Raw genomic sequence first — 69,172 nt, forward strand, 5'->3', positions numbered from 1 at the left:
CATGCCTGGCCCTGCCACCCACCCGCAGCCTCCCCTGCAGCCCCCTCCTGGGCAGCCGAAGCCCCCCACGCTCGTGTGGCTCCAGCATCTGTTGCACAACTGGAGCTGGCGCCAGCCCAGCGCCGGCAAACCTGGGGGCAGGAGGCAGCGGGCCCCCTTGCCTCCCCTTTCTGCTTTGTTTGTGGAGGCTTTAATGGGGGGGAAGAATTTGGCCCCTTCCCTTGCCTCCTCTGTAGACAGTCACCCCCTCCCTGCTCCCATCACTGTGCTGCAGACCCCCAGCCCGCTTCTCCCCACACCCCAGACCCAAACTGGGTGGTGCTGGGATGAACTGTGTTATGCAGTGGGACAGCCTGGGGGGTCAAGGTGAGACGTCCCCTCCACTCTAGGGGCCTCATCCTGTCCCTGTGCCCCAGCATGGCTGTACTAGGGATGGAGCAGCATCTCCTGTCCTGTCCCATGGGCAACCCCCCCACGACACCGCTCCACCGCAGGCCCTGTGCCAGTGGGAACCAGTGAGCTTCTGGTGAGACGCTGGGAGGCCGAGGGAGCTGGTGGGAAAGGGCAGGGCTGGTGCTGCCGGGCATGGGCAGAGCGGTGGGAGCAGGGAGGGGATCACCACACAGCACTGATGGCAAGGCCAGGCTGAGCTCTGGGTGGGAGGTGTCTGTCCCCTCCCTCAGCTCTGCCTTGCCACCCCCACACCAGATGCAGCACCCCCAAATGCATAGTCCTCTCCAGCAGCGCCCTGGCCCAGGACCTTCCCACACCCCTTTTTGGCTCCCATGGGGGGTCCCCTCTCCCATGGGCACAGGCACAGCTCACCCCTGGCAAGGGCCCCCTCCAGCAAGGATGCTCGGTCCCTCCTGGCCATGTCGGTGCCCAGCCGTCGGTGCTGATTGAGTCGTTGCTGGCGCTGGCAGCTCCGTGCGCTCCTGAGGCAGGTTCGGTTAACGACACTCCCTTTTAGCCTGCCTAATTTCATGCCTCGTCTCGCAATCACATCTCCACGGCCCCAGACCTGCGCTGAGGAGGACTAATTGATGCTGCGCCAGGGGAAAGTGCAGCTGCCCCTGGGCAGTGGGGGCTGGCAGGGCCTCCAACCCCCAGCACCCAGGGGGCTCAGGGTGCCCAGGGCTTGCAGGGTGTCCAGCACCCTGCGCAGCACCGCAGTCCAGGTGAGAAGTGAACCAGCCCCTTGGAGGCCACTGGGCCAAACTGGGCAGCATCCTTTGCCTGGTCTCAGCAGTGTCCGCATCCCCTGGGAACAGGGGGTCACTGCCAGCTCCACGGCTCCCAGCACCTGTGGGAACATCACCTGCCCACAATGCGAGTGCTGGAGGCTGCTGCCTGCTCCCCCGCAGCGTGTGCTGAGCCTCTCCTCACCAAAATGAGCCCTCAGAGAAGCTCTGGCAGCTTCTCCCAGAGAAAAGCAATAGCCATGACCAGGGCACGCTTCCCACCGGCGCAGTGGCTGCACAGCCCTCCCCGGTGTTACGGCACACCACGGCAGGAGGGTTTTGGTGCCACAGTCCAGCCGAGCTGCCCAGGCCCCTGAGCCACGCCGTGGATTAACACATAGCACAGACCTCATTAGTCCCAAGGTGCTGAGACCCACGACACAGAGACATCCTCTCCTCCAGCAGTGCCCGCCCCGAGCTCGTGTCCTACCCCTGCTCTCCCAACAGCTTCTGCTCCAGCAGGAGCCCAGCGTTCACGGCCACGGCTGCTGGCCCCACTGCCACCCCCCTGTCCCAACACCCCTGCCCATCCCCACCCTGGCATCACCTGCCCCGGAGCTGTGGGCAGCACACCCACGTTGCAATGCCCAGCTGGATGCTCCGGCAGCGTGAGGCACCCCACGTTACATCCCCCTGCAGATTGCATGGTAATTGCCTCCAAAGTTACTAATTTGCTCATAGATTAATTACCATGTAATTCACCGCTCTTGGCTCCTGCGATAAGACGCTCATTCACAAGGCAGCGCGTGGGTGCGGGCTCAGCCCTGGCCAGCAGCATCCTGGGGGCTCCAGGCAGGGGCACAGCTCAAGCCGGGAGGGTACCAGGGGGGAGCAGGCAGACCGGGGGTCCCCACCGGGTGGCAGCCACCCCTCTCCCCAGCCAGACCCCCGACACGAAGCACGAGGCGGTGGCCGCAGCCCCACGGCACCACAGAGAGTGAACTTTTATTTCCAACAACGACAGCACCTGCCCCGTGGGGTGGGGACGGTGGGGAGGGCTGGGAGGGGGCGGCCACGGGATCCCGGGGGGCGAGGGTAGCCCAGCCCCGGGGGGCAGCCGCTCGCGTGCACACGGTGCACGGCGTGAAGAAACATCCCGGTAGAAAAGAACGAAGATCTGATGGCCTCAACGGCCGGTCCTGCCCCGGGGGGTGCAGGCGTGATCGGTGGGTGAGCGTGGGGGGGTGCGCGTGTCCCCTCCGCACCTGCGTCCGGAGGGTGGCAGGGAGGAGAAACCGCGCGAGGACGGGCAGGAGGCGGCTGCGGCCGGGGGGGGAAACACGGTCCCTCCCCTGGGGATGGCTCCAGCCAGGCAGGGAGCCCCCGGCCACCAAGGAGGATGGAGCAAACCCAGTGTCTTGGCTTGTCCTGCCCTGGGGCGATGGCGGCAGCAGCAGGCGCAGGGCTCACACCTCCGTCTGGAAGTCACCGTCGCCTGTATCCAGGCTGGCGCAGGGGCCCTCCCAGTCCGCACAGCGCAGCTCCAGCCGGTCCCGCTGGGCACTGGGCAGGGAGCCCAGCGTCATCGCCTTGAACGTGCTCCACGGCTTCGGCGGCGCGGCCGGCGCCTGCGGCTGCTGCTCCTCAGGGCTGGCCATATCCTGCGGGGCGAGGAGGAGCTGTGGCAAGCGCCCGGGGTGCATGGTGATGCATGGCTCTGATGCACCAGCACCCAGCCCTGGGGCACAGCCACCCACCGCCACCCTCCAGCCCCGTTTAGGAGGGGGTGGATCAGCCCCTGGGGGTGCTCGGGCACTTACGTTGGCCGTATTCTTCTCCCCGCCGCCTGATGAGACGCTCCACCGCTTTTCTCGCTGCAGAAATAACCACTGTGCTCAGCCCCAGCATCCTCCCAGGGATGCTCCATCTCCCCCATCCTCCTGGGGTTGCCCTGGTCCATGCAGGGGTATGGCAAGGGGGGTGGGGGAGCAGATCGAGGCAGGACGGGGCCCCCCAGGACCTCACCTTGGAGGAGCCGGCAGCCGGGGCCCGGTACCGGTCCAGCGTGTGAAACTTCTGGTTGAGCTCGTGGTAGAGCTCGGAGTGGCGCTTCCGCGTGTGCATCACCTTCTGCAGGGTGAGCGCAGAGCCTGTGGCCATCGGCATCCGACACGGCCCCGCGTCCCTTAGCGTTCCTCCTCCTCCTCCCATCCCTGTCCCCCTCCCACCCGCTCACCCCCTGCCTTCCCGGGGCACCCCAGACGAGCAGCAGAGCCCACTGCAACACTCCCACTTGGTGCTGGCGTTTTAATCAAGAGCCAATGCTCATTAACCCCTGGTATAAAACTCCTCCAAGCCTGGCTGCTGCTCTGCCAGAGGGAACTGGGAACAAGGTGGTTCAGTCCCCAGGTGGCACCCAACCCCATGGCAGGCGCCGGTGACACCCGCTGCTGCAGCAGGGCTTACCTCAAAGTCCAGATCAGAGTATCGCAACCTCTTCCTCTGGCAGGGGATGCGCAGGGCAGGAGCAGGGGGAGGAGATGGAGAAGAAAAGGGCAAGGTCTTTGCAGGTCCGGGATGTGGGGGGAGCAGGGCAGGGGGGGAAGCTCATGCCAGCCCCAAGCCATGCCACTTGCAGGGGGCAGAGCCCAGCTGGAGACGCGGAGCTCCCAGCCGAGCTGGCGTACGCCGCTCATCCACTGCGTCACTGGGGTGAAGGCAGCCCCCTACACAGGGTAGGGTGCCGAGCAGCGAGCGCAGCAGCGACTCGTGCAACCCTGCACACGCACACATGCTCACGCATGCTCTTGCGCACACCCCCAACCCCCTCCCACGCACCTCCCTCCCCATGCATGTGTCCACGGCACACTCACTTGCCAGCCCCCCGCTCACCTCCAGGGACCCCACTTTCATGGCGGAGCCGGGGACGGTGCGGGGCATGGTACGGCTGCGCTCCGACAGCTCCGAGGCCAGGATCTGCCGCACGGTGGGGTGCTGCTTGAACTGGAGGCCGTAGGGGGCCTTCACCGTCCCGTAGGGCTGGTTCAAGTTCACGTTGACGTGGTCCACTGCGACGAAGCCGGGGTAGGCGTCCCCCTCGGCCGCCGGGCGCCCTGTCCCACCGGGCATCCCCTCCTCAGTGCCGGGACCGAGGGTGCCCTCCTCCCGCGGGAAGGGCTTGAGGCTGCCGGTCCGGCGGGGCAACACCATGTAGTCGCTCTCCCGTGGGGGCTCGGGGGCCCGCAGCCAGCCGTACTCCAGGGGCCGCAGGCTGCTCTCCGTGCACAGGTAGACGGGACCCGGCCCCTCCAGGCTGAGCTGCTGTGCCGGCGCGTCGCCCAGCTCGCTCAAGCCCGCCACCACGTTGGGCGTCATCTTGGGGACCTGGACCAGGATGCTGGGGGGAGGGATGTTCCCTGGCAGGCTGGAGAAGCCCAGGCCACCCTCTGAGGTGGTGTTGAGCTTGGGGTCTTCGTCCCCGTCCAGGGAGATGCGGGACAAGGTGCCCGTGATGGTGGCGGGATTGCAGGTGTTCACCTCCTTGAACAGCACTGCGGGCAGGGAGCAGGATCAGAGCTGGCCCTGGGGGTCCCGCAGGAGGGCGGGGAGGCTGGACCGACCCCCTGCACGGTGGCATCGTGCCTGCCCCGGCACACGCTGCCTGTCCCTCCCAGGCGTGGCACGGTGACATCCCCGTCCCCAGCACAGGGGGCAGGGGACACCTCACCTGTCTGACACGCCAGGTCAACGTCCTTTTCAAAATCTGTCTATAAAAATACAGAAAGAGGGGAAAGAGAGAGAGAGAGAGGAGAGAGAAAGAGAGGGGGAGAGATGGGGAAATGAATGCATCTTGGCCAGCACGGGGAGCAGTGGGGTTTGCAAGGGGGTCCTTGCCCCAGCTGGGGTGAGCAGCCCTGCCGGTGCCCGCCGCAGCCCGTGCCAGCACTGCCGCACTCACCAGGATCTGCACCTGCCCATTCTTGCAGGAGTCGGGCGAGTTTTCATTCTCCTCGCTCCTGCACCCCCCCATCTGACACTTCACCACATCCTGGACCTGCGGGGACAGAGCCGGTCACGGCCCCGCGGCCAGGGGTCCCCCCCGGCACCCCTCCGGGGCCATCCCACCTCTCGGCGCAGGAACCCGTGTACGGTGATGATGACGAAGCCCTGGACGGAGTTGAAGACGGCGAAGAGGACCTGGAAGAGGATGGAGCGCCGGTCGGTCATGGCGAGCACGGCCGACATCCAGGTCAGCGCCAGCAGAGGCAGGACCACGCAGGAGCTCCACAGCGATGCCCTGGGGCAGGGAGAGAGTGGCTGGGGTGAGCCCACTGCACCGGGGCTGCCCCACAACAGCCCCCCCAAGCATTGCCCCCAGCCCCGCAAGCGTGGCCAGGGCTGACCGTGCATGCACGGCACAGAGACCCGAGCGCGAGCACCCTGCAGATGCCGTGTGCCCCGCCAGGCCCCCCGCTGCCCCCTCTTCCTCGGCGTCCCCATGCGGGTGCTGGCTGGGTGCTTGGGGCATTGCCTGCCTTAGGGCATGGGGGCCCACGGGCTCCTTCTCCCCCCGTCAGCCCCCGGTACAACCCCAGGCTGAGCCGTCGGCACCACCGAGCCGTCCCAGGCAGGGCACGGCCACACGTGTCCCTGTCCCCGCACAGGCAGCGCAGCCAGCAGCAAGGGTGCCGGGGGGGATGCGGGGCCACCGTCACCCTCCCACAGCCATAAAAGAAGCAGAAAGGGGATTTATTTTTTAGCAGCAAATTTTGGGGTTGTTTCCACTGCAACTAAACCCCTGGGAGCCGGGACCTCGGCTGACCAGGGTGGCAGTGGTCACAGCACAACCCTCTGGACACGTCCCAGCCAGCACCCATGGGGGCTCATGTGCTGGGAGGAGGGTCCCGGGGATGCCCCCGAGGCCAGGACTGGCCCATGCCCCACAGCGTGGTGCCCCTCGTGCCCTCCCTGCTCCCAAGCCACCCCAGGGAAGAGGAGCTGAGCCCCCCCACACCCCAACCCTGGAGATGACGTGACCTGCGGGAAGCCATGCCATGCAGACGTGATGGCCGCAGTGGGGCACGCACACCCCGCGCCCGGGGCCGCCCCGAGCACACAGCCTTCGCCCTGCCCACAGGACCCCCAACCCTGAGCCCATCCCCACCGCAGGGCGATGCCCTGAGCCCACCCACCCCCACTCCCCGGGGTCGAAGGCTGTGCTCGGGGCGGGGGGCGAAGCGGGCGCGTGGCGGGCACTAACATGGCGCTGCTGGCGGTGGCGGAGGTCATGGCCGCGCTGGACACCACGCCGCACTTGGTGCATTTCAGCAGCAGGCTGCCGCAGGGAGGGGGCTTGGAGCTACGTGCCCACCACCCCCCCGGCGCCCCACGGCCAGGACCGGGCCACGCGGGGATGCGGGCGGGGGGAGCAAGGCCGTGGGAGAGCAGGATGGCAGGGAGGGGTGGGGGTTGGACAGATGGACAGACAGACGGATGGATGGACAGACACAGGCAAAAAGCAAATGGGAGAAGGAAAAGAGAAAGAGAGAGAGAGCTGGGTTAGTCGAGGGCGGCAGCAGTTATTAATGACGAGCAGGGGTGGCCAAGCGGCAGCGGGATGGGGTGGGCAGGGCTCAGCCCCCTCCGCTGGTGGCAGGAAGGGGGGGTCCACAGTATGCGGCTCCCCCTACCCCAGGGGAAGGTGTGGGGGTGACTGCCCCCCCCCCCCCCAAACTACTGCCTGTCCAGCAGCCCCAAACAAGGGGCGAGGGTTGCCCTGGACTTGGTCCCCGCCACCCACTGATGAGGTGAAGTCTGCCCCGTCCTCAGCCCGCTCCCGGCAGAGAGCCCATGCCATGCCCCACAGCACAGCAGGGCAGGGGGCTCTGCGCCGGCCCCAGGGACAGCCCCACGGGGCGCAGGGCACTTACCCAGCTCGCTGCTTTTTGGACTTATCTGAAATCCCATCGCGGGACATGAGCTTGTTGAACACGATTATGCCAACCAGCATGTTCACCTTGGGCGAGAGCGGCACCGGGATTAGGCACGGAGCCCTCCGTGAGCCGGGGCCGGGGGGAGCTGCCACAGACGGGGCTGGGTTTTGGGTCGGGGAGGCTCCGGGTCTCCTTACCAGCACAATGACAGCAGCGGGTCCCACGAAGGCATAGAGCAAACCGCCCTCCAGCGAGAGCCAGCAGCTGCGGGGGACCGCAGCGTGTCAGGGGCTGATGGAGAGGGGACGCCCCCCGTTCCCATCCCCTGCTCCCGGCACCGCTGCCAGCCCGGAGCGAGCCCCGTGCCCAGCCCTGCGTCCCCCCGTCCCCACGTACTAGCTCGCTGTCCCGTAGCCTTTGGTCCGTGTGAAGCCGACGGAGACTGCAACCACGAGGGCTGGCAACCCTGGAGAGGGGAGACGAGGCTGTAGCTGCAGGGGGTGTCATTGCTGCCCCACCCCAGGATCACCCCCTGTGACAGCCCCCACGGATGGGGACAGGGATGGGGCACTACTTGCAGCTCCCCATGGTCTGGCTGGTCAGAGGGTGCCGTGTCAAGGGCAGCAAGACACCTGGGTCTGCTTTCCTCCATTGTGCCTCAGTTTCCCCTTCTGATAACCCTGGTGGGGTACCAGGGAGGGGCACGCAGAGCCTCCCCTCCACCCCGTCCTGGGACCAGCCCTGCCAGGCTCTTACCCCATCCCAAGCAGAGGAAGCGCTTCCTGACCAGGCGTGTCCGGATCCGGCCGATCACCGCCAGGTAGGACTGCCAGGCCTCCGTCAGCACCCAGCAGAAGGATGAGAGGAAGAAGAAGTGGAGGAAGGCGGCCGTCATGGTGCACACGCCCTGTGGGGACATGGGCATGTCAGGGATGGGCACGTCAGGGACGGATACGCGTCCGGCACCGCGGCGGTTAAACTCCCACGCCCAGGGAAGGTTTGTGTCAAAGTCACTGGCACAAAGGATTTAATCTCGAGATCGAGTTAATCCAAATCCAATCTGCTGCTGGGAGCCAGCAGGGATGAGGAGACCAGCTGGGAAGAGAGGGCTCAGACCCTGCCGCAGCCCCCGTGCCCACCCGGGGACCCCGCAAGGGGGGCACAGAGGTGGCACCCACCTTGCTGAGCATCTGGGACTGGCCCACGAGGATGAGGATGTTGGAGGCCAGGATGGAGACGCAGAAGTTCAGCAGGATGATGGAGCGCTCTGACTTGATGAACCTGTGGGCACGAGCAGCGTGGGGCCGGGGTGCCAGCCTGTACCATGTCCCTGTCCCACGTCCCCCCGCGTGCTGCCGGCGGGTGGGCACTGAGCTGTGCCAGGACCGGCACCAGGCAGCCCGGGCACCTCTCCCACCCGGCTGCCACTGGGCTGATTCTCTTCCTGCCACGTTGCATTTAATCATATTGATGCTGAGCCTTTGCTCGCACCGTGCTCCCCTTCCCCACCCCCTCCCCACATAGTCTTGCACCCCAGGTGCCCCCCGGCTCCCCAGCTGTCCCCGGGTCACCTCCAGAAGGCAGCGTAGATCACCAGCAGGGTCAGCAGGGCCATGCAGGAGACGGCGCAGCCGATCATCAGTGGCACCGACGGGGTGCCTGAGGGGTCCATGGCCTGGCGGGGAACAGGGGGCGAACGGCTGAGCCCAGTCCCCCATGTCTGCTCCCTGCCAGCCCTCTGCCCCCCACTGGGCCTCTCCACCCTCCCTGGTTGGGGACCCCCGGGTGCCAGAGGGGGCGGTGGCGCAGCCAAGGCGCCTTCCCGGGGACCCATGCCCATCTCCATGCCGACAGGGAACATGGGCGGAATAGCAATGGGGTGGGGGATGCCTGGGACCTGGGCTGCCCCCTCCCCTCCTTGCACACAGCAATGCCCCATATCAAGCCCTATTGATCACTGCAGCCCCCTACCCACCCAAGCCCACCCTTGAGGTACCAGGGGAGTGCAGGGGCCCTTCCCTTGGGTGGTGGGAGACACCCCCTTATCCCCCCCAGTGCCCACCCCACCCTACGGAGGTGCCTACAGGCAACACAGCCCCTGCCCATCCCCATCCTCCCCCAGGACCCCCACCTCGGCCAGGCCCCGCAGCCCGGGGATCGTCCCCCATCCATGGCCCGTGTCCCCAGCAGGCTCATCCCTGTCCCAGTCCTGTCCCCTACCAGGTCTCTGGGCAGCTGGGCGAGGACGGCGAAGGTGGCGAGCTGGCGGCACTGGCATTTGGTGTGTGCTGGGAGGGTCTCCAGCGTTTGGCAGCTCTCCGTGTCCCAGTTTCCCAAGCCAGCATCCCTGATTAATGGGACCAGAAGAGGGAGAGCAATTTGAAATGATCAAACACGCAGGCAGCCCCTTGCGCCTCTCCCGAGTTAACCCTTTGCTGGCCCCTGTCTGGGGGGGGCAGACGGGGAGGGGAGTCACTGCCAGGGGACAGCTTAATCCCCCGAGCCCATTGCCGGGGGTGAAGCAGTCCCTGCCCCAGTTTCCCCCACCTGCCCTGGTGCTGATCCCCCTGGGGAGCTGTGCAACACAAAAGCTTGATTTTTAATCATCCCACACAGGTTTGGGGGGGGGCAAACCGCAGAGGGAGAGGACCAGGCCCAGGAGGAGGTGTGGTGGGGATGGAGGTGGGGGCCGAGGTAGCGCTGGGCAGGCAGCAGCAGTCCCAGGGGGCCCCCAGCACCCACACCCCCCCCCAGCACGAGCCATGGCTCACGCAGCAGAGACATGCTACCCCCAAAGCCAGACCTGCCTGGGAGCGGGTGATGCTCCCCTCCTGCCATGAGGACCCTCCCCGGGAGATTGCTGGGAGGGGGTGCCCCGCGGTGACGCTGGCCACGCACAGGAAGAGAAGCCACAGCTCCCAGCGAGGCAGGGAAACTGGGAACTGGGTCTCTGGGACAGCTGGGGACACAGCTCCCCTGGGTCAGGCTGAGACCCGCCACGCTCATCACAACCACACCCTGCCCTCCCCATCAACATGGGAGCTCTACTAGAACTAGTGACCCCCAAGGTGTGGGGCAGCCATGGGCACCTGGGTGTGGGGCCTGGCACTGCCGCCCCCTGCCCCGCTGTGCCACCCCCCTCCCCGCCGTGCCCTACTTTCCCTCGCTCCTGCCACAGCACCAGGCTCCGTGCTAACAAATTGCATCTGGCAGGCTGGCGGCGTCCATCCCCGGCGTCACGCAGAGGCAGATCGATCTCGTGGCAGCACAATTCACCCGCAGTCAGAGGGGTTCAGCCACGGGAAGAGACTGGCCCTGCTCCCCATCCCTCCCACCACCTCCCCAGAGAGTGACGGGGCGCTGGGACAGCCCAGCCCCACTGCCCAGCATTGCCCACCAGCAAGGGCACGGCCAAGGCGTCCCTGTCCCCCCCCGTCCTCTGTGCCCCACTCACGTCCTCGAGTAGTCCCAGGTGACGCACTGCGGGTGGGACGTGCCCTGCGGACAGACGGACGCGTTAGTGCTTTGTCCCCCGCCCCGCTCCCAGCCCCAGGAGGGTGATCGGCCCGTGGGGACCTGCCCGCCTCCCCCAGTGCTGGCACATCCCCACCGCGGGCACGGAGCCGAGCACTTGTGGCCACCAACTGGGAGCCGCTGGCCCCTGCCCAGCTCTCAGCGCCTGGGGGTGAAGGGGCTGGTGGGACCCACACAGGGCTGAGATGACACGGTGACGGGACAGGAGGGGGACACTCACGTTGATAATGTGGGAGAGCTCCACCAGGACGAGGGGTTCCGAGGGCTTGGTCGGCGGGCGCACCGTCACCATCAGCACCTTGGAGGTGACGGCCAGGGGGGTCCTGCAGGGAGGGGCACCGGCTGTCACACGGACGGGGACATGGCGCGGGGGACAGCGGGCAGCCCCACTCACCTGGGCGGGGGCAGGATCAGCCCCAGCGTGCGGTACAGCACGGCTCCGATGACGAAGTGGGACGACTCATCTGTTTCTGCAGAGAGAGGGGAAGGGAGAGCGGCATCGTGATCCAGCGCCCGGCACACGCGTGGGCTCAGCGAGTACACACACACATGTGAGCCCACACGTGAGAGCCCCGACACGCGTGAGGGAACATGCACGCCCTCCCCGACACAGGCACATCACACACGGACGCACGCAGGCACGTGGGCTGGCAGGAGGCCGCCTGCACGTTCACACACCTGTACTCCCAGATGTGCACGCACACACACGCACAGCTCCAGACACGCAAGCTCACACACATTCACACACACGCTCCCAGACTTGCACACGGTCATACACATGTGCAAGTGTGCGCTGCACCACAAATGCACGCTCCATGTGCACACCAGATGCGCACTCACACGTGTACACACAGGCACGCTCCCAGATGTGCGCGCCCTCACGCGCGCACGCCCCTGCACAGCCCCAGGTGCACGCTCACACACACGTGTGCGCACACACGCGGAGCGTGCTCGCTCCCACGGCCCCAGCCCTGCCTCACCGGCGGAGGCGAGGCTGAGCACCTCCCTGGGGATGAAGAGCTTGTCCTCGGAGCTGCGGGCCCAATCCTTCATGCCCCGGCGCCCCTTCATGGGGAAGTTGATGTCGCTGGAGACAGCGGAGATGGGCTCCCTCTGGATGCTGATCACTGGCAGGGCAGAGCGGGTGTCACCGGCTGCCTCCCTGCGCCCACCGAGGCCCCGTGCCCGCCCCGCTGCTCACCCAGGTTGTCGGTGACGATGAGGGAGCTCTGGAAGGCCTTCAGCGCGTCCCCCACCAGGTGGATGAAGTCCTCCACCACCTTCATCAGGTGCACAGAGCCAGGCGAGACCTGCGGGCGAGGGACCAGCTCCGCAGCCGCTGGGACGCATCCCCATGGTGGGGACATCGCGGCTGCCCACCCATGCCCTGTGCCACTCACCTGCTGGGCATCCTCCCACTTGTCCCGGTTCTCCGCATCCACCATGTAGCTCACCACCTGGAAGAAGCGCTGCAGGGACGGGGCTCAGCGGGGCTGGGGTCCGGGGACCGACCGCCACCACCTCCCCGGGGGCGTCCCTCGCCGTCCCCCGCCCTCTACCTGCACGTCCTCGGAGGACGGGGTGTAGGTGGCCCTCTTGAAGGTGTCGGTGACGTTGCGCAGGATCTCCACGGAGAAGAGCAGGTCCCCGCTGTAGTAGGTCTTGCGGGCCATGAGCTCCAGCAGGCTCCGCACCACCTGCGACATGCCCTCGCCCGCCAGCACCCGCTGCCCCTTGGCCAGGTGCTCCCGCAGCTTGTGGGGGGGGGACACCAGTGTCACTCAGCTGCCAGCACCCCCCCGGGCAGTGCTGTGTCCCCACGTCCCTCGCCATGCCCAGAGCCCAGGCAGTGGGGACACTGCAGAGCTAATTGCGCTAATTAGAGAGGCAGTAGGACATGGGGGTGTAGGGGGGGGTCCCTCCCATCCCGAGCGCCATTTCCTGAGGACACCGGAGCACAGCTTGGACTGGGGTCCCCCTCCAGCTCTAGGATGGGGTCCCCTTTCTCAGTCCTGCCCAGGGAGCCCTGCCTCAGTTTCCCCATGTGGTAGCCAGCCAGCAAAGCAAGGTGGCTGCTGGGTTTCCCTGCCCTGGAGGGGACATCAGGGGCTGGGGGTGGCACCGACCCCCAGAGACGGGGTAGGGTGGGGGGCTGGGGGGGGCCGTGCCAGAGCGTGCACCTACTGAGAGATGCAAGTATCGGTACTCGTGGGAGATGCAGCGGGCGAAGCTGGGCACACCCCAGTAGGCGACGCCGTGGGGGCTCAGCAGGCACCGGCGGCTGGCGGACCCTGCACAGGAGAGCTGGGTTCGATGCCGGCACGGGAACCGCCTCCCCGGCACGGCGAGGGCAGGCGGCGCTGCCCGGCACCCCGATGCCACCCGCCACCCCTTGCCCGGCTCCAGGGCGCGGGGGGGTCGGGGGCGCTCGCCCCACGTCCCTCACCCGTGGCGTTGGGGGGACATTTGTTGTAGATGATCTCCCCGGCAGCCGTTTTCTTCCAGGTCATCAGCATGACGTACTCATCCTTACACATCTCGTGGTAGGCTGGGGGTGAGATGGGGGGGTCAGGCACAGCCCAGATGCAGGGTGACGGGCACTGGGGGGGCATGGGGCGGGGAGGGGAGCGTACCTGGGCACTTCTTCTCGTTGCAGGTCTTCACCTCCTCGCCGGTGCCCTCGCAAGGGTAGCCCTGCACACCAGTGCCCTCGCACATGCGGAAGCGGCGCTGCCAGCCGGTGTCGCAGGTCTTGGAGCAGAGGCTCCAGTGGTTCCAGGGGCCCCACTTGCTGTCGGCTGCGGAGATGGGGACACCGTGGGGTGCCTGGTTCAGCATGGCAAGAGGCACCCAGGGGGGGACAGGGACAGAGCCCAGCGGCGGCTGCCCCCCCGCGCCATGAATCGAAAGCCCCGCAGGGTATGAAATCCATGGATCAATGATTTAAATCTCTTTCAGACGAGACCAGCATCCCTGTGCAGCCGCCCGGCTGCTCCCCGCCGGCAGCCCAAGGGCACCCTCGGCGCATGGCAGAGCCGCTCCCTCCCGCCGGCTGCCACGGCGCAGCACCCACGTCCCTCTGCGCCTGCGACCGATGCCGGGGTGAGGGTACAAAGGACAAGACAAGGATGGGGTCGAAGGACAGGATGAGGACAGGGTCCATCCTTTGGCCTTACTACCCCCCTGCCCAGAGTCCCCCATCTGCAGAGCCAGCCCCAGCCCCATGAGCTGCCCCATGTGCACGCACAAGAGCTCGCTCGTGCTTGCACCTGGGACCTGCAGCCACTGGGCACCGACGGGTCCCCTCAGCGTGACACTGGGGTGAAGGCACGGGACAAATCCCTGGATTCTCCAGCTGCGATGTGCCTGGAGGGAGCAACTGGCACGAGGCACGTGGCTGCATCACCCTTTGGCTCCTGCTCCCCCCATGCCCACATCCGCAGTGGAGGGGGCTGCCGGCATCCTCGCGTCACTGGCGGTGACGCAGTGGCTTTACGGCAGACGCCCGGCTGGGCCATGTGCTGACGTGCCGTGCACCGACGCGCTGTGCCAGCAGCACGTGTGGCCTCCCGCCCCGCTACCCCCCCAGCGCGCGGGGCCTTACTGGGACAGGTGGGATTGGAGCACTCCCGGGCGTCGGCGTGGGCCCCCCGGCACTCGGCCCAGCCGTGGGCCGAGACGCTGCACTTGCGCGTCCGCTGCTGCGTGCCATTGGCACAGGTGACGGAGCAGCGGCTCCAGGCGCCCCACTCCAGCCACTGCCCTTCCACTGCGGGGACAAGCGAGAGCGGCGTCAGCCCCCACTGGCCGGCGGCCCCTCAGCCGCGCGGCCCCAGCTCCCCGCGACCCACACTGGGCTCTCCGTGCAACGGGTCCAACCTACGGATGTGCCGGCTCCTCTCGTGCCAACCTCAACAGACAGCGCTGAGTCCTGCCCTGGCCGGGGGGACAGTCACCAGGACTGGCCCCCACACCCCGAGCGGCTGCTCCTACAGCCCCGCTGTGCCACAACAGCCAGCTCTGCTGCGTGGCCGCACTCGTGGGACCCCGGCATCGCTCCCCGCCAAACCCAGCAGCCCCGGCACTGCTGTATGGGCCAAGGCAGGTGCGGAAGGAGCTGCTGTGAGCTTTCTTCACTCCAGCAGCACCTCCATGGGGCTGCCGTAGCAAAAGACATGTGCCAAGGGTGGCATGTCCCTGCTGGAGATGCTGCAGAGGGGGTGCACCCTGGGCACCCCTCGGGTCCTGCACTCCCTCCTGCTCCCAGCCCACTGCCAGTCTCCCCACGCCGCACGTGGGGTCCCCGCGGGGTCGCTGGCCCCAGTATGGCATCCCTGGCCATCACCGCAGAAACCCCACGGCCACCACCACTGCCGGCCCTAGCACACAGGAGGAAGGGACGGAGATAGCGCTGCCACCCACACACAGTCAGACCCTGCAGCCAACCCCCTTCGCCACCTCCCCAGTGCCCCATGGCGTCCCTGTGCCACCCTGGTGCCAGCATGTGCCTGCCACGGGGGACACCCAGCTGCAGCAGATGGCGAGGGAAGGGGAGGAGGGCTCCTCCGTGGTCCCCAGGCTGGTCCCCCCACCCGTGGTGGGGGCTCAAGCCCCCTGCCACGGCCGATGGAACTGGCTCTCCATCCGGGTTTCCACTGGGGACAGGAGGGTGCACCCCATGTCACATCACCCATGTGCTGTCCCAGGTCCCCACGGCGGTGCCACCCGTCCCTCGCAGTGCTGCAGCCCCACGCCATAGCACGGCCCTGGCTCTTGGCCGGTGCCGTCTCTCGGCGTTCCCGGGGATGAAGGAGGAGCAGGGGGAGAGGGAGGTACTGACCCGGGCAGCTCGCGATATTGCAGGGCTTGGCCTGCAGCTCGGGGCCCTCGCAGGCTTTCCCTCCGCGCCGCGGGGCCACGCACCGCCGCGTCCTGGTCCTGGCCCCTCGCCCGCAGGTCACCGAGCACAGGCTCCATGGGGACCACTCCTCCCACGCGCCGTGAACTGCAACACAGCACAGCGCCATTGCCGCACGCTCCCGGCCCCGCGAGGGCTCCAGCCTCCTCCTGGCACCGAGGGGTCCTGGCCATCGCAGACCCCTTGTGCCCTGGGTCAGAGCTCTGCAGCAGAGCCAGGCACTGACCCCAGCTCCCCTCCACATCCCACCGGCACCGCCTGCCCCACCATCACACCCGAACCTCAACCCCAAGGGCCCTGAGCAGGCAGCGGTGCTGCTGCCGCTCCCTGCCCTGCTTCAGCCCCCGCTCTGGGGTCCCGGTACCGGCGGCGCACGTCCCCCTGCACAGCCCGATTCACCCCAACCCACGTCAACACGCTGGGCATGGCCACCCCTCGGACACATCACACCCACGGGAGCTCAGCTCACCCGGGAAGGGCGCGGGGACCCATGCGGCGCACAAGCATCCTAAAGGATGCTCCTCCATGAGCTGCGATGTCCCTGGAGTGCCAGGGCAGGGCTGCACTCCCCAGTACGGAGGGGAGTGGGCACCTGTGTGTTTTGGGATGCAAAGCCCCCGAAACATCCCAGGCTTGGACAAGGCAGCCTGGCTGTCACTGCAGCACCCCAGGCCCCTCCAATCCCCAGTGTGCCATGTGAGACGCACGGACACCACCACGGACAAACAGGCCAGTACACAGGCCAGTGAGACCCCCAGCATCCTGCCTGCCAGCCCACTCCTGCCTGCAGCCTGCCTCGGAGAGTGAGCAGCTCGGCCCCCTCCCGCCCCACATGAGTGGGGACCCACCACCACCCCAGGCCAGCAGCTGCCCAGACCCGAGGCCTCCAGCGCAGGCTCCAGCGCCTGCTTCTCCCCCAGCACAAAGCCTCGGAGACACCCCGGGGAAGCTGAGTTTGCTGGGAGGGAGGATGGAGAGGGGCGGCTGGCCGAGCTGCTCCTAAGGCAAAACCCCCGGCAGCAGGAGCGGTGGGGTGGGATGGGGTGCTGGGGCACCCTTTCCAGACGTTCCCCCAGCTTGCTGCTCCCATGTGGTTTCCCAAAAGCTGGTAAAACTGGAAGGCGAGACGATGGGGGGATGCCAATAGGGCTCGGAGCAGCCCAGCACAGAATGGGCAATGCCCAGCCCCAGTACCCTCCACCTACAAGAGACCTGCACCCCCAGAGACCCCCCAGCAACACATGTCCCCACTCTCCCCAGCCGCCCAGCCCTTTGGGCACGGACCCAGAGCCCAGACAGTGGTGGGCACCCCAGATCCAGCAGCGAAGCCCCCCGGTACCCCCATGCCACCCCGTACCTGGGCAGGTGGCCGTGTTATTGCAGGTGCGCGTCTCCCGGAGCAGCCCGCTGCACAGCGTCCCGTAGGGCGAGGAGACGCAGGAGCGCGTCCGCACTTGGGAGCCCTGCCCGCACGTCAGGGAGCAGACACTCCACTGGGACCACTCCTCCGCTGCTGGGTCCCCTGCGGGAGACACAGAGCCTGAGAGCCGGCGACTGCCCGGGGGCGCTGGGCAAGGTCCCGTGAGCGGAGCCCCTGCGAGGGGACGGGAAAGCGGCTGGGCAGCACCCATGAGCACAGGGGCGAGGACAAAGTGACAGGGATGACACCGAGGATGTAAGCAGGGCGAAGGAGCCCACGCGGCCCCCCCAGACCCAGCACCGGCTGCACCTGGAGAAGGGGGTCGGGGCACAGGATCGCACCCGGCACGAGGGATCGCATCCGCCCTGGGCAGCCTGGGCGGTGCGGGCAGCGCAGGCAGCCTGGCACAGCTCCCTCTCCCCGCCCAGGCACAGCATTGACATTTACAACAACCCGGCTCTTATTAAGCTTGATGATGTCTCTGAAGCTATTGGACAGGCCAGAAGAAAAGGCCATCAGTTTAAATTAAAAAGGAATATATGGAGGAGGGCTCTGAAGGGGGCGATTTGTCCTGGAGACAGACACGACGCAAGCTCCGGAGCAGGGCTCCCACGGAGGTGACAACGCCACGCAGCTCCTCCACGTCACTTGGGGACCCGGGGCAGGACCGGGTCACCACCGGGGTCTGTCCGGCAGCTCCCAGGGAGGGCAGGACCCCCGTGGGCACCTGAGCACGGCTGGGAGATCTGCATGCCAGGCACATGGAGCGGAGCTCCTCTCCCGGCACCGGGGCTCATCCATCTCCTGCTCGCCTCCGAGCCCTCCGACCATAAATCAGGGGGGGCTGGGGAGGGGGCAGCAGCACGCTCAAATTACCCAGATGGATTTGCCAAATAAATACGTTTGAATGAAACAATTAATGGATTTTTTTTTTTTTTGCTTTACAACCCTCAGAGGAAGATGCAAAGGAAAAAATATATAAATGGAGCAAATTAAGCTGGTCCGTGGGCAGGAAGCAAAGGGAATAGCTCTGTCTCCATCACCCCTGCCATGACCAGGCGCCCGAGCCCAGCGCCAGCGGTGTCCTGTGCCTGTCCCCGCGCCAGGGCAGCACCAGTACCTGTCTGGGCCATGTAGACGGCTGGCTCATCTGCTGACCGTGGCCACTGGGTTTTCACCTTCTGGTTCTCCTCAACCTCATTGCCTGGAAGAGAGAAGGGCTCTGGTGAGAGCAGGAAGGGACAGGGATCACAACAGGGACGGGCCACCGTGGGTCAAGGGACATTGCAGAGGGGATACAGGGATACCCAGCCCCACACTGAGCACCATGTGGCATCTCCAATGGTTAGAGATGGTTGAGCGTAGCTGAGCACATCCACAGCCCCCCCAAAACGTGTCACCGCCTGTCACAGGGGCTGCAGCTGCAGCACGGCCCCGGTGCAGCCAGGGTGCCCGCACCCCTGCCACGCTGGGCAGAGGTGCTCTCCCCGTCCCCAGTTAACAGCTTGCTGCAATGAGGTGGCACAAATTTATGGCTCGGCTCACCAAAAATAACAAGAGATCCATCAAGAGCACTTGGCGTGAAATTAACTGGCATGTGGAGGGCTCGGTGGGAGGCACAGCTGTGGGCACAGGGGGGATGTCTCCACACACACACACGTACAGCCCCCTGGGCCACCCCCCTGTCCTGCAGTCGGGTCCCTTGTCCCCATACCCAGGCACAGGGCGCTGGCGAGATCCCGCGTGCTTTCCCTGGGTACGGTACGGCAGCACCAGGGCAGCTGCTGCCAGTGGATGCCATGTGCTGTGGGAAGTAGCAGGGGCTCCCCTGGGTGCTGCCAGTGCCACCCCAGGCATGTGGCCCCCCCAAAGTGCCATGGGCACCCTGCTGCTGTGCCAGACAGGAGAGCAGCCAGGGACAGCACAACCACCTTGCTGAGCTGCCCTGGCACTGCTGGCTGAGCACAGTGATGTCCCCGAGGAACAGAGGAGAGGTGACATGGGGACACCTGGCGTTGGCAGGGGAGCCCCCATCATGCTTAGGGCACGCTGCACCTCCCATTGCAATACACACAGGTGATATACGAGCCCCAAGCAGGGACCTCTGCCTGCAGACACTGTAAACCAGACCCAAATTTACCAAGTGTTGCCTTCAACCCTGCGTAACCCCTGCCCGGGCCCATCCCTGGCACAGGCTCCTTGCCGTCACCGCCGATAGAGCCGGGTGCCCTGGGCTCCTCTCCCCGCACACCCCGCTCCGCGGCCTGGGGGTGCAGGGGGACCCGGGGAGATGGAGGGGATGTCCTGGGAGGGGGTGTCTGTCTGGCCTCGGGGCTGAGCTCCCCACAGGGCCGCCCACCCCCGGGAGCGGCACAGCAGAATTACGCACGTCACGGCGAGCGCCCAGGGAAAACCATAAATCCTGAGGATATACGAGGGCGCTCTCCCTGGCTGTGTTCGACAGAGACACCAAATTCAATTTCCTTTGGAGAGCACTAAATCTTTGGCTGTCACCACAGGGAGGCCGCGGCCATCCCCAGCACCCTCCACCCCAGCACCTGCGCCCAGTCCTGCCCCAGGGGTCCCCCAGCACCCTGCATCACAGCACGGCTGCTGAGCTGCAAGGGCAAGGGGGTTCTTTTGGGGAGCCCAGGATGTCCCCCGAGGCCAGGCACGTCCCCGCACGCCAGCAGCCAAGGCCCCATCCCAGCATCACCTCCCCAGGGGCTGGTTTCTGAAGGGTGATGGGTTTGGGGCGAGGGGAAACACAGCCCAGAGCAAGCCCCAGAGCTGGACCCGCTCAGCCCCAGCTCCGCAGGCGGTGCGCCCCCTCCAAAGACCCCCACCACCCCCCACTGCATGGCTGCAACGCCCCCAACGTCACCCCGCAAAGTTTCAACCCCATCCCCACACCCATCCATGCTTTCCACCCGCATGGACCCAACACCGTGTCGCACCACGGCTGCATCTCCCCGGCTCTAACCACGTCACCCCGGCCCCGTGGGAGAGCCGAGCCACGGGGAGGACGGTGCAAGGGCTGGGAAGCCCGGGGGGCACCGCCGTGGCTGGGAGCGTGGAAGCCCGAGGAGGCGCTGGGTGGGTGCCAGCCCCCCGCGTCGCTGCGCGGCTGCGGCGCTCGGCGGAGGAGAGCCGGTGAGATCAGCGCTGGGCGCCCGCCAAAGCTCGGCTCACAGGCGCCATTCAGCCCCCCGGCCCTGCCTGCCACCGCCACCCTGAAAGGCTGCCATTCTCCGCCCTGCGGGGTGCTGGGGGGAGGCCAGGTGGGAGCCTGGGACGCCCCCCTCCCCTTGCTGCCATGAAGGACGCTCTGTGCTCCAGCCCCGCGGCCCCGCGGCCCGGCCATGCAGGCGAAGGGCCCCGGGGGGTAACGCGGCGCGGGGGCTGCGGGGGCTGCGCTGGCTGGCAGCGGGGCGGCCGAGGCAGCGCATTACCCTTGCGGCTCCAGCGCCGCAATAACACTGTACCTCTGGGCGCCTCCAGGTTTTAATTGAATGTCAAATGTAATTTGGGGAAGGAGCGGGAGTTCGTGCTCTCGCCCTTGCAGCCGGTTGGCGTGCCGGTGTGCGGAAAGGCAGCAGATGCCTCGGTCCCTGAGAGCCCCAGGTCTGCGGGGACCCCCCCCTCCAGCACCCGGCCCAGCATCCCCTCTTTGAGCCATGCTCGGTGTTACTGAGCCCCGCCAAACCGAGCACAGGGAGGTTCAGGACCCCCTGGGAATGAAGTGGATGGGGCATCATCCATCCCTGCTCCACGCCGGCAGCACCCACTGCTCCCCAGGCAGCCCCAGGACATGGGAGACACCAGCACTTGTGGCATCCCTGGGCACCCCAGGCAAAGAACCAGCCAGGCTGAGCTCAGGGTTGGCACCTGAAACCAGCACTGAGCACTTAATCGTCCACGTGGACTGGCATTTAAAGGGGAAAAAAGGAAGAAAAAAATAAAATAAAATCAGCTCAAGCAGCTCCCCTCGGGATGAGGCGATTTATAACCCTGCAGCTGTAATGGACTGGGGATTTAGTCGGGGGATCTGCCCGTAATGACATTTAGCTCCTGAAATAAATGCTAAAGCCCAATGAAATTATAGATACACCCACCGCCCATCAGCACCACCTAATCTGCTGGATAAAGACCCCACACAGCCAAGTTGGGGATTGGTCCTCCCCATGCATCACCCGGGTCTGGCACAGGAGGAATATCTGGCCAGATGCGCCCCAAAACCCCTGCATCACCTCGCTGGGCTCAGCAGAGATGCCCCACAAGCGAAAGGAGTGCTTGGGTGAGGCGGCTCCCTGCCACGGGCAGCCCGACCCCAGTGCCCAGGGCGCGGGCCAGCACGGCTGCTTTATCTTCACTTGAGGTTCCTGCAATTCCGTAACGAGCAAATGGCTTTATTCCGCCTGGTTAATAGCCCGGCCACACCGTGCCGTGACATCCTGCCTGGAATAACAAGCGCCCGGGCTGCAGCAGTCAAGGGTAATTTGCCACGGGAAAGGGTCATTTTACCTGCAAATTGTTTTCCACATCTCCGCCAATGCAGAGTGACAGGGCCCCTGCTCCAGGCTCGCAGTCAGGCGAGCAGCAGCCCTGCGCAGGGCCGTGGCAAGGAGGCCCCGGGGCCAGGCCGGCTGTGCCAGCGTGGCCATGGCGAACAGCCGGCTGTGCCAGCGTGGCCATGGCGAACAGCCGGCTGTGCCAGCGTGGCCATGGCGAACAGCCGGCGGTGCCAGCGTGGCCATGGCAAACAGCCGGCGGTGCCAGCGTGGCCATGGCAAACAGCCGGCGCCAGCGTGGCCATGGCAAACAGCCGGCTGTGCCAGCGTGGCCATGGCAAACAGCCGGCGCCAGCGTGGCCATGGCGAACAGCCGGCGCCAGCGTGGCCATGGCAAACAGCCGGCTGTGCCAGCGTGGCCATGGCAAACAGCCGGCGCCAGCGTGGCCATGGCGAACAGCCGGCGCCAGCGTGGCCATGGCGAACAGCCGGCGGTGCCAGCGTGGCCATGGCGAACAGCCGGCGGTGCCAGCGTGGCCATGGCGAACAGCCGGCTGTGCCAGCGTGGCGGCGAGCGGTGCTAACGGGGCCGGCCAGAACGCGGCCAGGGCAGAGCGAGCTGCAGCTCCGTTGAGCCTGGCCATTGCTCACGCACAGGATTTACACCTTGCACGGCTTCCCTGCTCCATGCACAGTGCCCAGCTTGTGCCCTCCTGCCCCAGGGAGTGTGCACGGGCAGGACTCTCCCATTGCACGGCCCCCCTGCTCCATGCACAGTGCCCAGCTTGTGCCCTCCTGCCCCAGGGAGTGTGCACGGGCAGGACTCTCCCATTGCACGGCCTCCCTGCTCCATGCACAGTGCCCAGCTTGTGCCCTCCTGCCCCAGGGAGTGTGCACGGGCAGGATCCATCCATTGCACAGCTTCCCTGCTCCATGCACAGTGCCCAGCTTGTGCCCTCCTGCCCCAGGGAGTGTGCACAGGCAGGATCCATCCATTGCACGGCCTCCCTGCTCCATGCACAGTGCCCAGCTTGTGCCCTCCTGCCCCAGGGAGTGTGCACGGGCAGGACTCACCCATTGCACGGCCTCCCTGCTCCATGCACAGTGCCCAGCTTGCACCCTCCTGCCCCAAAGAGCATGCACGGGCAGGATCCATCCATTGCACGGCTTCCCTGCTCCATGCACAGTGCCCAGTTTGTGCCCTCCTGCCCCGAAGAGCGTGCATGGGCAGGACTCATCCACTGCACAGCCTCCCTGCTCCATGCACAGTGCCCAGCTTGTGCCCTCCTGCCCCAGGGAGTGTGCACGGGCAGGATCCATCCATTGCACGGCCTCCCTGCTCCATGCACAGTGCCCAGCTTGTGCCCTCCTGCCCCAGGGAGTGTGCACAGGGAGGATCCATCCATTGCACGGCCTCCCTGCTCCATGCACAGTGCCCAGCTTGTGCCCTCCTGCCCCAGGGAGTGTGCACGGGCAGGATCCATCCATTGCACGGCCTCCCTGCTCCATGCACAGTGCCCAGCTTGTGCCCTCCTGCCCCAGGGAGTGTGCACAGGGAGGATCCATCCATTGCACGGCCTCCCTGCTCCATGCACAGTGCCCAGCTTGTGCCCTCCTGCCCCAGGGAGTGTGCACAGGGAGGATTCTCCCATTGCACGGCCTCCCTGCTCCATGCACAGTGCCCAGCTTGTGCCCTCCTGCCCCAGGGAGTGTGCACAGGGAGGATTCTCCCATTGCACGGCCTCCCTGCTCCATGCACAGTGCCCAGTTTGTGCCCTCCTGCCCCAGGGAGTGTGCACGGGCAGGATCCATCCATTGCACGGCCTCCCTGCTCCATGCACAGTGCCCAGCTTGTGCCCTCCTGCCCCAGGGAGTGTGCACAGGGAGGATCCATCCATTGCACGGCCTCCCTGCTCCATGCACAGTGCCCAGCTTGTGCCCTCCTGCCCCAGGGAGTGTGCACAGGGAGGATCCATCCATTGCACGGCCTCCCTGCTCCATGCACAGTGCCCAGCTTGTGCCCTCCTGCCCCAGGGAGTGTGCACAGGGAGGATTCTCCCATTGCACGGCCTCCCTGCTCCATGCACAGTGCCCAGCTTGTGCCCTCCTGCCCCAGGGAGTGTGCACAGGGAGGATTCTCCCATTGCACGGCCTCCCTGCTCCATGCACAGTGCCCAGTTTGTGCCCTCCTGCCCCAGGGAGTGTGCACGGGCAGGATCCATCCATTGCACGGCCTCCCTGCTCCATGCACAGTGCCCAGCTTGTGCCCTCCTGCCCCAGGGAGTGTGCACAGGGAGGATCCATCCATTGCACGGCCTCCCTGCTCCATGCACAGTGCCCAGCTTGTGCCCTCCTGCCCCAGGGAGTGTGCACAGGGAGGATCCATCCATTGCACGGCCTCCCTGCTCCATGCACAGTGCCCAGCTTGTGCCCTCCTGCCCCAGGGAGTGTGCACGGGCAGGATCCATCCATTGCACGGCCTCCCTGCTCCATGCACAGTGCCCAGCTTGTGCCCTCCTGCCCCAGGGAGTGTGCACAGGGAGGATCCATCCATTGCACGGCCTCCCTGCTCCATGCACAGTGCCCAGCTTGTGCCCTCCTGCCCCAGGGAGTGTGCACAGGGAGGATCCATCCATTGCACGGCCTCCCTGCTCCATGCACAGTGCCCAGCTTGTGCCCTCCTGCCCCAGGGAGTGTGCACGGGCAGGATCCATCCATTGCACGGCCTCCCTGCTCCATGCACAGTGCCCAGCTTGTGCCCTCCTGCCCCAGGGAGTGTGCACAGGGAGGATTCTCCCATTGCACGGCCTCCCTGCTCCATGCACAGTGCCCAGCTTGTGCCCTCCTGCCCCAGGGAGTGTGCACGGGCAGGACTCTCCCATTGCACAGCCCCCCTGCTCCATGCACAGCACTCCAGGAAGCATGCACGTAGCCGAGGCTCATCCCCAGGGCTCCCCTTGCGTCCCACTCACCGTGCGGGACCTCAGGCAGGTCAAAATCGTTGGCATTCGCAGAATGCAGGTCAGTGGGGCAGCAGCCAGCGGCGGCGGGCGGCGGGGCGGGCGTGCGGGCGGCGTGCCGTGTGCCGTTGCGCCGGGGGGCCGGCGGGCTCTCCGCCTGGCAGCTGCAGCCAGCGTGGGTGAAGCCACAGCGGCGGGCGCCAGGCGCTTGCAGACACTCCTCCAGCCAGCGGCAGAGCACGCTGCAGGTGAACTGGCTGGAGTTGTTGTTGTTGATGAGCAGCACCTCCACGAAACGAAACTCCAGGGCTTGGGGGGCCAGGAGGCGGGGGGCTGCCTCGGGCTCGGCCGCCAGGCAGAGCTGCACGAAGTTCTTGTCGAAATGGAGGAAGGTGAAGGGCCCCGCGCCCTCGCACAGCTCCAGCTCGGCTTCCTCCTCCTCCTCCTCTTCCTCTGGCCGCTGGTGGGCAGGCTGGGGGCTGGCAGCCTCGCCACGGGGGTCGCAGGTGTAGTTGGCCAGGTAGTGGTCGAGCGGCAGCACCATGGGCGAGAAGTGGGTGCAGACCTGCTCCTCCCGGTTGAAGCGGAGGTAGAGCGAGTACTTGGTGGGGTCGGGGTTCTCCAGGGTCCAGGAGCAGCCGGAGGAGATGGTGGGGAAGAGGTCCTTGAGGGAGAAGGAGCCGTAGAGGACGCCGGAGGCCAGAGCGGAGCAGGCGCTGGGAGCCGGGTCAAAGCCCCGCGTGAGCCACAGGAGAGACGATATCACAGCCAGTAAGAGGGGACCAGCAGCGGTCATCCTATGGCATTTGCCCTGTGGGGGAGAGAGACAGACGGACAGACAGACGCTTACTGGGAGGCATGCCGCTGTGGGCTCCCCGCTATGCCAGGAGGGTGCAGAGCTGGTACGGAGCGGGGTCAGCACCCTGCACTGAGCCCTGGCCACCATGGAAGCAGCATCCCAGCTGGTCCATGTCCCCAGCTGCCTCCTTGGAGGCACGGGACAACCATCAGAGACCCCTGCCCCATCCCCCGAGGCAGCCCCCAGACCAGGGACCATGCAGCACAAACCAGGGACTTTACCCCAAAACCACCAGAGCAGAGACCCGCCTCCCACCCCACCGCCAGCAAGCCCCCACTGCAGCAACCCCCCCCGCCCTCAGCTCACCCGACGGAGCTGGCCAAGCACAACATGGGCAAGGAGCCACCGAACAGCTTCTGCCCAGACGGGGCTATAAAAAGCCTCAAAGCTATTGCCAGTGCCCCAGAGCGCTGCGGGGACAGGCCGGGTGCTCAGCAGAAGAACCCAGGTGATGTGCTGGGGGTGCACAGGTGCCCCAACAGCATGGTGTCCCCCCCACCTGCCACGAGAGCCCGGAACAGGGCAAGCAATCATTAAAGTACATATTTCTTGGACACCGTGCCTGATACGCAGCAGCATCGCCATGGATAGCTTTTTAATAACTCATTAATAAAATAATGCACGTGGTGGCCTTATTAAGCAGGACCAAAGCGTGGCTCTACAGAGCCTGAGGCCACCGTGTGTCGGCACCGCTCTGCAGGGCCAGCCGGTGCCCAGGGCAGTGGTACAAGGGGGCAGCCCTGGGGACGGCGGGAGACATTCAGGAGGTGGCCGCAGGGGATGGATGCCATTCCAGAGATTGATTTCCAAAATCACCGAGGTCCCCACTCCCCTCCATGCCAGCCGCACGTGGGGGATGCTCAGCACTCAACATGACACCAGGGTGCTCTTCTCCGTCTGCAAAGAAGATCTGCTGCTCCTAAATCACCCCTGGCCAAGGCGCCGGTACCAGGGTATCCCCCTGCTCATCGAGGAGGGAGCCTGAGCCTTGGCCGAGCCTGCGCCGAAGCCACGACGGGCACATTAGAGAGCTAAAAATAACCCAGCTCTCAAGCAACAGGCTGGCAGTGGCTCCTGCCGCCCCGGCAGCACGGGGGCTCGGTGCCGGCAGCCAGCCCCCGCCAGCGGTACACAGGCGTAGGGAGAAAGGGGCTGGGGTGGAGGCAGCGGGAGCAGCCAGGCCTGGGGCCGGATCCAGGGAAGCCCCCTCAATGTAAGCAGGGAGATCTGGGGCAAAAGAAAACCCCATTTTCCTGCAGCCACTTCCACCCCTGGGAGACCCTGGGGAATTCAACAGGAGATACCCCCCCACCGGCAGCAGCAGGGAGCCAAGGGGGGCTGGAGCAGGGACCCCCACAGGCATCCCTCACTGATGTTCCTCAAACACCCAGCAAGGACCTGGGGTCTCCTGGAGAATCACAGCCCTCCGCTGCTCTGGGAGAGATGGGGATGGGGGGAGGAGGAGGCGGCAGAGGAGGAGGAAGAGGAGGTCAGGCAGGGACACGCTGCCGCTCTGCAGTGAGCTCCCGGGGCTCCCGCAGCCTGGCAGGGACACAAGATGGTGCTTGCTTCCCTCGCCCGGGAGCAGCGAGGAGGGATGCTCCGGCACTGCCATCCGCTCATCCCTCCCACCTGGCTCCTGCCGGTGCCCAGCCCGCCTGCGCGGCTGCCGCTGGGGCAAACCGCATGCTGGAAAGCTCGCCAGGGATGGGCATGGCTGAGCAGCCCACTGCTGCGCCTCCCCGGGCTCCCTGCGTTTTAAACACGGTGCCGTGCAAGACCCAGGTGCTCCGGACCACGGGGAGCCTCCCCCCCACCCCAAAAACCCACCAGGGTTGGAGCTGCGGCTGCCCGAGAGCCCGGCACCCCACTGTAGCTGCTACTGAAGGCCAGGGCTCGTTAAGAGCAGATCAAATCTGATACAGCTCGTTCAGCACCAGCCTCGCTCCCTGCAGCGCTTGCTGTTGCTGCTGCAGTGAAAATATTTCACTGAGCTGCAAGCTGGGCCTGAGAAGATGTTTAACATCTGGGGCACCGAGTCACCCGGCGGGAGCTGCCAAGCGGCTCGAGGAGGGGTCACCATCACCCCCTACCTGGCACCGCAGCGAGGACCTCGCACCCTGCAGCGTCGCCGTCGGTGTGCTCCGGCAAGGGCGAGCCCAGCCTCACCGGGGTGCCAGGGCACGGCCCCGCTGCCCATTGCCCCTTCGCCTCCAAAACAGCCTCGGTCCATGTGGAAGAAACTGCCCAGCACCGGCGGCTGCATCCCAGCACCGCTGCTGATGGGGGGACGCTGGCTGCCCCCAGGGACCCGCCGCACCCAACCGCCTTGGCTGGGCTGCTGCGGGAGTGGGCGCTGCTGCCCGGGGATGGCAGCCAGAGAACGGCTGGCACGCTTGCCCGCCGGAGCCACCCCGCTCCAGCCCCTTCCATTTGCCTTTGTTCCCCGCCCGGGCACAGGGAAGGGGGTGTGTTTTTAATTAAAGCTTTTAAAGAGCCATCACAGAACCAGGAAGCGACTGTGCGGAAGCGGCATCCCAGGCTCCCCATCCTTGGCAGTCCGAGCACGGCGCCTCTCCATCGCTGCCATCACATCCCTCCTGGCTCCGGTAACCAGCAGAATCCAACCAGGGCTCGCCTCTCCCTCGCCAGCAGCCACGGCACGGCAGGAGGAGGCACTGCTCGCACTGCACAAACAGGTTGTTTCCCTGAAGATGCTTTGCCTGAATAGGGATTTCGGTGTGGACCTGGTCCAGCACATCCTCCTGGCATGGCGGGGGCCAGCTCCTGACCATCACGCTTCTGCTCAGCCGCGGCCACCCCTCTCCCGCCAGGCAAAGCCAGAAACAACCAACCAGCCCCAGAAGTGATAAATGGGCAGCACTAAACCTCATTGGCATTAATAATCTGAGAAACGATTAATAGCAAAGTAAAGGAGATTTGGGTTTTAAGAGACACGGTTTTTAACCCAACAGTGTTCTCTTAATAGGCTGTAGAAAATATACGATCCATAAGAATTCCTAACACGAGGATGGCTCAAGGCAAGGGCATGAGGGTAAGGAAGGGTCGGGCAGCCCTGGGTGTTGAACCACGGTGGGAATGGCCTACGGTCCCTGCTGAAAGGCAACAGCATCTGGGGAGGAGCAGGCTGGCCGCTGGCACAGCCCAGCCATGCAGCCACGAAACGGGCTCCATCCCTTGGGAGCACATCCCTGCCTGCCCAGAGGTGACACCAACAAACAAAGCACCATAAAGAGCAATTCCCACCGAGAGAGTCTGCGACCCTCCAATTTCCAGGATCTTCACTAGCAGTTCAAAGGCATCCAGGAACTTCAAAGCCGCCTCTGCCGTGCTCAGCCCTTGCCGCCCTGAGCCCGTCCTCCCGGCGTGAAGGACCGGCAGCACCGAGCCCCTGCCCAGCCCTCGGCAACACCGACGCAGCCTCCCTGCCAACTGATTAACGCTGTGAGCATCACTGGGCAAAAGTGACAGAGCAACTCCACTGAGATCACAGCCCCCCCCCCCCAAAATGCAGCTTCCCGCAAGGCATGTGCATGCACACGCGTGTGCACATGTGGGCTCCCGTGCACGCACTCGCAGGCGCTTGGCAGGGAGAGGGGTATCGGTGCTGCTTCCACCCGCCGCGGCACAATCCCCTCGGCGCCTGGGACCACGTTTCCCCAGCTCCACTCTCCCACGTCCCCCCGCCCCTTTCCCCACACACTCCCCCTCTCCCTCTGGCTTCCCCGGCGCGCTGCCACCACCTTTCCTGAAGCAGGCAGGCTGGCAGCAGCGCCGAGCTGTAATTAATGGTGCCGCTTTGCCAATCACTGGCTCAGCCTCGCTAGCACTGGCAAGCACAGGCCTTTTTATTTATTTTACTTAACTGCTGTTGGTAAAACTCCACTCCAAAAGCAAGGCCGAGAGACAGCACAGTGAAATCTCCTCCGGGATTAGGGATTACGCTCTGCCAGGGAACAGCGTGTGCTGCCTCCCCCTGCGCAGCTGCGGGGGTCCCTGGAGGCGAGCCCCCCCCGCTGCAGGGCACCCGCAGGGGCTGCAGCAGCCGTGGCTGCTCCTGTCGCTCTCCCACAGCCTCTTCCAAGTAGTTTCTGTATCACTGGGATGTGGCTCCCTCTTCTCCATCAGCTCCATCGTGCCCTGGTGCTGTAGGGCAAAGGGATGGGGGGCTGAGAGCCCCAGGAGGGCTCAAAAGGTGGGTCCATGGCCCAGGGGTGGCAGCAGCAGGGTGGCAGCCTGAATGTGTGCTCACGCCAGACGGGGGTTTCCACAACCCCCCATCTCAGCTGGACCTGGGTCTGCCAGGAGCCTCCGAGGTGCCCTGAGAAGGGGCAAGGCTCCATCCTGCTCTTGGAGGACATCAAGAATGAACAGACGGGACGAGAGCAGGGGTGGACACGATGGTCCTCGCGAGCACTGAGGAGCTACAGAGCCTCTGACGTTTAGCAACCAAGCCGGGTGGCCTAGAGCCAGCCCCGTCCCCATTAGAGGACGGCTCCGTGGTAGGAAATGAGTTTGCAGGGCCTCGGTCCAAATTCCCGTGGAGAAGCATCAAGGCGGCGCAGCAGCCCAACCCCAAGGGTTGTGTGGGGGCGGCGGGGGCTGGACCAGGGCTAGCGGCTTGTCCCATGGTCTGCGCATCAGTCTGTCCGAGCATCATCTTCCTCCGGGCAGGAGGACGTGGGAAACCCGTCCTGCAGCCCCCACCCAGGATGTGGGGACTCAGCAGTGATGGGAACAGCCCGGGCGAAGGAAGACCCATCTATTCCCACTGCTCTGCGTGGGACGCTGGTGCCAGGGCAGAGCTCTCTGCAGCCCACCGGGGAGGACAGAGCCCAGCGCAGCTCTCCAGGAAGAGCCCAGCGCCCCCAGCCCAGCGCCAGCACGGCAGAGGTGTCACGCAGGGCAGAAGAGCCACGCTGCTGGAGATCCTTAGAGGTGTCAAAAGGAGCAGGAGGCAGCAGGGAAGATCAAGCAGTGCATCCCAGCCCGGACGCTGGAGCACCTCTGCCACACGGCTGCCGGTCGGAGAGAAAGCCGCCCACAGTGACGGCTCCGTATCCATTTTCTCTCCAGCACAGACCAAATTTGTAGGATCCCAGCTTCTTGCAGACTCCTTGGATCAGAGCAGGGTTTGGCGACAAGGCTTGACGAGCAGCCGGGGCAGGCCTTGAAGAGGAGCTGCTGCCAGGCTCCGGCACAGAGGGGCTGGCGCTGCCCCACGGCCAGCTCCAGCATCTGCCACCGTCCGCGCCACTGGTAACAAACCCCGCTGGGAAACGGGGTGCCGAGCCTCCCGGGAAAGGGTAGCCAGCGAGCAGCCAGGTGACGGTGACACCAGCCGCGCCACTCTACTCCTCCCCACAGGCACCCAGTGTAAGCCCTGCCAGCCGGCTCCCTCCCCACAAGCCCTCCTTGGCTCAGCTCCTGCCTTTGAGGCGGGAGAGGTCAGTCCCAATTAAGCACCCTGCCACCCACCAGGAGCTCTCCCAGTGGCACAGCCCAGAGCCAGCCCCACACTGCCAGCCCCACGCATGCCCCAGCCATCGGTAGCGCCCGGTCAGAAACCCCAACCAGACGTTGTGCCACAACCCAGCCCGGCCACCCCGGGGCCACCTCCCCACGTCACCAGCAGCCCCGGCTGCCAGGTGCCATCCAGCACAGGCAGCAGCAACATGACCTAGAAAAGCAAAGGGTTGTTCACACGCTGTGCTGTCGCGAGCCCTCGGCACCGACCATGCAGGTGTGGTGCACACGCACCCTCCGCACTGGCCGGGGCTGCCGAAAAATCTCCCCGTGCTTCAAGAAGTGACCTGCGTGGGCACACGCGCTTGCGCACGTGGCATCGCTCCTGCCACGAACCCCAGGGCTCACAGGTCCCCTGGGAAGGGAAGCAGCTCCCCCGCTCCCCCCCAGATCCGGCTGCCACCTGCACGCCGCACGTGCCCGCACCGGCACACGCTGGGCGCCCACGTGTGCCCTCGCTGCACGCCCACGGCCCCCAGGCGCCGCTCGCCCCAGCAGCGCGGCGGTGACACGGGGGCTCCCCGTGGCCCTCCACGCTGGCACCGAACAAAGCCCCACGCAGAGGAGAGCTGCAAAAACCACCCGCCTGCTGCCAGGGCTCTGCCAACACGCCTGCCCACGCGCCCCGGTGTGTGCCGACTCCCCGGGGCCCTGGTTAGGGGTGACGGCATGGGGAGGCCAACCCGTGGAGCACCCACGCACGCCGGGCTGGCGGCACACGTGTGCCCACGCCGGGGCTGGCAGGGATACCAGCAGGCAGCCGGGCGCCTGCGGCCTTGCCGTATGACACGCCGCGGCACCGCGGTGCCACACGTGTGCCCAGCAACATGCATCTGCCCAGCAACATGCATGTGCCCACCGACACGCGTGCAGCCCCCCGACCAGTGGGGCTGCCGGAGCCCTGGCCCCTGGCACTGCTTATAGGAAAGCACCAGCATCCCGGGGAGCGGGGGGGTGGGCGACCGGCAGCCCGGGGAGGGGGGGACCGGCGGCCGCGGGGGTGAGGACCGGCGGCCCCGGGCATGCCCGCGGCTCGCAGCCAGCCCCGTTGCCGAGCCCGCCCCGCCGCCGCAGCAGCCCCGCGCAACTTCCAGGCAGGGCCGGGGCCGCCCCGGGGATGCCGCTACCCGCCGCGGGTAACGGGGGCACCGCCGGTATCGCGGGGCGGCTTCAACTCCCCGACCCCAACCGGGAAAGTTGGCCGGGGGTGGCACGGCGGAACCGGGGTTCTGCCAAGCGGCAGCACCGGCCGCCGCATCCCGCATCCCCGGCGAGCTGCCGCCCCCGCCGCGCCGCGGAGGGGGGAGCGGAGCGCACCGCACCTCGGTGCACCGGGAAGGGGCGGAGGGGGGGGGGTGTCGGTGCACCGGGAAAGGGGGGTGGGGGGGGTGGGGGTTCCCCGCTCCCCCCGCCGCCTCCCTTACCTGCGCTCCGTCAGCAGCTCGTGTAGCCCCGGCGCGGCGCGGCGTGCAGCGGGCTGGCCATCCCCGAGCGGCGGCGGCGGCGGCGGCAACCGGTGCCCGGGCGCGCCCCGGGGAGCGCGGCGGCGCGCGGGGCCGGGAGCGGGCGCGCGGCGCGCCGGGCCCCGGTGGCGGCGGGGAGGAGGAGGAGGAGGAGGAGGAAGAGGAGGAGGGGGAGGGCGGGGGAGCGGCGGCGGCGCGCACGGCTCGGGCACTTGCTGCATGCGCGGGGCGGTGTGACAGCGCCGGGCATGGCGGGGAGCCTGCGCGGCGGCGGGGCCGCCCTACGGAGACCGGGGGAGGGGGTGGGGGTGCGGGGGGAGGTGGGGGTCTGCCCCCCAAACCGCCCCACCGCTGCACCCCCGCCGCCCCCGGAGCGGGGAATGGGGGGGGGGGAAGGTGACCGCCGGGATGCTGCAGCACTGGGGGGGGGGGGGGGGGTGCATGCACACGCGTGGAGGGCTGCACACGCGTGGATGTGGTGTGCACACGCACACAGGGCTGTTGTGCTCCTACCCGGGGGGATAGGGAGGGTTGCAGGGAGGCTGCATGCGGGCGCAGGTGCGTGTGGCACACGTGTGAATCGGTTGGTGCGTGCACAGGCGTGGGCCATGTCCGCGTGTGAGCGGCTGGGCTGTTGGTGTGTGCACACAAGTGGGCTGTTCATGCTCGCTGACGCGTGGGCAGTGCACGCGTGCACACCGGTGGGTGCTGGGGTGTGCGCGCACACACGCACACGCGCGTGCGTGGCACACCCCTGTGCGGGATACACGTGCTCCCTGCCAGCAGCCGTGTTGCACACGTGCAGGCCTCGGCCTGGCATGTTTTGCTGTGGGGTGCAGGGGGGGTGTGGGATACAGGGAGACTGGGAGCATCGGCACCGGGGCAGAAGTGGGGCCGGGACACCCCATGACTGCACAAACATGGCACGAGAGTGTGCGACACACGGAACGCCAGACTCACAGAGCCACAGTGGTGTCTGGGGGGCTGCAGAGCTGCAGTTTCCCATGTGAAGGCCATGCACAAACAGGATAAACCTGAGCGTCTTGGTGGTCCATGGGCAACTGGGAGCAGCTGGCACAGCCACTGCAGCCCAGATCCTGCCCAGGGCAGAGCCCGCCAGAAGCACGGGGAGCTCTGGCTTGGAGGGGACGGAGTGCCATCGCCACCGAGCCCCAGCCGTCCAGCGAGGCACCCAGCAGGATGCGGCACGGCCTTGCTGCCACGCTGCAGGAGCAGCACAGCTGGAAATGCAGCGTATTGCCATCGCCCGCCTGTCCATCTCCTCCAGCCGCATCCTGCCCGGCGCTGTGTGTGCTGTGCTCAGCCCTGGGGGATGCACAGATCTCCAGGTGGCCCCTTGGAGCCTCCATCCAGGGGCCGGGCACAACAGAGGCAGAAAGCCAGTAGCAGGAGGCACCACCAGGACCACTGCTGAGCACCCTGGAGATCTGTAGCTCAGCGCCAGCCCTAATCCAGCCCGGCACCGCTGGAAGTGCAGGCTCGTATCCACCCGAGACCTTTGTGCAATCCAGTTCTCTCCCTCCCCAGCATTCCCTTTTTCCAGTCCTCCCCTGCAGCTGCTGGTGCCCAACCCGGCATCCCCAGACAGACACTCATCCCCTCTGGGTCGAGGCTGAAAGAAAGCGCACCATCTTCTCAGGCTGTTCTTTATCCCAGGGAGAAAAGCATCATTAGCTCAGACATAACTGGAGGATATTCCAGAACCCGTCTCTGTAAATACAGATCATTGCAGTGGCTGCAGCTTAGCAGAAGGGCGATCCCACAGCCACGGCTCTCTGGGTCACAGTGTCTGCTTCCTGCGAGGTATTTGCTTCTGAAGCTGAATAGGTCTGCGTGCTTGATATACTTCCGAATTTCCGAAAGCATCACTTGTCACCGGCTACCGCTGCCCTGCGAGTGATGCAGGATGCGATGCAGGCTGCGATGCAGGAAACGCCGCCTGCACGTTGCCCGCGGGCTCTGCCCCAGCCCCAGTGCTGGCTGTGGCGCAGCCTGACTTGCATCACTGTCCTGCAAGAGCCCTGTGCCACCAGGCCTGGCCACGGCCCGTGATCATGCACGTCACATCACCCTGTGCCTGCTGCTGCCCTTCCAGCGAGGGAGTCATTTCCAGCCTCCGTGTCACCCCCCTGCCCCAAGCTCCCCACTGCCGCAGGCAGCATCACCAAAAGGCTCCTCTGCCCCTGGTGGGGCCCTGCCTGTGGCGAGGAGGGGCAGGGGGCTCAGCGCTGGGGGGTGGGGGCAAGAGGCAGGAGCTGGAGGCACCCACTGTTACCAGGACAACTGGGTGCTCTCTGTAGCTGCTTGTTGATGTTTTATCCCTGCAAACCTTCCCCCCAGCCACAGCATGAGCTCTGCCGTTGACCATGCCCCCAGCCCAAAGCAAGGCAAGAGGGGTGCTCAGCCCCCCCCCCCCCCCAAGTCTTGGGCCAGGCAGCGCTCAGGAAGGCACTGGAGACTCCCTGAGGCAAAATGAAGCATCTCCCCGGCTGCTCGGTGCGAGCGCCTGGAGCCCCCAGCATCCTCCTCACCCCGGTGAACTGCTGGGATGTGGGGAAAACACTAATCAGGGCTCTCAGCCTCACCGGTGCCCGCGGATTCGGGGGGGCTGGGTGTCAGCGCAAGCAAAGCCGCTCACAGGGCATAATTAGAGCAGCGCCCGCGTGTGCGGAGGTTGTAACACCAGGGCTTTGCCGGCTGGATGGGAATTAGACCTGTCCATTAAGGCAATAATAACTTGCCAGGTTGACACAAGGTCCCCGGTGCCGCCACGATCATTATGCAGGCACTGCCGCCGCGGCTAACAGCATCTGCCGCCGCGAGCGCGGGCACCGCCGGGATCGCCAGCACCGGGCAGGGACCGGCCGAGCCCTCCTCGTGTCCGGGGGCTCCTGAGGCACCTGGCACTTTGCGCTTCCAACATGGGGCACAGAAATAAGGGATGGGGAGAGTCAGGGAGGTGGCAACTACTCCGTGCCCGGCCCTGGATGAGGATTCAGGGAAGAGAGTGAGCCCAGTTCCTGGCTGAGGGGATGTGGGAATGCTGCAACCAGCCCCCAAGCTCCCGTGGCCCCCGTGATGGGCCCAATCCTCAGGGCTCGTCTCCCCCGAGCAGTGCACAAAGCAGCAGCTTCCCGGAAAGGCTTAGCCAGGAGCATCTCGGCTCAAACCACAGGGCGAGACGGGAGCAGAAGGCAGCCCCTGAGAAGCCGCAGCCGCCTGCCTGAATCGCTTCCCATAAACGTCGCTGCGAATTGCCCCAGTGGAAAAACAAAAGCAGCAATAAAGAGGGAAGTTTGGTTTGCAAGACAATCTGCTCTAATAGGAAGAGGCAGTAGCGCCAGCAGAGGAGCCCTCGCCAGTCGCTTGGTGCCCATCGCCGGGATGGAGGGACTGGCCCCGCGCCGGCAGCCCGTGGCCGCTGCTCACCTCCGAGGAACCTTCCTGTGAAGTTTTCTGCGAGTGGTGGCACAGAGAAAAGCAAAGGAAAAGGAGCGAGGGAAGCCCGGGTGACGGGCAGAAGAGGAAGGATGTGAATAAGCTCTGAAATAAATTTCACTTTGGGGTTTGTTACAGACTGAGGAGTGCTGCCGCTGATCCCAAGCGGCTCCCAGACCTATGGACACAGCCCAAGAAGATGAGTTTCAGCTCAGCATCTTCATTTTCATTTCTCCAGGCACTTTGTGCACTGAAGGATGGACCAGGGCTGATCCCGCGTCCATTTGTGCCAATGCGGAGATGATGCATTGGCATGAGGCAGGGCCAAGGACTCGAGGCGCTGGGCCAGGCATGCTGGGAAGAGTTACTGGGAGAAATGGGGAGAGTTTCTGCTGGATGAGGGTGCAGATGTTGCCTCTTGGGCCTGTGGGATCAAGGGACGAGCACAGCATTGGTGGGGAGACGGCATGTGGGATGCCTGTAGGATTTGCACCTCCAGGTCTCCACGCACCAGAAAGCAGCTCTGCTCCATCCCAAGGCTTCGGTGAGGATAAATCCCTCTGGATCCCAAGGTGCTGGGAGATCCTCCCTGAGCTGGAGCAGCCTGGCAAGGAGCAAGCTCACACCCAGCCCTGCCTGCCTGCCTGCCCACCCCCAGCGCTGCCCATTCCCACCGCAGGGCTGCCGCCTGCAGCCTCCAGCTACCGGAGCCATTTCACCGCCCAAACCGGCAGCGGTAGCCAGATCGCGCCTGCACACGAGCAACCGCACGAGAAACTTTGCATAAATATTCATCTCGATTAATATACATGAGGGCTGCAGAAAGCCTGGCTGAAGCCGTCAGCGGGGATGTTATCTCAGCTGCTCAGTCTTGCAGGAGCACGGTGTTCAAGGCCGACACCTGATGAGTTTTCACAGCAGGAAGACCCAGAGGTTGAATGTTGGGAAGCCGCTCGGCCACGTCCCGTCCCCTTTCAGCAGTGGGGGTGGCATCGCCGGGGTCTCTCCCCCCGGGGGCTGGAGCCCCGGTGCATCCCAGTAAGCAGTGAGCTGGGATGCAGAGGTTGCAGGAGACAAGGGCAATGCCGGGCTGTACCCGAGGGAAGCTGCCCCCATCACCCTCGCCTTGGGTGCTGTGTGCTTTGCACCCCCCCAGTGACAGCCCCACGGAGGCACAGGGACCGCAGCCACAGCATTGAGGCCACCGTGCCAGCGCTCCCCTACCCCTGGAGCGTGCAGGGACATGGATGTGGCTATTTCCAGCCCCCACCATGGGGGAAATTGAAGCATGGGCAAAAGGACAGGCCCAGGGCTTCTGGGGGAGGCAGTGGCAGAGGCAGCAGCTCGGTCCCAGCCCCACAGGAGCTGTGGCTCGGTGATGCCGGAGTCAGCAGGGCCAGGTTGCATGCGGCTCCTCCGGGACCCTGCCTTTGTCACTCCGCCAGCAACCCGGGGCATAAACAAGTGCCTGACATTTCCGCACTGCCACCGGGCCCCTTGGATAAAAGCAGAACATAATTAGCAAATTAATCAGGAGACAATAGCTGGGATCTAACGCTGCTGAGCTGTCATTAGCTCCGTGAGGAGCTGACCCCAGGCATGTTCGGGGCCAGGCAAGCCAAGGATGGCCGCGCTTGGGGAAGGGGCAGTCGTGGTCTCCACGTCCCTGCCAGGCTTGTGGCCCCTGCCACGTCCCCCCCGACTTTGCAGCCGTGGCAGCCAAGGGGGCGGGAGGGGCGGCTGGCATTTTGTGCCCCATCAGGAGCCTGGGAACGAAACCTTCAAAGGGCAAGCACCTTCCCTTGCTCTTCGGAACATTTAAAAACCATGAATCGCAGTGAATTTGCATTCAGCTTATTAGACGCCCTGCAAATACAGTGAACCTCGTTCAAACACATTTCAGTGATAAAATGATATTGACTCTGAGTAATTAAAAATCATTTCCATATTCAAATATGGCTGATTGAGGAGAAATGGCTTCCTTTTAATTGCCTGGAGGGGAATTATCAACTTTTGGAGCGTGCAGCCCAGCAAATGCATCTTCACTTGGCAGCCTGCGAAAGGCCCATGGAGGAGGAGGAGGAGGAGGAGGGGAGGAGAGGAGGAGGAGAAGAAGGAGGTGTATGAAGAGGAGGAGGAGGAGAAGGCAGTGTAGGAGGGCTGGCGCGCAGGCAGCGTGCAGGACAAAGGTGCAACTGGTGAGGCTGAGGAGCTGGGCAGACACTGCCACCTGCAAGAGGCTCTTCCCTCACACGCCTGCCTGGTCCTCAACCCTCAAATGATGCCCTCCTTCCTCCCTCACTAATCCATGGGGTCTTCCCAGGGAAATGCATCTTCCCAGCCCCTGTGGTGGCAGGGTTACAGGCTGCACTGTGCTGGGGGCTCTGGATAGCCCCAGATGCCCTGTCACTCAGTGTGGGATGGTCTGAGTGAGGTTTGAGCGGTCTCGATCCTGCACAAACCCTTCTCACAGCAAAGGGAAGCGCAGGGACATGCCCCAGCACCAGTGACAGCCCCGCAACTCCAGTGACAACCCCTCACCACCCTATCTTGGTCATTTGTGAGTGTCAGGGGAGCGCCCAGAGGCTGTGTTTCATCACCAAAATCCCCTTTGCGAACCCCGCCGCTGCAGCCGCGCTGCCACCAGCACAGCCCCTCTTGCACCCCCAGCCGCCCAAGTGCCCCTGTACCATCGCTGCCATTGGTGTCCCCAGAGCACCGGCTGGGACAACAAGGCTCCCTGGGTGTGGAGCTCTTCGGGACACATTTCAGAGCCCCCCCAGTGCCTCCCCGCACGATTTTGGCCTCTGCTTGGTTTCCTAGGGAAACCAGGCTGCAGCTCGGCTCAGCCTCCACACACGTGGGTGCGCACAGGGGACGTGGGTGTGCACGGGGACACGGGTGCCCCACACCCTCCATCTCCCCTCCCGGCTCTCAATAGCGTGGTGACCCTTGGTGCAGGGCATGAAGCCTCCCAAACACCCAAAGCAAGGGCCAGAGTGGAGCAGCGCACCCGCTCCTGGGTGCCCCCTTAGCAGTGCTCCGGGGGGCAACGCAGGTCCCACGCCATGAGGACGCTCTGTGCCACCCCACCAGCCCCAGCCCTCGGGCCCAGCCGGGGGTGCTCAGCACCCACCAGAATTGGGTCTGGCCTGCCTGGGGCTCCGTGTGTGGCAGGAGGAGGGCTCAGCCCTGGCTGTCCCCGCCGCACGCGCCCCGCTGGCCGCCGGCACGGCCGTTTCCATGCTCCATTGTCCCTTGAACAGATTCGAAAGTGCGCTCGCTTTGCTTTCATCGATCCCCGCTCGCCTGGAGCTGCCGCTCGCTCCCTGGGGACGGACCACACTGGTGCAAAGCCCTGTGCCCCATGTCCCCAGCTATAGGGGACGTGTAAGACCCCACCGCACGCAGGCACCCAGCGCCCAGCATGATGTGCAGCACCTCAGGGTGCATCCAGAGCCCAGTGCCGGGCCAGGGAGGCTGTGGTGGGAGAAGGGAGAAGGGGAAGGTGGCGGTGGGGTCAGCCTGCTCCGGCTCAGCCCCACACTTTACAAGCACCCACGTGCCTCCTTCTCCTCCGAGTGAACTTTTAGCCCCAGATTCAGGAAAGGCAGAGGGACCACCACCACTAGCATCAAACCACGATGGCATCTGGTTCCCTTGCAACCTCTGCAGAAAATGCATCTAAAGGGACCATCAGCAGGCGAGATACTCCCTCTGCAGTTGGAAGGTGAAGGAAGAGGCAGAAGTCTCTGAGAGCAGAGGTGCAGGCAGGGGGCTGTGCATCACCTGCTGTGCCGAGCTGGCCACGGGCTTGGAGGAGCAGGAGGAGCGGGCAGCGAGCCGGGCAGCGCTGCCCCCGCACGGGCTTTGCACCAGGACGGGCGCAGGGCTGCCGCAGGTGCGTGGGTAGCAGATCAGAGGCAACGTATGTGCCAGCTCCAGCTTCCAGGCCAGCCTGTGGTCGGTCATTAAGCTCACGCTGATGAATTTTTCAGCCAGGGCTGCTGTATGAACCCAAGGAAGGTCCTTCCCTCCCCAGCATCGCTCCTGCTGTGCAGCAGGTCAGAGCGCACAACGCCAGCTTGCAAACCAGCCGCTGGTGTGCGGGGCGCAGGTGGCCTCCAGGAAGTTTTTGGAGTTTTTTTTTTTCTAAAAACCCACAGCCAAAGGCACAAAATGTGCTAGAAAAGTATCAGGGAGAAGCCAGAGTGCTTCCGCAGCTCTGGGAGCTGAGGTTTACAGGGACACAACGGGGATAAAGCCAGACTCGGTACCACAGACCACTGCAGGAGTTGCCAATTCCTTCTGACCCCCTTCATCCCGTGGGGTTTCAGACCCACGTTCCCCATCCGGGCACCCCGTACCACCATAGCAGCACCGTGGTGGGAGCAGGGTCATGCCCAGAGGGACCCCCCAGCGCTGGGGCCGTCTCACCCCATGGGACGCTCGCCCTGGCACCCACCGCTTGCAAGGGGAAAATATTGAAGATAAAGCTGCAGTCAGAGGAATTAAAGAACCATAATTAAAGAAAATTTTGCAGCATGTTGAAGACAGAATAGGATCATTGTGTTTGCCTCCCACATCCCAGATGGATGCACGAGGGCTGCAGACAACATCGAAGCGCGCGGAGAAGAGGAGAGGAAGGGAGTGAGCTAGACCGGGACGTGTGTGAGCAGAAATTGAATTTTTATCAGTTTCTATGTAGATTGTGTTTATTCATCTGTCTCCTATCCATCTCCCCCTGCATCTCCCTATTTCTTTTACAAAATTACTTTCCTCCTTTGGCCTAATTTTGTTTGTACAGATAGCAGCTGCTTTCTTCCATTTCAGCATAAAAAATATCATCGTAAATGAGGTGCTATATATCCCCAGCAGAAGTTTTAGCAGCTACCCAGAGCACATTAGCCTTTTGCTCCTGCAGGGCCGCATTTCCATCACAAAAAGCTAATGCTTGCTGCCTGCCCTTGCAGAAAAGGTTCCTGCCACCTCTGCCACTGCGTGTGGCTGCAGGACCCACGGGGCCACACTGAGCCCTCATGGTCACAGAGGATGGATGATCTGCCCCAAAACTGGTCCCGCTCCCCAGGTGACACCCTCCTGCTGTGGGAGCAACACCTTGCACCAGGTGGGTGCTGCTCCCACACACTGGGTGCTGCCCGGCACCCAGCCGTGCTCTGCCTGCCCAGCCCAGAGCTCCTCCACTAATATTTAACTGTCCTGCCACGGGAGGTGGATGGAGCCGGGCTGATCCAGAATACCAATAAGGGCATTTTTTTCCCCCCGAGAGCTATTCTTGGCGGTACCCGTCATCGGTCTCTGCCCCTGTGCCGCTGGCAGAGCTGGCTTCTCCAGGAAGGTTGAGGAGAGACGTGCAGGCAGCAGCCTGGGTCATAGGCAAGCCTGGAGCAGAGCCTCGGGGCACCCCTGAAAATCAGGAGACCTGGAGGGAGGCTGGTGGCCGAGTGGGACCCTGCATCCCCAGGCTGGACCCAACCCCTGTGTCGCTGGCTACCACCGGGGAGAGCATCTTGCCTCAATAGCCAACACCTCCAGACCCATCTCCATACCGTGGATGACCCAGGGCCAAGCTGAGCACGTTCCTTGCAGGCACAAACCCCCGATAACAGCCACTCAGTCTCACAAAACCAGAGGAACCTTCCCAGCGAGACCCCAGCCCAGCCAGTAACTCCTGTGGAGAAGCAGCCAGCTTTGCCAAAGGGATGTTTCCCGGGGAGAGGTGCCCGGGAGACCTTCGCTGTCGGAGGGGGAGAGGAGCCAGCGGCTCCGTGCCGCCCTCCCCTGCGCGGGGAACCGGCCGCTCTCAGTGCCGCCTTATCAAACAAAATTGCTTTGTGTTGTGCCTTACATTAGGGAAACTCAGCTGCACAGTGTGATTGATTCTCCCCCAGGGTCCACCATTAAAAATGTATGGAATTACTCATGCAAAGTCCCACTTACACATGGGTCTTTTGTGAGGACATTAAAATACCAGCGTTTGTCAGTCACTTACCCACTGTTTGCGATTTGCTCCCATTTATTATCATGAACAAACCGGCATTGATTCTATTTTCGACTACTTACACGTCATGCTGAGCTCCCAGGCTCCCTGGCGGGGTGGCGCGTGCTCGGCACAGCGCAGCCCCGGCCCCCCCAGCCTGGTACCTGCTCAAGGCATGGCTCCCCCTGGACCCCTCCACCATGAGCAGAGCCCACCTGGGCGGAGGCCAGGGGAGCATCAGGATGCTCAGGATGCTCAGCGTCAGGCTCCCCCATCCCATCCCAAATCCCTTCCCACCTCTGCCAGGGGCAAAGCCCACCTGGGGGGTGGCCGGGGGAGCATCGGGATGCTTGGGATGGGAATGGGCTTTATCCTTGACCAGGAAGTGGGCTCTCCCCCAGCCCCTGCCCAGCGTTCCCTTCATCCCTCCGGGCCAGGCTGGCTGCAACGAGTGCCCACCTGGTTGGGAAGCGGGTGCCGCAGCATCCGGCTCCTGGTTGCAGCCCAGGCTCCTGAGGCTGAGGGGGAACAAGCACGTTTACACACACGGCACAGGGAGGCGAAGCAATGTGAGGAATACAATATATTGTGTTCACCAGGTTCCTCTCGCTGGGAGGAACGGGGCTTGAATCACATAACATTTCCCCTCTGCTCTCAAAGCATTTCAACTTGTAATGCATTTCCCTCCCCGCCTGAGCACCTTGCAGAGTCAAAAAGACAAATCTCCCAAGGCTTCAAAAGCTGCTGAGAGCCACAGCTTCGTGCTTCAAAACCATCACTCATTTACCCAAACAGCCTCAGCTTTCAGCTGCTCCTGCCTTCCCTCACTGTCCCCTCCTCCCCAATCCCAAATCACAAATCAGTGTTTTCCCAGGCTCCGGGTGAAGGTGCCAAGTGCAGATGCAGCTCCTGAAACACGGGGAAGACCCGGCGCGGTGCCTTTCCCTGCCCACCCTCCTGCCAGGGGGAAGAGGGAGCCCCAAAGCCCAAAAAGCAGAGGAGGATTTAAAGCAAGGCGGGTTTGGGGGCTCTGGCTGCAGGGAGAGGGGAAGGACGTGGGAAGGTTGGATCCGACCCCTGCCCTCAGGGACGACAGCGTGTGGAGGAGGGGACCCTGGCGCAGGTGAGGAGGGTGCCGTGCTCCCTGTGAGCAGCACCCGAAGCAGCAGCGATGCCCTCAGCCCCCGCTAGGACGGCACCGCCTGCCACCAGCACCCGACCCTCAGCTGGGGCCAGATCCTGGCAGGAGACTGTGTCGATACACGGGCAGGACACGTTCCGCCACATCGCCCGGTAATTGCATGTCCCAAAAAGCAATTACCACGTAACTGACCCTGCGGCTTCAGAGGCGAGACATTATTTATTTACCCAGTAAGGAGGTGGCAGCTCTGGAAGGTCCCCTGGCACCAGGACAGGGCGCTTAACCCCCTGTTAGGCGGCCGTGCCGGCAGCAGCTGCCCCAACCGGGCAGCCTTGTGCAGGGGGCTGGGGCAGAGCCACGTTCTCTGCCATGCCATCGGCCTGTGCCTCCATTTCCCTTCCCTGCTTATATCCTACATGTGCCCAGGGCAGAGCCCTGCAGGGCGCCGAGCCCAGCCGAGCCCCAGCACCCTTCCTGCACCTCCGGTTTTGCTGGGGCTTGTCCCCCCGAGCTGCCCCATCCCTGCTTCTGCACCAGCCGTGGGTGACAGTGTGCCAATGCTCGAGCCCAAGCAGGTAGAGGCGGCGAGAACAAATCAATTCCAGATCTCAGGCGACACCCCCTAAAAAGAGGCTGACAAGGATCCCAGCACATGTCGCCTCCCGGGCTGCAAAGCCCAAGGAGATGCACGTAGGGTCTGTCTGTCCCTGACGCCAACCCGTGGCAGAGCCTCCACGAGTCAGGGAGCATGGTGGGGTCTCTCCTCCCCACACAACCCCCAAACAGTGGGGTTTAACCCCGAACGCTGCTCCCCGGGTACAGCTGATGTCCTGCCCTGCATTTCCTGCTGGAGACCTGAAGAAGTTTTCCTGCAGATGAAAATACATCGTCTGGGGCTTGAGACTTCAAAGGGAAAATAAGAAGCCCAACAAAAACCAACAAAACAAAGCAAAACCCAACGCTTTCCTCCAGGAATGAAACAAGCAGCGATGTCGAAGTGAGAGATGCCGCTTGGTTGCAGTGTCTCCGGCAGACTTTGTTCATTTTGACCCTTGCAATCAGGGAAAATCAAAACATTCCACAGCCACTGAAATGCCTGTATGGGAACCATCATCCCCAGCGCGGAGCTGGGCAGGAGGCTCATACAGCCTCTGAATTGGTTTTAAAAGTATTCAGCAGGAGGAGAGAACATCCCCTCTCCTCTCCACCACACCTTCCCATCGCACATGAGACGCAGAAGGGGTCTTTAACAATGCAGAAGAAACCAGCTGGCTGGGGAGTGCTGGAGGGGACGCATGGAGGGGTTTTGGGGACACGTCCTGCTCCTCACACAGAGCGAAGGCAGCGGCAGGTGCCATCCGACGCCTGGGACCGGAGCAAAGCACGCCCCCACGTTTATCAGCCAGGAGTTAGGCAAGGAAGGGCATTTTTCTTCCAAATGATGGACCAGTTTTGAAACCTTCTCTCCGGCGAGACAGAGGATGGATACAATGCCTTTGCTCATTCAAGCATGGCTGGCGGTGATGGCAGCTCACTGGGGCAGAAAGCTGGGGGGCAACGGGGCACGTGAGCTGCCCCTACAAGCCCCCTCCATCCTGTGCCAGCCTCTTCCCCTTCCCCTTCCCCTGCCCCTCCCTCCTCCCCTTCCCTCCATCCCAGTTTCCCCCATCCCCCAGGAGAACCGCATCTATGCACCAACCTCCTGGAGGGAGCAACCCAGGGGGGAACCCCATGGCAAAGCCCCCCACGGAGCAGCATGGCCAGCAGCAACGTGGCCCCATCCCCACAGAGGTCCCCCGTGGTCCCCAGCGCGGGGAGGGAACCACCTCTTTTCTCCCCCCACGCATCCCCGGGCCGGCGGGCACCGAGGTCAGGATGGCACCGCCGGCCCTGGAGCTGGCTCCGAGCCACGTGGCGAAGCAGCGCACACAATTAGTAAATTAATTATCGAGCGGTAACGGAGATTTCATAGCTCAGAGCTGTCACATCAACAGTGTTTTGTCAACCGAGATGACGACTGGTAGAATTATTACTGCGGTGCTGGGGCTGAAAAAAGAGGAGAGAGAGACTTGCAGGGAGAGGGAAGGATAAAAATATAAAGGGAAGAGATAGGAAAGAACAAGATAAGTGGGTTTTGTTGCTAATGGAAGCTGGCACAGGGACAGAATTGCAACTATTATAAGACAACACACTACACTACTAGTGGCTCTGAATGATCCTCTTAATTAACAACCAGCACAAAAGGAGCCCCTGCCCACCTCCAAAACCCAGCGTCGCTGCTGGAGGAGCATGCACGGCTCCATGGGAACCTCCTCGCGCATCCAGGGCCGGCGATGTCCCAAAACGCTTGGCCGCGAGCAGCTGGGGATGCTGGGAGCAGAGGGGATGCTCGGAGCTGGGGGCAGCGAGCCCTTCGGACCCTTGCGCGGGACAGCCCCGAGCACTGATGACAACTCGACGGCTTTGCCTTCCCTTCTTTGACCGTTTGTATTTTGCACCCCAGTAAATGCCCGCGCCTGCCGCAGCGTGGCGGGCTGCAGGGATGTGTCCGATGGGGACATGAGCAAGGGTGTGCCCAGGTCCCTGTCCCCTCCTGCCACCCCAGCTGGGGCTGGGGAAGGAGAGGGACATGGCGTGGCACAGCCTGAGGCTGGCAGCGATGGGCGATTTTCCTGGAGCGTCCGGAACCGGTGACTGCAGAGCAACAACGCCGGGACATGATTTCCCTTCCCCACCCTGCCCCGTTTCCTCTTCATTTTTCAGGACCAGCTTCAAGCTGCATATCCAATAATATATAAAAATAACACCCCGCCCTCCCACTTGGGAAATTGATTCCTTCACTTCCCACCCGGCTTTGGCTTTAAATATCCCCATTTAAATGCAGATTGTGCTGCCTCCCTGCCACCTCCTGGTGCAGAGCAGGAGCTGGTGGGTGCACGGCCATGCTGGGACCTCGACCCGCCGCTCTGCTTGAGCCCAAGGGAGGGAGACGGGAGCGGGAGCAGACACCTCCGATGAGGTCCCCACGACGCCCTGATGCTCCTTCCTGGACCAGGCACCAGCTTCCCAGCACATGTGGGATGGCACTGCACTCGAAGGCCACCCTGCCCGTGGTTTGCTGTGGGAAGCCAGGCAGAGACCGGTTCGGGAAGCAGGTCTCATCCTGGATCCGACCCCACTAAAGCCTCGCTGGAGCCCTGCAGCCCCGCGGGTGCAGCTCCCGGCGCAGGGGCCAGTCCTTGCACCCAGGAGCGACACGTCTGCTCCCGGTCCCCGAGCGCCGGCAGCAGATGCCGGGGGGGGATTAGGAGACGTGGGCAGCACGGCTGCGCCCTAGTTTTTCAGGGCAAAATCTGGAGGGGGAAGCAGAGCTGTTGTGTGAGCAAATACAGCATCTGTGCTGACTGGCAGAGCTCACACCCACGGCCCCAAGCCTCCCCGTCTCGGAGTGAGCCTTACCCAGCCCTCCCCGCACATCGGCACCTGCCTCAGCAGAGAGAAACCAGACCGGGGGAAGAGGGAGCACAGGGGATAAGGAGTGGGATGGGAGTCCATGGCCATGGACAGGGATTTAAGGATGTCCCAGGACTCTCAGCCACCTCACGGGGAGATTGGTACACGGATGGGATGATGCAGACCTGGGCATCGTGAGCCCAGCATCGTGCGGAGCAGGGAGCTGCGGCGCCGGAGCCGGGATTGGAGCAGGGATCGGAGGTGTCAGCACCGGCAGCAACCACGTATTGTAACTTCTGATGGGAGGGAAAAATAACAATGGGTTTGAAGAACCCACCGCAGGGCTCCCAGAGGAACCTTTGCCAGCTTCTCACAGTGCTTAATTCCTTCCCTTCGGCGGCCACGGGAGCAGCAGAGATTCATGGCAGTATGCCTGAAATATCCCCCTTTGCCACGCGAAGAGGAATTGACTCCAGGTTGCCGAGTTCTTCCTCTACGAAAGGTCTAACCCAGCGCTGCAGGGCTGAGCTTGGTACTCCCCACCTCCTCCCAGGAAAATGCTGACTGCAAAGCATCCCTTGGTAGGATAGGGACCAGCCAGCAGCGATGCCATATGTCCCCCAGGGCAGCCAAAGGGAGCTGCCGCCCGACGCTAATGATGGCACTCACCAATTTTGGGTGGAAAACCAGTGTTTATAGGAGCTTCTGGGAAGAAGGTCGTTAGTGCTGAGGGGAGCTCACAAATCCAGGGAGCCTGGCTCCTTGCTGCCCAGCATGGCTCTGTACCCCAGTGCTCCCTGGTCTAAAATTGCCTTCTTGGGCTGAGGTTGGAAGAAAAGCATCATTCTTGCAGAAATTAAGGAGGCAATGGGGTGAGCACAAATAGCATTTACATATTCAAGCGCCTTAATTCTATTTTAGCACCTCTTTGGCTATTTTTGTCACAGGAGAAACACAAGAGGAAGACAAGGCCAGAAAAAGGGCAAGGAACGAGCTCAAAATGTGGGGCAGAGGCAGAAAAAATAAATCCCAACCCGTGCACGGCGTTTGGGAGGAGATGGCAGGGTGCACCCAGAAATGCCCCCACCCCTCGAGGCTGTGCCTGCCCCTGCCCCAGTGCTGTTACCTGCTCATGCCAGGGGCCTCTTAAGTCCCAGAAGAGCCCTGCGGTAAATGGCTTAATGCTGGCAGCCAGGCGGGCGGCCTGCCGATAATTAACTAATTGATACCTCGCTGCGCCACCAGCCCTGCTTTGCTCCTCGCTCAGTAACTAATCACAACCCACCGAGGAACTAAGAGGGGGACAAAGGGACATGAATGCCACCAGGCCCCCCCCGTCCTGCGTGCACCCAGGGGGAGCGGAGCGAGTCAGGGTCGTGTGGATGGGATGGTCCCCACCGTTCCTGGGGCAGAAGTGCTCTCCCTCACCAGCTGGCTGGGAAATGCAGTGGGACCCTCAGGTCGAGGCACAGGGGGATATATCAGGGTGAGGGCAGCCCCCCATAGCCGGAGGGGACTGGCTCAGCAGCATCCTTGCCTGTTGCCAGGACAACGGGATGTGATGGAGCCATCTCCATCAGGGCGATCGCAGGCACAGGGAGATGTTGGGGTGTGGGGGATGCAATCGGCCAGCAGGATTGGGGTGCTGTGGAAGTCCTCCTAGGTTGGGGTACTCATGAGCCCCCTGGAGAGCCCCTGAGGGCTGCCTGCACCGTGCTGAGTGCAGCCTAGTGGGTCCCACGTTGACAGGGACATGGCCCCATGGCAGAGGATGCTGCAGGGGCACGGGGAAAGCGGGATGGAGCAGGGAGACCATGGGGACCAACCCCAGATTCCTGGGGAACAGACATGGCACAGCTCCAGGGCTGGGGCCCGGTTGCCCCTTCCCAACACCTCTGCCCCTCCGCAGACACGGGGCAGGGGCCAGGGGCAGGCAGGGGGACCACGAGGTCCTCTGTGCCCCACAGCATCCCACCACCCCAGGCGGAGGGGCTCGGAATGCCCGGAGGCTCTGGAACAGCAATAAAGGTGCAGCTTCGTTTCTTCGCTTTTGGTACCATGGCAACCTTTCCCACTTGGCTTAATTACAGAGCCAGTTGCTGCCTCTGCAGGGGGGTGGGAGGGTCTGTTTGTTTGCTGCTCCCCAGAGCCAGGGCTGCAGGATGGGAGCTGACAGGAGCCCATGAGCTCCCACGGGAGCCAGAGGGTCCTTGCCTGGCCCCAAAGGAGCATCCTCATGGAGCAACACTGGTGTGCAGCTGAGTCGATGCCCCACTGGTGTCCCATCCGTGGCCAGCCATGCTGGGGGGATGAGGTCCACCTGGATACCAGGGCAAAACCAGCAGGGAAAAGACCTTTTCTCCTTCTCCACCAGTGCCCCCAGCACTTGTCCTGGCTCACTCCTACCCTTGCTGCTCCTCAAACCCCACCACACGCGCTGGGGTGGCCCAGCCCAACCGTCCCTCCCAACTGGTGTGCAAAGCAAGACCAAACCAAGGGGACCAGGTTTCCCCCGGCACAGGAGCCCACAGCAGGCTGGCACATGCCTTCCTGCGCTCCTCCACGAAACACCCCAGGCTGCAGCTCGGGGTCCTTGTGTTGCTCTGGTGAGAAAATCAGCTTTGGGCCAGCTTCGTCGCGGGTGGATGTGGGAAGGGTCCATCGTGCCGGGCAACCGCTCAGCAAGAGGAGTGACAGCGGGGCAAAGCCTTGCAGACCCCACAGCGCCTGCAAGCAGCCAGCACCGAGGCAGGAAAATCCAGAGCACTTGAGTATCAGCTCAAAATAAGCAGCAACAAGACATCTCCAGTCCCACGGGGATCAAGCAGGGAAGTCCCTCGGCTGGGGCAGGCGAGCGGCTGTGGGGCTCCGGCAGCAAAATTGCTGCCCGAGGCTCTTCGTTACCAATTACAAACAATTATCATCCCATGGCGGCTGACCTCGGACCCATGTCTGGGTGCCAGCTGGCCAGATGGAGCCTGGCCACGGCCGGCTGGTGGGGCTTTAATAACCTTATTGATCTGCCAGACAGCGTGACAAGCTGCACCCGCCGTGCCGGAGCCCGTGGGAAGCATTGGGCTGAGCCCAGCCCCTCGCCCGGAGGAGATCTGGGAACCCAGGGGACAGCCAAGACTGGGGAGGAGGCAGCCGCGGCAGGAGGGAGATCATCTCTGGAGGAATGCAATTTAATGCAATTAAATAGAGAGAGAAAAGGAGGTGTAAAGGAGCCCTTCTGAAGCAGGGCAGAGCGTGAGAAAAAAAGGGAGAAAAAAACCCAAACCAACCCAGCAGCAGCGAGTGCTGGGCTTCAAAGGTCACCTCTGGGCATGAATTTTAATTTCACACAGGAGTTTTGTTCATTTGTTAATTATTTTCAGATGAAAAGGGAGATACTCCTACAGCGGGGTGAGGAAAGGGCTACAGCAACATTTGAATTTCAAAGGCAAGCTGTTTGCAGGGAAAACAGAAGGGAAGAAGGGAGAAATAACTTCAGGAGGAGAGAGGGGCTGGCGAGGGTCCCCTGCTGCCCCGGCCTTGCCAGGGACCTGCCGAGGGCACGGGGGCTCTGCAATAAACGCCGGCTGCCACCAGCCACCCTGGCGTTGCATGCACCGATCCCTCTCTCCTGTTCCCCCCGTCCCCTTGCTGTGCCCCTCGTCACATGCCTCTGCTCCTCTCCAGAGGAACAGGAGCACCAGGGGACAAGTCCTGACCCCAGGATGTGTCACGGGCTGGCGGGAAGGGGGCTGGGGGCCTCAGGGATGCCCCCAAAACAAGCACCAAAGGGAAAATTGCCTCTGCAGGGTCTGCAAAGGGTCTAACCCCGGGGGAGAGGGGAGAAGAGCAAAAGCAATCAGAAAGCAGGAGCCAGACAAGAGAGGGCACGGAGCAAGGAGAAAGCCGGAGAGCACTTTCCTCTTGCTTTTAGTTTTTAAGGCAGCTGTTTGCTTTTTATGGAGTCTGAGGCCCAGGGAGCATCTGAGTGCGTTGCACATAAAGCACAACCAGGCAAGTTAAGCCCCCGAGGCCCGTGCAGCGCAGCCGTGCAGTGTGTTACGCCGGCACTACAGCCGGCACCCCCAGCACCCGACCCAAAAGACAGCTGCTTCTGGGCTGGAGTACAGCAAGAGGCACAGAGCATCCCTGGGAACCTGCCCAGAGAGGAGGGGAAGGGGCCCGCAGGTCACCAGGACCCCCCTACCACCCGGACAAACCCATCCAGGATTGTCTGCAGCTTCTTTTTCTCAGCGGCTGTTTTTCTTTTACAGAGGAGCCATAAACCCCCAAAAACGAGCCCTCGGAAAGGCTCCTGCCCACGGTGGGGAGCAGCCTCAGCTCCACAGGGCACAAATATTGATGCCACTGCAGTTACTCTTTGTATGAAAGAAACAGAATTCTTTTTCCACGGATGAAAGGAAATGTTTCCCCTTTCGCAAGCAAATTCATTTATCCTCCTAAAACAAGGGGCTGGAGGGAGGTTATCCCAGGGGCCAGCGAGACCCTGCGTTGCTGCCTCCTGGCTCCGGGGAAATCCTCCATCGAATCCCACCAACCGCCCCAGGTTGGGCTGTGCTCCGCTGCCCCGTGCCTCAGTTTCCCCACCCGTTAGCTGGGGTGGGCCCAGGCACTCTGCAGGCAGCCCACGCATGAGCTGGGAACGATCATTATTTGGGAAGAGAAGGATTACATCAAGGATTCATCGTGATTTCTTGACTACTCTTGATCTGCTGAAGCTACCAGGGGGATTTTGCTCTCAACCCCTCTGCAGCAGTTCTGCCCTGCCAAAGCCAGGGAAAAGTCCAGTTTCAACAGCTCTGAGTCCATTCTGATCTCCTAAAACCAAAGGCATTTATGCCTAATGCAGAATTAAACTGCAGCAGCCGTGGTGGAGGAGCGTGCGGGTGCATGGCGAGGGGGCTGGGGGCAAAGCAGCCACCCCTGCAGCCGTGATCCCGCTCCCTGGGCGGGGGATGCTCACGCAGCCCTACACGCTCGCCTCTCCCAGCCCCATCCCTCCCATCACCAGCGATGCCAGCGGGACAGAAAGGCAGCAAAGGGACCTGATGGCCCGAGCTCTCCCATCGGCTCACCCACAGCCCCAGCCTTTGCGGGTGCCAAGACATAAAGCAGCAGCGCAGGAGGTGAAGGGCAGAGCCCGGGACACCCCAACGCTATCCTCACCCCCCATGTTATCCCTGCAGACATTCAGCTTCTTCTGGGGCTCCCCATCCTGCCCATCCCCGGGGAACTGGGCCCCACATAAATTGCTTGCGCTACCAGTTCCCCCTGGGCTCTTGCTAATGAGGCGGCAATAAAAATCAAGGGCCAGGTTATTAATAAAGCAAAGCAGCTCGGCGAGCTGGCGTTCCCCTCCTGGCAGCACGGTAAGTCGATACGGACAAGCAAACCCAGCACGGTTTGAACACCGCTGCCTGCACCGGCGCTGGCCGTGCCGTGCTGCGGGTCTCCGGCCCCCGAGACGGAGCCGCTGCAGCGAGAGCTGTCCCCTGCCACCATCCCTGTGAGCGTCCCCGGCTGCGAAGCACCTGCTCCTGCCACCATTCGTCAGCGCTCCTCCAGAGCTGCAGCACTCTCGTGATGTGCTGAACCGCTCAGTATTTTATGTGTCTGCAAGAAAATACCAAGTGGAGTTTGCAAAGACTAGGCACATTTGAATGCAAATTGTGTTATTTCTGTCTTGAAAAGTGTCATTAATACATTTTCTGCAATTTGGAGAAATCAGTGGCAATTATTTTTTCCAAACGAACCATTAGCCAACTTTCATTTGAAGGGGGAAAAATATCAAGAAAATCATTATATGACTGACACATTTCCTCCCAGGTCTTAGAGCTGCCGAGCTGCTTTCTTACACCAAGAATAATTACTAAGGAAAGGAGCTAAAAAGTACTTCCAGGAGACAGGTGCGTACAAAGCCAAGTGCCGTTTCGTTTGCTGTTTACCGAAGGGTTGAACCAACACGTGTGCGTTCAGACCAACCCAAGCCCCTGGGCATCACCATGCGGCAGAGCCCATCGGGGCTGCACGTCTCTTGCTGGAGCTTCTAATACCGCGTGTCCAAAGACCTTCACCACCATTTCACGATGCTCGTGCTCACGTGCTGACCACAGCGGAGGGTCTCTGAAGGGATGTAAGACACCAAAACCGAGGAGAAGGCTGGGCGGGGGGGTCTCGGCACAGTTCAGGCGCCTGCTCTGCCGCCACAAGCTCCCCCACGACACCGGTACTGGGGTAATGCCTGCCTATGAAACCCGCACCGGTTTGAATTCAGTGATCCCCCAGCTGCTTTGCTGCTAAATGAAAGGAAAAAGGGAAAAAGAAAAGACGATCTGTGGTGAGATTAAAAGAGAAAGAGGGAAAAAAAAGGCACCTGCTCTTATTTGATTCCTCCGGGTGAGAGTGAAGAGCAAATTTACATAACGCTGTAAGTACTCATTAACTGATGTTAAATGACAGGCACCCGCCTATGGAGTACGGCAGGAATACCTGCCGACCTCTCCTCACCTGCTCTGCAAAGCCCTGCCGCTAAGACACCTTCAAAGCAGCCCTGGCTCCCCAGGGGGGAATTTAGGCCAAGCTGGAGGCGCCAGGCTGCCGATCTGCCTCGGGGCCCGTCTCGCCAGCACCATGCCCAGGCTGTGTCTGATTTTCCCCAACCCCCATCGCCGCCTTGCCGCACCACAGGGTCTGGCAGCCGGCGACGCTGCACTGACAAACTGCGTGCCCCCTCCAAAAGCATGTGGAGGGTGACAAGGTTGGAGCCACCAACCTCTGCCCAAATGCCGCATCCCTGGAACATCCCTATCAGCATCGCCCGCTGCAGGCCCCCAAGGTCTCGCGAAGCTTTGTTTCTGCTGGATAATGAATGAAAACACTCATTCTTCCTCCCCAGACACCTGGGAGCTGAGCCGGCAGCCCCCCACCATCAGCACAGAGGATGCAGGAGCCTCAGGGCTGGCGGGGTCCCGGGGCCGACCCGAGCCCCTGGCACACCCACAGGATGCAGAGCACCGGCCTCCATCCATCAACGCCCAAGAAGCTCCCATGTGCTCCAGCATGGCCCCACAGGCTCTGCACGGCTCCAGCAGAAGACGGTTCAGGGCAGCAGCAGGAGGGGTATCACAGCCAGGTGCGGCACCCTTTTTGCCATGGGAGCCCCCTCCACGCTGCCCCATCAGTTCCCAGCTGCCACCAGGTCCCCCGTTCCTACAGCTCGCTCGCAGCCACCTCCCAGCCTTGCTGCCAAGCTCTGCCCATAAATCCCGGCCCTTCAGCCCAGAGCCCTGCTGCCATCCCCTCCGCCAGGTGACGGATGGCCGAGGGAGCGGGGCGAGCAAAGGCAGGAGATGAACCCCCCCCTCGCAGTGCCGGCGTGACCTGGCGAGGGACTGGGGGGACGGAGCCGCCGGCCAGCTCCATGGTCCTCTCGCTGGGATAAGCCTCGGCTACAATGCAGCGCCTCACCCATGATGGATGGGCCCTGTCATCCCTCCTGGCCCTTTCCTATTGACTTTTTTTTTTAATACACATCATAAACCCCCAGCACAGCAACCTGCCGTGGCCAGGCGGACGCTCACATATCACCTGCGGGCAGCAGCAGGATGGGGGATTGCAAACACCCCGATCAGAGCGGGCGATGGATGAGGACTATAAAGCATCCACAGGATAAATGCCTCCTTGGCACAGTGGGCGCAGCGCCATGCAGGTCCCAGCTCATGGGACAGGGGTTGAACATCAGCCCCACTCCCCAAAAACGACCCGCAGCCCACCCCTGGGCACCCCAAAATGCAGGGCTTTGCAGCCAGGCTTGCTCAGGGGGAGAGAGCGTTTCCCCCAGCCAAAGGACGCAGGTCCTGCCCTCACTGGGGCTTCGTTTGCTCCAGCAATTAAATCCCCCTTCTCTTCTCACTTGCTTTTCAACAGTCGGGGGCCGCACAGGTGAAGCACCTTCTTCTATCCGAGCACAAATTGTTTCTTATCGATCTCAGCCTTGCAGAATCACAGTCCTGGGGTGCAGTGCCCCAGGGGGTTGGGCTGCGAGGGTTCCCGGGGGTCCCCAGGGCTGTCCCCACTCCCCATCAGCCACGCTGAGCCGCCGGTTACGCCAAACCGGCGCTCCTTGAAGGAGCTGGCTCTTAGCGCCGGGCAAAACCTGACGTGCAGCTGTTTAAGCCCCATAAATTATGTTTGGGTTACCTGCTGAATGCTTAATCAAAATAGCGTATTTCACCCGATGGTTTGACTGATCTCCTCTCTGCTTTTAGTAGCTTTTTTCATGTCCTCTTTTGCTCCGATATGGATCCAATATCTCCTGCAGCGTCCAAGGCCATAAAGATAAAAAATGGGGTAATTGTAGCAGAAGTTTATTGGTGGGAAAATACACGCGCACACAAACCAGCCCTGACAACTATTTTTCGGGCAGATGCGCTTCAGGGATAGATCCTCCGTCAGGAATCAATTCATCCTCCGGCCAGACCTGCTCCTGCCGGTGCTGCCAGGCGGCTGCGATCTCCGATGAAGGCACCAAGGTTTGGATATTATGAGACCTCAGATGGGCGATCTGTGGCCATCGGTGGGGGGTGGAGTTGGGGCAGGTGGCTGCACTGTGTGAGCAGCCCAGCACCCACCAAAACGCTGCCCCGAAGTGGCAGCCGGCAAAGCAGGCGGGCTGGGAAAAATTCAGATAAAGGAGAAAAGCCCCTCCAGCCCCAACTCTCAGGGGTGAAACCTGGGGAGGAGAAAGGATGGAAGTGTGATTTGGAGGAAAGGAGCGGTTTGGGCTGGTCTCTCCGACACCACCAGACATCCCTGGTCCTGTCCCACAAGGAGTGAGGTCGGGGTTGGAGCATCCCGGGGGAAGCACTGCCGGGTGCCAGCCAAGATTGCTCCCCTCCGGCTTCAGAGGATTTTGGCTTTCCCAAGGCACGGAGCCACTCACCACGGACATCATCAACCCTACGGCTCGGGGCCTGACGGGCAGCCGTGCCGGGAAGAGCTGTCACACCGCCCAGCGTGACGGCACCTCCCATCCCTCGCACCGCTCCCGACTTCCCTCTGCTTATTCCACCGATAAGCAAAACCCCGTCGTTAGCAGCCAGCAGCACCCACGGCCGCTGACGAGCGAGACGCGCTCGCTCCGCTTTGTGCATCATCAAGTAAGTCGCCAGCGAAGCCCCGGTGCCCGGCTCGTTATTGCCACGCTGATGCCTGAGTCAGAAATAGCCTGGCACGGCGTCGCAGGCAGCGGGGGGGAAACCGCAGGCAGCGGGAGGGAGGGGAGGATGATTTATAAACACGGCAGATTTGCTACGTCCAACTCATTGATGGGAAATGGAGAGAAAGCCCTGAGATGGGCTCTTCAGAGAGCTGCTTTCCATCTAGCGCTGCGCTTTAAAGGATATTTAAAATAACAACCCAATAAATTAAGAGCCGCGAGGCGGCCCGCGGAGCCGATCAGCACAGCAAGCTAATCTGCTCGGGCTCTTTCCCTGCTCCCATTGCCGATTTGGGGACGGCGTTGGTGTGCCACAACATGCACCGCCACGCTTGCAGCGCGGCACACCCTTGCACCAATTTCTGCCAGCTGCAATTTGGCCCGGAACAAACCCCTCCAGTGGAGCCGGGGTCGCTCCCGGTGTCCGACCCGAGAACCTCTCCTCCCCTGCTCCTTCCAGCGCCGTCCCCATGCTTTTCCCCTCCAAGTACTTCTTGCACCTCCCATCAGCATCACGCCCATCCCGGAGGAGCACCGCTTCCTCCCTGCACAAGCGTTCAGACCTGATGATCCCCTCCCCAGCTCCATCGCGGGGTGCCCCACGAGCCCCCCGCACACACAGCACCGAGCCCTGGGCTCCAGCGAGCAGCTCCTCAGATAAGGTATGCTGCTAATTAAACCGCAACTAACTACAGCTACATTAAAAGACAATGAAAATTAAAAGACAATTAGCTGTGCAAGCCAGCGTGCGGGAGCGATGAGCACGCTTTGGCAGGGAGACAAATGCCCCGTCCCTCCCGGCCCGGGCTGCGGCGGGGGGGCAGCTTTTCCTGATGGGTTTGAAGACCTGCAGCTCCTGGCCGTTTCCCTGCACCCTCGCCGGCTGGGAAACCCCACCTGCACCCCTGGCACCGGCGCTGCTCCACCGCCCCGCGCTCTTTCCCTTCCCAAGGGGACGTTTGACCCCAGTTAAAATTTAACTAAATCCCACCCAGCGCCGCCGCACCACCTCTGCCTTCACACCCGGCGTGTTGAGCACAGCGCTGGCTTATTTTTTCCCCTTTTAATTTCTAAACTAATGACCGTGCTGTTAAGCCTGTAATAACCAGTTAAATTGTGCATGTCCTTCTGCTGGATCCCACCCTGGAAGGAGGCAAAGCTCTGGGCAGGAGAGCAGGGCTGGACGGGTGCAGTGGCATCATGCTGGGACAGCAGCACCATTGGGTGCTCCATGGGCAAAGGCTTTGGGACTATGAGTGCTGAGCAGGGAGAGACTCTTTCCTTCAGACCTGCCTGGGAAACCCCCTCTTTCCCTTTACAGGAGATGGATTTAAGCCCAGGGATGGGCAGGGGCACAAGCTGGCATTGAGGATCCCTGGACACGGGCTCTGGCTGGGGGTGCGAGAGGGAACCGGCCATGTGCTCATGCCCAGGGCAGGATGAAGAGACCCAACAGAGGCAAAGCCACGCTTTACCTCGACACCGGCACTAACCGTGCCGCTGGCTGCCAGAAGCGTGGTGACGGCATTCGCGTTACAAACCCAGCAAAAATCTCCCTGGGTTCTGCACGGAGACAACTGGGGCTGCTTAAGCTCACAGATTTGGGTTTCCTTCTTTTTCTGAATAAAGAAGAGATCCTGCAAGCTCCTCCAGCAGCCGAGATTATCAACAATTTATCAAAAACCACAACACGCCAGCCCATTTCCCCACGCCGAGCCCCGCCGCGCTCTTCCCCCCGCCGCCCCCAGCTCTCCGGCAGCACGGGTTACAGCAGCACGATCGGATGAGCCAGGAATCGCTTTGCTTTGCTGGATCTTTATACAAGAGCTTCACACTAATTCGGTTTGATCCTCGCTTGCTGGCACCCCAGCGGAGCGGTGGCGAGAGGATGACTGCAGGAGATAGGCTGGGATGGGGCCGTGGATGCCGGGCGGGGAGCAGGGATGCTCTCGGAGAGCAACGCGAGCTGACAGCTGGCTCCCATGGGGATGCAGGGACCTGCGCCGGGAGATGCTCGTGCAGGGAGGAGAAAACCGGGCTTAAAGGCTGATAATTAAAGCCCTCCTGTCAGGGTATTAATACCTAAATGCAACCAGCGAATGCATTAGCAGGGATCCCACTGGGGCTGTTGTGCTGTTTTATTTGATGGGTTTAATTAATTTATTTCTCGGCACACAACCACTTCCTAAACAGTGGTGAATGCACTCGGCCACGTCTTTCTCAGGGGTAGCTCTGGAGACATCCCAAGGTGGCACAGCTGGGCTCAGTGACCCCCACAGAGGCCCAAGGATGACCCCAAGCTGTCCCCCGCCACACAAGGGCTGCAGCCCAGCTCCCGGCACGCACCACTCACCTGCCTCGGCTCCCCTGGCTTGGCCAGCCTCTGCCTGCGACGCATCAGTCGTGGTCACCAGATCTTGGTGGCCCAGCTTGGCTGTGCACAGCCCCACAAGGACCTGGCTGCTCCAAACTGCCCACTCCCTGCTTCACCCTCTCCAAAAGGGCAGGAGCCTCCTCTACCTCCACCATCCTCCTCATGCAGCACAGCTGGGCTCGTGGGCGGGGAGGGAGCCCACACCTAGCCCCACAGCTGCTTACTATCCTCATTAGGGACCCTCGTTAGGGACCCACGAGCACCTCTGTGCTTCATGGTGTCCCAACAGGGTGGCCCCGTCCTTGCCCCATGCTGGGCTACCCACCCCAGGCTCATCCTCAAAACACCGAGGGGCCAGGGGACCCCAAAGGACCCATCCACCCACCCAGCACCCCCTATGCAGCATCATCTGCACCTGGCACCCCCGGCCCAGGGCATTTACATGCTTGTTCACCCCTTCATCCTTCCCCATATGTTCATAAATGTGTCTCTCCCAGTTCCCACCAGCCAGAAAAGCGACCGGTGCTGCGGTGGGGAAAAGCGCTGCCGTGGGCAGGATGGAGCCGGGGTCACCGTGGGCTGTGTCACCGCAGGGCATGGCCCCAGATTCCTGCGGGAATGGCAGCGCCATGTGCCAGCATCACCCCCCGTGTGGTCCCGGCACACGGGGCGCCGGCAGCTGCTCTGCCACACCACGCAGGGCACAAAGCTGCAAAAGCCCCAGGGCCGCCTCTGCGCCCGGCAGCGAGGGGCACGGACGGGGAGAGCGGCGCTGTGGAGGCCCACGGAGTTGTATTTATGCCACACCAGGAGGGAAATAAAAGGCGTCTATAAATTATACCATTTCTCCCACCACGCTGGTAACGGGAGTGAGGCGGCTGGCGGTGACAGCCGGAGCCTCCGAAATGCCAAACTGCCCGTGCCACCTGCCACGACGCCAGCGCCGGGGCCGCACCTGCATCCCCAGCCCAGAGCTCTGCTCCCCTCCAGCCGCCCCAGCGTGCTCAGGGATGCACCCAGCCCCGGAGGGTCCGGCCTCGCTGCCGGGATCCCCACTGTCCCCCCCACCGCAGCCATCCCGCTCCCCAGCCCGGGGACGGCGGGAGGAGGCTGCAGCGCAGGGTCAAGTGATTGATGGGCTGAGCAAAGACGAAGGTCCCCGCCTCGTCGGTTTGCTGTGGCGAGGAGCATCCCGGAGCATATTTATGGCTGCCATCCTTTACACACCAGAAGCCATTACTTCCAGGCACATGCAGTCCCAGCAGCCTTTAGAGGCCGATAAATCGCCACTTCTGATGTGACAGCATGGAGAGAGCGCGCAGGAGATGGGGGCAACTGGCTCTGGGTCCTCGTCCCAAGCCCTCTGCGTGCCTCTGGACATGATGAGCCCCATCACAAAATCACACACCTCAGAGGTGTGGGCGTTCCCCGGCTGCACGCCCATGGATGTGCACACACACGTGCACCTCTATATGCACACACGCATGCACAGGCACACGCACACACACCCCCCAGCACACACGCTTGGGTCTCCCTTACTTCTTCCCCCCTCCCATCGTCACGGGCCCGACTACAGGGGAATCTGCGAGCAGCCGCGGCGGCCGCCTCTCCCTCTCCTCTCCTCCAGGCTCCCTGAGGAGCAGCGGGCAGATGTTTGTTCTGTGACAATCTGCATCCTGCTGGATTCAATAATAATATCAATTACCCCGAGCTTTCATCCACGGAGCTCTGTGTTGTCTGGAAATAGGGATGGATGGAGCCTCTTTGCCACCAGCTGGAGGGGCAGGGGTTCCCGCGCAGCGGTCCTGGGGACGTCGGGCCTGGCGACAGATGCAGAGGTTACAGGGAATTAGTGGCAGAAGGGGCAGGCAGAGACCCGGCCAGGTTCCCCCTGGGAAACACGGAAATACCGCAAAAACTCCCCATTTCCAACCTCAGCTGGAGGGGAAGCCCTGAGCTCTGCATCAGTGCTGATGGGGGAGCGCGGCTCTGTCCGGGGAGATGCTGGCCCTGGGCACGGGCTGCTCAGCGGATGGATGCCGGCAGCTCCTCGGCAGGGCTCTGCCACCACGTGAGCCCACCATGCTCGTGGGGCAGCTGGGCAGGAGCATCCATGCTCAGCCACCCCCTGCACCCCAGCAACTGCCCCAGGCACCAAGCGCTCGCTCCCTCGGGGCATCCCTCTCCCTTCGGGCTGGGATTTGCAGTCCTCGCTGGCTGGAGCAAGGGGTGAGGTGGGACGTGGGTGGTGAACACCCCAAACCTCCCCTCCAAGCCCTGCCCTAGCCCTGGGGTGGGTGCTGCCCCCCGCAACGGGCTGGTCTGCTTGCACCCCAGGCTGCTCGTCAAGGGGGTATCTTTTTTTCACGCATGTTATTATTTTGGCAGTGCTGAAGTCAAGTAGCTCAATTAAGCAATAACTGCCTCTGTACAGCCGCCCACACAGCCCGCGGTAAATAATTAAATGCTGAAATAATACAGCAGATGGGAAGCAGCACGGAGAGAGAGCCGAGAGGAACCCAAATGGGTCCTGCCATGGCAGCAGCTGCACGGGGCCTGGGTGCTGCCCGCGGTGCCACGGACCTCCCGAGCAGTGGCCCCGGCCGCATCCAGCACCCCGCAGCCCTGGCCGGCCACGCTGAGCCACCGGAGGAAGGCATCCTACAGGTGCCATGTGTGGCTATGGCATGGTGTGACGTGCCTCGGGACCCCCTGCTAGCGGGGGGTCTGTGGGTGCCCCAGGGGTGGAGAGATGGAGACGTCCCTCCCCAACAGGCATCGGTGGGGACCGTCCTGCCTGCCCCTGCTCTTGCAGCTCTGTGTCCCTGCAGCGCGGCACCGGCTCTCTCCTGCCTGGCTCATCCCCATCCCCGCCTGCTGCCACAGCCCCAGGACACCAAGCTCCAAAAATGTGTGAAAACACCTGGGGGGGAATTTTCCCCCATGGGGCTCCTGCCCCATGTCCCCCTTCCCAAGGAGGCGGCGGAGCCAGCAAAGCCAGCCGAGCGGGAGCAGCAGCACATGGAAAAGCATCGTGGAAAATTTTAACCAAGCCCCACTATTGATCTAGACGCGAAGCACATACCCAAGCAAGCCTGCCTCTCTGCTCGCAGATCATCTGCATTTATCTACTTCAACCAAGTACAGGAGCATCATTGAAAGGCCTAATTACAAGCTGCTGATAGATAAATATTAATGCCAAACCCCCAGGAATAAAAATATGGCTTGGAGTTTGGAGGGCTCGGCACGGGAGCCTCGGCTGTGCCAGGTCCAGCCGTGAGAGCTGATGCAGCGGCTTTGCCGGCTTTCAAAGATCTCAGCGAATGATGCAGCCCCGGCACTGCCCGGCTCCCTTCTACCTCCTAGGAAGCAGAGGGAGCCCTGCAGCCTCCGGCCCACAGCAGGGCCCTAAAGAGCCTTGAAAGTGGTTCCTGCCATCTCCAAAGGGCCGGCAGTGTTTGTACAAGGAGCTGGTTGTGGGTCAGTGGCCGCAGGCTGTTGTTTTATTAAGATCTCAGAGGGCACCGGCTCCCATGAAGCAGCCGGAGCTTCCTCTCCATATTCACATTTCCATCACATCCTCCTCAGACAGCACCGGTTCCACTCCTCCATCTGCTTAAATGCCACCTCCAGAAGGGGTTGGCTCGAAACATCTTCTCCCCTTGCCATTTGTTTCCCATCCTCCTCTTAAGGATTCACCTGCTTGATTCTTGCCCAGGATGGCTTTGGACTTTGCGGGACCTGGGAGTGAGGCAAAACATGTCTACCTGGGGCCAGGGCAGGGGATGGTGTCAAAACCTCCATGGGTTGCTTCAGATTGGGTGTCCCAGCCACGCCAGAGCTCCAGCACCCTGTCCCCACAGCCTGGCTTGCTCAGGCTGGTGCAGTCGACTAGGCAGAGGCACCTCTGCCATGAGGGAAAAGGAACAACATCCCATTTCTTAATGCAAACAGTGCCTGTCTGGGTCCGTAACAGCTCACCCCGGACAAGGCTGCGGTGTCCAAAGCCAGATGTCACCCACCTGGGGACAGCCCTGGGGAGGGTTCTGCCCCAGCTCACAGCCAGGAACGGCTTCACTGCTGCTTATTTTCTGAGCATGAATTGAATCTCAGCTGACAACAGGCTTTTCTGCAAGATCTACCTTTCCAGCACCTGGCAAATCAGATCTGTAAAGTGACCCTGGGAGACATCTCCCAGATCTTGACCTCCTCAATTATCAGCTCTCAACCAATTCTGAAACAGCCCCAGCACACAGCTTGGAGCCACTTTTGAGCTTAATCTCACACCCAGCCCAGCCCCATGGAGCAAGATGCAATCCTGGGATGAACTGGGATGAACTGGGGTGCCTCAGGTGTCTCCCTGCGCGTGGCTGGAGATGCGCACACATGCACACGTGCTCCTCGGTGCATGCACGGCCCGTGGCTCCGCTAGGGATCTGCTGCCTGCTCCGATGGCTGGGGGGACACCGTCCCTTGGCCAAACCCCCTGTGTCACCTCCCCAGCCTCGCACCCACCTGCCTTTGGGGACCAGACCAATGCACGCCCCCCTCCCCCCGTGCCCTGCTCCCTCCCCCCCACTTGCCGGGAGGGTGGCAGTGGTGGGAGGGGACCCGGCGCAGCTGTTGCTGGCAGGGGATGTGACAGGGTGTTACAGCCTGTACCCCCCCCCGGCACGCTGTCGGGGAGCATTTTTCCTGGGAGCTGCTGAATAATTTGCATCCGCCAAGACGCAGCTTCTGGGCCGTGTTTGTCAAAGTCAATCTGCAGCTCGCTGCCTCCAGAGATTTGAACATGATAGCGGCATCAAGCCTAAACGACATGCACGGTGATTGCTCCGGCGCTGCCCCCCCGGTGCTGGCACGGACCCGTGCAGCCAGCCCCGAGCAGCCTTGCAGAGCTGGGCCAGTGCTGGGGACCCTCTGCTCATCCCAGTGCAGCCCCCTCATCCTCGGTCCCAGGGCTGCAAATTCTCGGGTCCTGGCAAAGAGAGAGCCGCAGTCTCAAGGGTGCCGCGGGGTCAAGGCTCCCATGGCCCCGCCAGTGCCTGGTCCTGGACAATCACTGGGCTGAGCTGCGGTGCTCGGTGGGAAGCACCAAGGAGACCAAATGCTATTTCCAAGCAGCAAGTGCAGGAGCATCACCCCCAGCTCCAGCATCATCCCTTGTGTGCCTGCCTGTGGTGCATGTCACGATCTGGTCGTGCTCAGCTCCCATCGCGCCCTCCGTCCCCGGCACTGTGGGAAGGGGACAGCGGAGGCTCCAGGACGCTCCCTCCGTGACAGCTGCCGATCCTGCGATAGACTTGTGTTCACTTAGGAACCGGCTTTCTTCCCTGCACAAAGGGAGCTGCCAGGGAACAGGCGACAGCACAGGCAGAGGGACGGGGGCTCTCTGCAATGCGGGAGGAGGACGGGGCTTGTCACAGCACTGTCAGGCACGGGGCTGAGCTGGAAGCGGAGGGGAAGAGGAGACTCAGGGCTCAGACCTTGCACAGGGGCTCAGCCCCACCCCAGGGCTGTCGTTGGTCCTCGCTGAGCCTCCCGAGCATGAAAACACCACAAGTCCCTTTATGGGGTGCATCTGCCCATGGCCCCCCCCGGTCCCTGCCCTGTACCAAGGAGGGAGCCCTTGGAGAGGGACCAGGCACCAGCGCCAGGCTGGGCTGTGCAACATGGGGAGATCGTGGGGATGGCACCAGAGCTGCCGAAGCCCAGATGTGGTGGAGCAGGAGCATCTCCATCTTTCCCAGTGCACCACAGGTCTCCGCAGCACCCTGCTCCGCACATCTGGACATGCCAGGGCACCCTGGGGACCCCAAGGCAGAGGGGTGCTGTGGGCTCCAGGGCAGAGCCTCTGCAGGCAGGCACCTCCTAGCCCTGCTCCCCTGCTTCATCTGTCACCGGTTACCACTTGCAACCCCAAATCAGAGCTCTGGGATTCCCACCCTCCCCTCTCTTGCCTCCCAGCAGGCACCAGCCCTGCTGAATCCTGGCGAGCATCTCCCACGATTTGCGGTGAGCAGGCTGGATCCAGGCACTCCATCAACGTCCTCCAGCAAGGCCTCCCCTTCGCTTCAAAAGTTCCCAATTCAAGGGGAGTGGGGGTTGTTCTCACTTTTATGTGCTATCTATAGTCCCCTCTATACCTCTATATATAGATTATATATCTCCTAGCTAATCTCTTTGCAATCATAAAACCATTAAATTAATTAACCAAGGGAAAGAAAGGAAAGGCTGGATACCCCCCGAAGAACAGATGATCGTTTAACATTTATTTATACCAGAATTAAAGGCGGGCCAGCCCCAGCGCTGCCAGTCCCCAAGCTGCTCTGGCCACGTGGAGCAGAGCCACGAGTCCACCGCGACGGGCCCTGCGGGCTGAGCCGGTGCTGCCGCCGCAAGCTCTGCCGGCACCGCAGCCTCTGGCTCTCCTTCCTATTTTACAGGTGGAGAAATGAAGCGTGAAAAGAGCTGGAGGTGGCTGAAGCCATGCAAGAGCTACAGCTCCCACAGCCCTTCCAGCAGCTCCGTGCCGGATCTGGAGCATGGGAGGGTTGGGAGGGGGGTGCTGAGTCCTGCTCCGTCCCCCGCCTCCCCCCACACAGCCCCGGCACGGCTGCTCCCGCCTCGCAGACGTGTGAGAAATCCGCGCTTCGGCGCGGGGCGGGAAGGGAGGGTGTGAAGTGGCGATAAACCGGCAGCGACTGCCAGCAGCAGCCGGCAGCGAGGGAGCTGCGGCAGCCAGCGCGAGCAGCTGCGGGCGCTGGAGGTCTGTCCCAAGCCCCTGTTTCTGAGGGACAGCTCAGCGTGGGCTGATACCTGCACATTTGCAACCCAATGCAACCCCAGCTCCTTTGCTTGAGGTCGAGAAATGTCATTGCCTGGAGCTGGGCACGCCTGGAGCTTTTCCAGCGGATTAGGTCTGAACCACCAGGTACAGACATGGTGGGAGAAGGGCGAGGCGGAGATGGGCACTCAGGGAAGGAGACCATGAAGCATCCAGGGCTGCTTCCCCCGCCCCGAGCTGGCATGCCCGGACCGGGGAAGCTTCCCGCTCTGCCGGCTCAGTGGCTGATTGATCGGCTGTCTGCCTGCAATCCCCGGCCGTCACTCAGCCTCTAATCCGCAGCCCTGATGCATTCTCCTCACTGACAACGAGCTGACACGGTTTTCATTGCACTTAATCAGCTCTTTAAATTTAATACCCCAATCGGCAGCATCTGCATTGGCCACTCGACAGCGGCCGGGTCCTGCAGAGGTGAAGACTGGCAGGCGGGATGAAATCCCTCACAGGAATTTTAAGGACCGGGCCAGCAGCATGAAGCCACTTTTGGCATCCAGAAGCCCCTCTCCAAAGAGCCCCTCTCCGAAGAGCCCCTCTCCAGAACCCAGCTCAGCTCCCAGCACTTCCCAGCTGCACTGGCAGCAGTCTGGGGCTGTTTCGGCATCTCTCCTCTTCCTCCCATCATCCTGGTGAGAAGCAACCTAGAAATCACCTGGGAGAGCGAAGCCTTGTGGGGTGGCATGTCCCCCAGCTCCAGTGACACCCCCACACGCCATCACCCCCCCACTGCCCTGGCTGCAAACTGCACTGGAGCACATGTCCCTGCCGACAGCACAGCGGCCCCGTGCTGGCCCCAGATGGAGGGGATGCAAATGCACCCCAGAAGCGGCCGTGCACGGTGCTGAGCCCCCCACAGAGCACCGGCCCCAGCCATACGTGCCCTTTCCCCATTCACACACAGGTGCTGGGGAAACATCAGGTCCTTCAGCAGCTCCTCTTTCCCACCAGCCTCCCGGGAAGCCGGTGGAGCTGGCGCGAGGCCACGGCACTGCTGCGCTGGCACCTGTGCAGAGCTGTGAGCGCAGCGCCTGCAGCCCGGATCGGCGGCACATCGCTCCCCCAGCCCGCCCGCCCGCGCTGCCCGGGCTCAGCCAGCCGGTGAGGGGCTGCAAAGGGCTTCCACAGCCCTCAAAGGAGGAGGGTGAGAAGAGGAGAGGGAGAAGATGAGGAGGGGGAGAAGAGGTTTTGCTCATCTGGTTCCCGGCAACGCGAAGCTGAGACACACACTGTGCTGGAGCTTGGGCATAGATATGAGTGGTGGCCCCAGGGATGCGGCGGTCCCTGGGATGGTGACCCCGGGGTCACAGCCAGCCTGCACACTCCGACAGCATCCACATGCCGCCATGGTCCAGGGCACAACCTCCCACGCCACACCAGTGAATCCTCCGAAGCCCCTCAGAGTGGCAAAGGAGGTGACTCCAGTGGCGCAGCGGCAGCGGGGTCCCTGGACCCGGGCAAGTCCCGCGGTGCAGCTGGACCACGGCCACCGCGGAGCAGCGGGATGAGGAGGTGACGGCCAAGCTGCCAGGCTGGGCTGGGCAGCCAGCGATGAGGGACTGATGGACGTGGGGGAGGAAGCCTTGCTGGGAGCAGAGGAGTGGAGCACCGGGGACGGCCGCTGCTGGGCTGCCGCTGCGGGGAGCAGTGACGGCTGGGCAATGCGCTGCTCTCCCGCATGGCAGCCGAAGCCAAGCGCGGGGGGCAGAGGGGGATGCTGGGCTTCGCTCCACCCAAAACACAACAGGAATGAAGAGCCCGGCGAGGTTTTGGGGCTGACCTGCAGCAAAGGCAGCATTAGCCCTTCCCGTGTGAGCTCAGCTGCTGAAAACCCACACTGCTGGTAGCTGCTGGGGATGAGCACAGAGATGCAGACAAGGCTGGTCCCGAGGCCGGAGCTGCTTCCCAGGGGTCTGGGGCTGCTGAGGAGCAGCTGGGGGACTCCCACTGTGGCTGGCAATGGGCACGGTGTCCACATGGAGCACACAGGACTGGTGCCAGCAGGGTGGGAGATGCCCAGTAGGCAGCAATGCCCACAGCACCCCCTGGTCCCCTTGCTGTGCTGGGGTTTCTCCCTCCCCAACACCCTCCCAGGTGCCAAATCCTTCTCGACACCAGGGTAGCAGCTGGCAGCCCCCTCCCACCACCAGCTCCACTCACCGTGCTGCAGAGACCCAGGGAATTAGGGGACAGGAGTGATTTTCCTCTCTTCACCTTTCTTTGTACTTTTATGCTAATGGCAATAATAGGAATTAAACATCTCCTGTGCAGCCGAACAAAGGCTTCTATTGAGAGGAGACCAGTGTGACCATGGCTGACGGCGTGCTGCCAGCAAAGTGACAGCCAGATGAAGAGCCCTCGACCGCTGGAGCAGGAGCAGGGGGCAGTGGGGTGGGGAGCACCCTGCACCCCTCAAGCAATCCCCAGCCCAGGAGCTGGGGTTCATCTGCTGCGGGTGCACCACAACCCCATCGCCATGAGCCCTCAGCCACGGCAAAAAGCTTTCGGAAGAAATCTCCCGAGCATTTTGCCAGCTGGCCAGAGCTGGAGCGTGCGCCCGGGCAGCAGCCCCCATCTGCTCGGGGCAAGGCAGCCCCCTCCGGCCCCCCTTCGCCTGCCAGAGCCCGCGGGCAGCAGCAGGCAGCATTCGCTCCGGTCCTCACATGCTGCGGTCCGTGCTGTGCAGAGCGAGAGCGGCTGCGGGAAAGAGATCGCCTGGGATACTCCAGCCTGCCCTACATTCTTCCTAAATATAGCCAGCCAGGTGCTGCCGTTTCACCCGCCGGAGCCAGCTCGGGAGAGGCTCAGCTTGGTCCTGCTCACCTTGCCCTGGGACGCTGAGCCCACCGCCGCCAGTCCTCCCAGCGCCGCTGTCCCCATCGGCAGCCCCAGCATCACCTCTCCCATCCCTGCCCACAAGACCCTCGGCAGCGGGGGGCTGAGCGGGGTCGAGGGGCCGGTGGCACCCAGGGGAGACAGCCAGACAGCTGGATAGGCCGAATCCCCACAGCTGCACCCCGCCACGGGGATCCAACCCAAAAATAGACGGGAACACGCTTCCCTCGTCCCGGCGGCAGAGGGGGCGGCGAGCACCGGCGCTGGCACTGGGCCGCTGACAGCTGTGGTGGCTGGGTGGCAGAGGAGGATGAAAAGGCAGAGCGGAGCTCGCCACGCACACTCGCTCTCACCTTCTGCTTCCCAAACTACCAGGGAAATACAGAGGCTGAGCCGGGGCTGAGCCACGCTGGCAGGTGGGGAGGGGATGGGAGAAGGGCTCATCCCCGGCTCAGCACACCCCCAGGTGCCTCCTGTGCCCAGCAGCTAGCAAAGGAACAACATGACGGGAGCATGACCACATGCTGCAGTGGTTGCAGAGGATCCCTGGCCAGATTTTGGGCTTTTTCCTGCCCGCAGGCAACCATTTGATGCTGGCAGAGCCGGGCCTGATGCACGATGGCGCCTGTTTGTTCCCTGCCAGCTGCTTTGCTTGGGGCTCTGCACCTCAGGGTCCTGCAGCAGCGGTGACGCTGGTGGAGACCTCCCTGCACCATGGGGGCTTGGAGGGCTGTGCTTGTGCTGGATACCAGCTCACACCAGTGTCTCAGCTTGAAGGGACCTAAATTTTTAGCTCATCCTCTCCGTTTGTCCCTGGGACCCAGAGAACAGCCTTTCCCCTCTTCATGCTCAGCTCTTGGCCACCCCGTTCCCCTGCTCGCTGCAGGGCAGAGAGCTGCTGTGAACAGCCGTGGGGAGGCGCAGAGCTCCAGGTGGGCAGGGGGGACCCCCAGCCCGAGCCCCACTGCTCCATCCCACACCCCAGCTCCCCGAGGGGCTCGCAGAACCCCCTCTCCAGGCAGCCCCACGCTGATGCTCCCACTCAGGGACTTGACTCCCTCGCCGCAGCTTCCAAGTGACTGACGGCAGCTCTTTCATCTGCAAGAAGCCCTGGATCCCCATCAGCTGCAGCTCCTTAATGACCCCTTTTTCAAGCACTGCCAGGGGTTGCCTTTCTCACTTGCCAGGTTCAAGAAACAGCCAGAAAGGGCCTGGGATTCTGCAGCAGTTCTTCTAATGAAGCTCCCAGGGCAGAATCCATCCTCCTGTGGATGCTGCGGGAGGGTCAGCCCCAGCCTCCTCTGGCTGCCCCACGCCCTGCAGATATGCCCATGCCAGCACCCCACCGGCCACTAACGAGGGGCTCGGAGTGGGTGTTTGGGCACCCATGCGTGAACTAATTGGGCGATCGTGCATGGATTACTTGGGTGGCCATGCAAAAATTAATTGGGCGCTCTTGCATGGGCTGATCGGTTGCTCATGCATAAATTATTCGGGTGCTCTCGCGTGA

The 69,172-nt window shown here is 63.1% G+C and overlaps 1 protein-coding gene across 5 annotated transcripts; it reads right to left on the reverse strand.

Annotated features, from left to right (window-relative positions):
* Positions 1-2,178: 2,178 nt before the first annotated feature.
* Positions 2,179-32,420, reverse strand: ADGRB2 (adhesion G protein-coupled receptor B2). Of its 5 annotated transcripts, XM_064471257.1 has the most exons (32): positions 32,288-32,420; positions 24,470-25,268; positions 18,107-18,190; positions 16,924-17,088; positions 15,489-15,653; positions 14,253-14,417; positions 13,282-13,446; positions 13,095-13,196; positions 12,833-12,939; positions 12,208-12,402; positions 12,049-12,117; positions 11,850-11,958; positions 11,629-11,775; positions 11,043-11,118; positions 10,869-10,971; positions 10,569-10,612; positions 9,335-9,461; positions 8,686-8,789; positions 8,293-8,395; positions 7,871-8,021; positions 7,511-7,580; positions 7,312-7,378; positions 7,112-7,197; positions 6,442-6,540; positions 5,307-5,478; positions 5,140-5,235; positions 4,909-4,948; positions 4,074-4,732; positions 3,648-3,683; positions 3,207-3,311; positions 3,002-3,055; positions 2,179-2,860 (listed from the first exon to the last, which is right to left on the reverse strand). In XM_064471257.1, exons 2-32 carry the CDS (start codon positions 25,251-25,253, stop codon positions 2,648-2,650), a joined length of 4,662 nt encoding a protein of 1,553 aa, XP_064327327.1. In that variant the 5' UTR covers positions 25,254-25,268; positions 32,288-32,420; the 3' UTR covers positions 2,179-2,647. The 5 variants fall into 5 exon arrangements, with proteins under 5 accessions (XP_064327327.1, XP_064327326.1, XP_064327323.1 ...); XM_064471256.1 differs by lacking the exon at positions 6,442-6,540; XM_064471253.1 differs by lacking the exon at positions 6,442-6,540 and having other exon boundaries at positions 2,179-2,842; positions 32,288-32,370.
* Between the last annotated feature and the right edge of the window lie 36,752 nt (positions 32,421-69,172).

Source organism: Phalacrocorax carbo, chromosome 22 (assembly GCF_963921805.1).
Source record: "Phalacrocorax carbo chromosome 22, bPhaCar2.1, whole genome shotgun sequence".
NCBI lineage: Eukaryota > Metazoa > Chordata > Aves > Suliformes > Phalacrocoracidae > Phalacrocorax > Phalacrocorax carbo.

What these genes read in the sequence shown, in the direction of transcription:
- ADGRB2 (XM_064471257.1), bottom strand. Translation starts at nt 25,253, where the DNA reads ATGACCGCTGCTGGTCCCCTCTTACTGGCTGTGATATCGTCTCTCCTG. An exon ending in ACCTGGGACTACTCGAGGAC is followed by an intron (nt 9,462 to 10,568) that starts GTGAGTGGGGCA and finishes CCCATTAATCAG; the next exon opens with GGATGCTGGCTTGGGAAACT. An exon ending in GCCACCGCCAGCAGCGCCAT is followed by an intron (nt 5,479 to 6,441) that starts GTTAGTGCCCGC and finishes TCCCTGCCCCAG; the next exon opens with GGCATCGCTGTGGAGCTCCT.